Source organism: Mytilus californianus, unplaced genomic scaffold (genome assembly GCF_021869535.1).
Source record: "Mytilus californianus isolate M0D057914Y unplaced genomic scaffold, xbMytCali1.0.p SCAF_3, whole genome shotgun sequence".
Lineage (NCBI taxonomy): Eukaryota > Metazoa > Mollusca > Bivalvia > Mytilida > Mytilidae > Mytilus > Mytilus californianus.
This window is the reverse complement of record NW_026262679.1, coordinates 74,619,177-74,691,265: the sequence shown is the minus strand read 5'-3', so window position 1 is coordinate 74,691,265 and position 72,089 is coordinate 74,619,177. Positions and strand designations below refer to the sequence as shown.

General features: G+C 32.8%; 2 protein-coding genes and 1 long non-coding RNA gene across 10 annotated transcripts; all 3 read right to left on the bottom strand.

Annotated features, from left to right (window-relative positions):
* Positions 1-12,459: 12,459 nt before the first annotated feature.
* Positions 12,460-13,619, bottom strand: LOC127735089 (uncharacterized). The gene is made up of 2 exons (XR_007998031.1): positions 13,221-13,619; positions 12,460-12,610 (listed from the first exon to the last, which is right to left on the bottom strand). It is a non-coding gene; the product is annotated as an uncharacterized LOC127735089 (long non-coding RNA).
* A 2,716-nt stretch (positions 13,620-16,335) lies between these two features.
* LOC127735082 (uncharacterized) lies at positions 16,336-29,807 on the bottom strand. The gene is made up of 9 exons (XM_052245176.1): positions 29,515-29,807; positions 28,188-28,270; positions 26,116-26,394; positions 25,803-25,877; positions 25,062-25,202; positions 23,888-24,020; positions 22,914-23,068; positions 18,267-18,380; positions 16,336-16,920 (listed from the first exon to the last, which is right to left on the bottom strand). The coding sequence occupies exons 1-9, from the start codon at positions 29,684-29,686 to the stop codon at positions 16,579-16,581; spliced, it is 1,494 nt and encodes a 497-aa protein (XP_052101136.1). The 5' UTR covers positions 29,687-29,807; the 3' UTR covers positions 16,336-16,578.
* Positions 29,808-33,160: 3,353 nt separating this feature from the next.
* On the bottom strand, positions 33,161-62,666 carry LOC127735083 (uncharacterized). 8 transcript variants are annotated; one of them, XM_052245177.1, is made up of 9 exons: positions 62,262-62,502; positions 47,237-47,374; positions 42,755-42,799; positions 41,653-41,685; positions 39,830-39,970; positions 38,927-39,080; positions 37,221-37,501; positions 35,921-36,106; positions 33,161-34,102 (listed from the first exon to the last, which is right to left on the bottom strand). In XM_052245177.1, the coding sequence occupies exons 2-9, from the start codon at positions 47,324-47,326 to the stop codon at positions 34,007-34,009; spliced, it is 1,026 nt and encodes a 341-aa protein (XP_052101137.1). In that variant the 5' UTR covers positions 47,327-47,374; positions 62,262-62,502; the 3' UTR covers positions 33,161-34,006. The 8 variants fall into 8 exon arrangements, with proteins under 8 accessions (XP_052101137.1, XP_052101138.1, XP_052101139.1 ...); XM_052245178.1 differs by lacking the exon at positions 62,262-62,502 and adding an exon at positions 61,861-61,978; XM_052245179.1 differs by lacking the exon at positions 62,262-62,502 and adding an exon at positions 56,242-56,372.
* Between the last annotated feature and the right edge of the window lie 9,423 nt (positions 62,667-72,089).

Here is a 72,089-nt window from a genome sequence, read left to right as displayed (position 1 = left end):
TGTGACGAAATTTTGTTAGTTCATTCGACATATTGAATATTCAAAGTATCGGCAAACAGGTAGTGTGTGTTTGACATATCGAAAAAGCGCACAAGCGATACAACTTATCACTGACAATCTGCTAAACTAATATAAAGTCGTTCTGTTTGGTAGTTTCTGAGAGGTGAAAACAACGACGATATTAGTTGTTGGACGAACGGACGGACAATATGATTTCAATATTGCATTCCACTCCCCACTCCTCGAGATTGGGGCATACACTATATGAAAATAAGAAGATCTCTATCATAATACATCGGATCGGAATTGTAACGTTGCCACAACCCTTTTAGGGTCCAAATGTGGCCTATTGCAAAGCAAAATTGCTGTCCCTATCCAACGTACCATTATCCTCAAATGGAGTCAATCTGAATTTGCCACCCTTTGTCTCGGTCGATCCACTTTGCAAAACTTGACAACCTATTGTATTTATTGAATCGGTTCTCGTGACATCCTGAATAAGCATGAAATATTTCCCACTGGACGTTCAACTATCAATCTATCTTATTACAAAATGGATACATGCATGTCTGTACTTTTATGATTTAATATTTAACAATAGATCATTCAAACATTTATGTATGAGAACATTCAATTTAGTCTGCATTTTTAGTTTCCTTCTTACAAACCACATCTTATTAATTATGATTGGGAAATTGATGGCTGTGCTATAAGTATCTATGAACGAAGCCTGTTAGACTTTAGGTTTTCACTCCGTCAGTCCATGTAGTTTCTGTTTTGTCCGTCACACGTTTATTTTCATATTTGTTCCTGAATGCTTAGAGATATCAAATTTATTAATATGGTATACAAGTGCTTCATCTGTAGTTACATGCAGTTCACATTTTGCTCCCGAAATTTCAAGTTTTTCCCCCTCAAATAGTTAAATATACTGATCTGATTATAGTAATGTGAAAATAAGTTATAGATCAAATTTGGATTTTGTTCTGGTCGGTAAAATTTTCAAACAATTTTGTCCCTATTACAAATAGAGGTATATTGACCTGATTTATCGTATATGATCATCTTATATGAAGTAACAGAGAAAGTTCGAGTTCCATTCCGTTCAGAATTTTTTTTATATGACAGTCCATTGGACTTCAAAATTTTAAGAAATGCTTTACTTTCACTTTAAAAAATATTTGTATGTATGGAAAAAAATAACTTGTCTATTTTTTTTTTCTATAAAGTCCTCTCATGAGAAGTTTCATATTAAGTATTTTCTTCCTTAATATAATTTCAAGGAATTATGCAACTTGTACACAGAAAAATATTTATAAAGAATTGTGATCTCAACTTTTACTTTAATCGAAAGGAGACAATATATTTAACAATTATCACAGAAAGCTTTTTTTATATATATTGTTGTTTCATTGAACATGTTAATTTCCAAAATAAGAATCACAAGATATAAAAAATATGCGTAAATGATATAACAACCAAATAACCGGCACAAAAAAAAATGACATCCAGAAGTCAACATACGGTCTTCAAAAATAGACAAGATTCTATTCAACATTTGCCAAGTTGTGAGTCAATTTGACAGACGATGTCCAAGATATGCCATTAACAACGAATAATTGACAAAACAAAAAAAAAACAACAAAAAAACGTAACCGCTGAAGAGGTTTCTGACTTGGACAAGAAAAATTGAAAAAATAACAGAGGAAGATCAAATTTTAATTTATAACTTAGAACGTTCATCATTTTGGAAATTAAGTTGTTTTGGTTAGAGCATTGGTATATTTCCTTTTCAGGAAACCCCGAAAAGTTTATTTGAAAACAAATTTTACTTTATTTGTTTGTACTCATGACAATTATTTAACTTTTCCTTATTTTTGATTCACACACAAAAAAAGACAGTTTTTGTCGTGTTTTGAGTTCCAATTAATGTCCTGGATGACATTCATGTGCGCTTGGATGTCATAATATGTTTTATAGAAAGTAAACTGTGAAACAATGCACAGGGCTTGGGTGTCAGTCGATTACTAGATACAAGAATAAGATACAAACTGTTTTAACAGGGAACCAGTATAGCTTGGGTGTCAATCCCTGATGAGAGATCGGCTTGGATGACACTCAGAGCTGACCAATCATTTGTCATCTCTAAGAAAGTGAAGTTGAGTTAAAGTTTAGACCTAAATATGAGAGGAGATTGTCCACAGAATCAGAAACTTCTGTCTTTTGGAGGTTAAGACACATCTAGAACTATTAACAAGGTAAGTCAACTTTAAAAAAAATGTCATTTCTGTTATAATTTCATTACAAAAGTTCTAATAGTTTTTAATGGAGACAAAACTATTTCAATTTTAACAACTTATCACCTATTGTTTTGATATCGATAATGGTTAAATTCTAAAGAGCTGTAACATAATATAGAAATCTGATAGAAGGTATCTTCATCGTGTCACTTCGTTATACATTTTAATTTCTTTACCAAAATTATTATGATGTAAATTGAATCGAAATATGTTCAATCAATTATTTTCATAAGACTTTAATATAATGGTTCAATTAACAAATAGTGAAATTGTAGTCAAAACAAAAAACAAGAAAAAACTTGGTGTAATCTCCATGAAGTGTGAATAACATCTTCCAGTGTTCATAATCTATCATAGTGATTAATACTTAGCTAATTACATACCTTAATCTAAAGGTAAACATCAAAGACAATTATTATACATATTCATACAGGTGATAGATGCATGACAGCAGGTAGCATTGTTTGTCATTAGGATAATCTTCTAGATGACATTATCAAATTGTCACGAATATAAAAAAAAGTATAAAGATATCAAAACAAACTTAAAAGCTTTAACTGGACAAATGAAAAGTACTTGTATGTTTCTCAGAGGTGTGAAAGTAAAAATTTTATCTGATATATAGGATGGTACTTTAGAAGCTATATTTAATGTCATAGACAACTGACGCGGACAGAGAGGTTTGATAAGGTACTAAGGGAATCTGATTGATTTGCTTTCTTTCGTTTATTTCTAGGAACTATATACTTGAAGATTTTTAGTGCAAAACGCGTCATTTTATCATGTTGTATTAATTTTTGTTTGTGCCTCTGCTTTTTTTTTTTAAATATTTTTAATTCATTATACTTTTTCCTTTTTGGTGCTTTTAAATTTACTTTTTGCAGAAAATAATAACAGAAATTGTACTTTTAAATTGTCTAAATTATAATTTTAATATTTTGCAGATATTGACAAATAGAAAAATAAGTTGCTTATAGAACCAAATTGAACAGTTGAAGAAAACGTTACAAGAAAAGAAGACGTTAAAGGTAGGTTAATTTTCTTTAAACTAAGAATACATACTCAAATATTTTGAGAAAGTACCTGTAGATAGATGCCGAAGCCAATGAAGATATGTTGACGAACAAGCCCACGGTATCTCTTTTATCAATTTTGTTAAAAAAATCCTGGAAAAATCAAATCGATTTAAAATATTTATACGCACGAGCAAAACAAAAATACATATAATTATAAATAAGAATAGAGAGACATCTTTAATTTTGAGTTTTACTTTACTTGTTGTTTATAATGAAAATTGTGCAGTTAAATAAGTTTCAAATTAACAGTAATTTTAGCTCGCTAAAAACACATGGTTTCATCGTATACTGCTGCTCTGATATATAATAAACATCGGCCATTAAAACTTAAAAAAATGCTTTCTCCCCTATACTATTTCCATAACTGTACTGTAAATCAAATAAATAACACGTGGCTTAATAAAAAAAAAAAAAAGAAAAGGATAGCAAAGTTGCGTCGGTTGTAGATAAAGGAAATCGTTGTAGGAGTAGGATTTGTAGGATATTAATTGTTTTACAGAAAAAAAAGAAAAAAAAGTTATCACAAATTTGACTTTAACCGGAAAGCACTTAAAGATGCCAAAATTTAAATATTATCAGTCATCCCGTTAACATTTTTTATGGCCGTATGTTTTGTCGCACAATTGTGCACAGAAAATTTATGTCGACAACACTCTGGATTTCTAAGTTTGGCCATAAAATTATCAAGTCCAATTTGAAATAGAGGGCCGAGTACTTTGAGCTTGCTTTCAGTAACCGCGAGCATTTTGAATGCGGCATAATTGTTATGGCTGAAGTTGAGTGTTGTCTACCTTTATAACGGTCTCCTAAAGTTAGCTTTCCTGTACTGACTTTTTATACGTCAAATATACCTTTTGTTTTTCCTATGTTGAAAAGGGGTGTGTTGAGGTCTAAAAACTTGTTTTACTTCATGACATCCTCAGATGCCTGTCCATAGTCAGAAACCTCGTCAGTGGTTGCCGTTTCTTGTATCTTTAATCTTTTAGAGAATGTGGTTTTGATGGCAGATTTTTGTTTGTTACTGCTTAATCGGCAACATTTTTTGGCTTGTTGTGACATAGAGCTTGACATATTGTATATACACTGTTCTTTTGTTGAGGACTAACAACAAGAGGCCTTTTTGTTTTTACGTGTAATTGTCATTGAGTTGCTATCGCATTGACTCACATCTCCTTGTATTTATATCTGTTATATTTAAACTTGTTTTTGCAATTTGTTAATGTAATCAGTATGTAAAACACTTCTTGTTTGTGTTTCAGATGGCCCAAGAACCTGTTCATAACCTCAAAATGAATGAAAACATCACGACAAAGGAACTGCTTCGCGAAAGAACCAGTCAAAGTCCTATGAACGACCATAACTCGCAATATTTCCCATGTACAGATTGTGAGAGGGTATTCTCTTCGCCTGGCGGACTGAAGCAACACCAACATACACATAATTCGGTGAAACCATTCCAATGTGATGTATGCAAGAAGTCCTATACACAGTTTTCAAACTTATGCCGTCATAAACGGATGCATTTAGAATGTCAGCAAAAACTAGAATGTTTTCAGTGTAATATGACATTTACGAACCTCTCTTCACTTTCCAGACATCGGCAACATTGCATGGGGAATTCAAACAAGGAAACACATTGTAATGATCGTAGTACGTTAGCAGTAGATGCCGAATTTAGACCCAATAGCTTTAGTAAGACTAAAATAGCTTATCCGGTACCTTTTTACCCGCTACCGACTTTACCAATGCCTATAAGTCCAATTGCCAAAAACCACACCCTACCTAGCAACGAAGCAATATTCAGTCAACACATGCACTACCAAAGACACTTCCAATACTATGGACGACCAAGCTCAACAGGAAGCGAGGAGAGGTCGCTTGATAGTTCAGGGATTGTATCCGACAGAAGTGCTACACCAAACAGTATGGCAAGCGACAAGACTGAGACAGAGTTTAACAGAAGCACTTCTCCTAGAAGTCTAGATGACAAAGAATTCAAATCATGTAATAGACTTATTTCTCCATTAAGTTCATCCAGTGAAGAACGTCTCGTTATAGACGAACAATTCAGACGAAGTGTTTCTCCAGAAGTTGACGTTGAACATTTGTCTGATGAGGATAAGTCGAATAACCAAGCAGAAATTTTATGTCAAAGCAAACAGCTATTACAAGACATTGGGCCATATGATTTGTCCATCAGAAAGAAATCTCCAGATAATTATTATATAAACACATCAAGCAATTATGATTTACCAGTGGATTTGTCAATCAGTAACAAACATCAAAACGAAAGCAGAAAAACACACATTTTCGGACCACCGAAGTCTTTTCCAATATTTGCACATTTGGACCATTTTACCGCAAACACGCATTTCATTCAAAATATGGCGAATATGGTGGCGCTTCAGAAAATGATGATGATGGAAAATACAGCGAAGCCCTCTGTGGACAGTTTCATGGGTCACATGATGCAGACTGAAGTAAAAAACCAGAGATTCATTTCGTCACCAAATGAGAAAAGTGGCAAACCGAAAAGACAACTCTCTCCTCAAGAAAGATACACTTGTAAATTTTGCAACAGAATGTTTCCACGAGCAGCAAATTTGAATCGACACTTGCGCACTCATACCGGTGAACGTCCATATAAATGTAAGTCATGTGACCGATCATTTAGCATCTCATCAAACCTGCAACGTCATGTAAAAAACATTCACAATAAGGAGAAACCGTTCCAGTGTACACAGTGTGATCGTACGTTCGGTCAACAGACGAATTTAGATCGCCACATGTTTACTCATTTGGAAGACAGCATGGATACAAACAGACAGCTAAGCACACCTGATTTTATTCATGTGAAAGAAAGCCAAGGAAGCACAGATTGCTCGTTTAGCTCGGAAAATGCATCTCTATTATTCAAGCCTTTTGAAGAAAAGCTTTCAATAGGACCCGAATTCATTGAAAAAGACGACAATCAAAATTCTAAGAAGAGGCAAAGGACTGGTGATATTGACACTGATGATGAAATGGAACCTTCAGAAAAAAGAATATGTGTATATTGACAATACTATTGATTACAAATAACACTTTTTGGTGCAACTTTGGAATTTTTATGAAAAGACTGTGTTTTCATGAAATATACATTTATTGAATTTTATATTCGTTGTTGAAATCGTATTTAATTTTATTTATTATATGTACATAAACTTTTTACAATGAGATCTTGTTTTTGTTTTTTGTTTTTTGTTTATGTTGACAGCATTTATGCCATCATACTTGAGACCAAAGATATTTCTCCATTCGTTTTTGATTTTCATCTAAAACTGATATGATTGTGGGTCGGTTGAGGACTTTTAGAAAAAAATATTAAATCGATTTATTAGCACATACTTCCATTATGTATTGCAAAGAAGAGACGAAAGATACCAAATGGACATTCAAACTCATAAGTCGAAAACAAACTGACAATGCCATGGCAAAAAATGAAAAACGACGAAAAGACAAAAAACAGTACACAAAACACAACATAGAAAACTTAAGACTGAGTAACATGAACCCCACCAAAAAAAAAAAAAAAAACAAAAAAAAGGGTGTGATCTTACATTCAAATAGCACCTGATTGATTGCTCATATAAAGCGTTTACAAGGGTAAAGTCCAACAGCATCTGTTCATGCATGTAACTTGTATCTCTCTCTTGGCTGATGATACAATATTCTTGGGCTTGCATATTATAATAGAATGTTGCTCCTTACAAGAAAGTTTGTTTTCGCCAAGGGTGCTTTATTGTTAAGTTGAAGTCTTTTTCAAAAGTTTTGCGACCCATTACAAATTGATTGACTGTTAAGGAATATTTGTGCCACAGATGAACAATATCCATTCATCGTAGCCACAATAACGTTATCCTTTCTTCATTAATGACACCACTGATTACGACTTGCCATCAGATTATTACTTGTCACGAACATCACGGCGGTTGCTACTAGGTGCTGCTTACTTTCCGGAAAATCTGTTCATTCCGTTCTATTTTGTGTTGCTTAAGGTAGCATTACAGTAAGGAAAAAACTTAAAATTGACACTCATGATTTTAAACCACCCTCTTTCCTTGCTTTCTAACAAATAAGTTTTACTGTTTTGCTCATATGTATGGAAACAGCATCTTCCAATTTTATTTTCAATAGTTAAAATGGTGAAACATAATTTCTTTTTTGTGTGACCATGGCTACAGTCTGCATTTATTTGATACAAACTATTGCAAACAAGGGGATGAAAAATATCACAAAATTCCATAAAATTTGGTCCACAGTAGAATTTCAATCCATTTCAGTGATACCTTTTCTGAAACCATTGACATTTATCTACCAAGAAGTCAAATAAAAATAATATGCATTCCAACTCATTTTTTCATAAAATTTAATTGAAAAGTTCGAGCGTAAAATATTTGTTGGGAAATATTACAATAATTTCTAGACCTATGGGATGTGAAAATACGGACTGTCAAAAAAAAAAGACCTATAAAACATGCAAAAACAATCTTGATGTTTATAGAAATCAACTTTGAAGTCTATATTATTCTTCAGCTATCTACAAATCAATTTATTTGCGCAATAGCTTGATATTTGAAAAATACACCGGGGCCAAAATGCAAACTTAACTCCTAACTGTGTATTGCTACCTTTGCTTTAGTTTCTGTGATTTTTTTATAGCTATTTTGTTTTTCAGTGTATTCGTTGTCTCAATCGGTTACGGTTTCGTCTATTCTTTGTCATGAAAATTACTAGTATGCTCTCATTTAAAATAATTACATTCGGTCATGTATAAGGTTTGAGCATTAAATGTACCGGTAATTTATACATTGGTAATGTTTTTGAAATAAAATAGAGATTTCAACACAAAATAAAACCGACTTTCCACATCAAATGTACGTTTGTTATTAAGTCCACTCCAAAACCATATATCTTTTTTTGCATGCTATGTCACTGTACTAAAGGATTTGTCCCTGCGGGTCATACCCCTCCAACCATTATATAACAAATCGTCAAATATCTCCAAACCGGTTCATATATCCACCCTTAACCATATTTTTTCTTTCTTAATTGCATTGATAAGACCATATGTTTTGTCCCTGGATCATGTCCTACCCTCTTATATCATTTATTGTAAAATATCTTGAAAATTGTTCATGTCGCCATCCCTAAATCATATTTATTCTTTATTACCTTGATCAGACCTTAATAGCCCAGTATATGTTTGCCCTTTGAGGACATTCTATGCCCCTTTCATTCCATGAACAATGTTAAACAAAACCTGTTCAAATCCCCACCCTAAACCTTTTTCATGACTAGACCTTCACAATGTACCATAGTTTTTTGTCCTTGGACGCTCTGTCCCAGTCCCCACTTCAGAACGTGCTAGATATATAGCAAACTGTTAAGATCACCACCACTCAGTCAAATATATTCTGAATTGCCATGACAATCTCTGGGTGGGAATAAGACTTCATGCCCCTACCCCTCATATCCTTAAATGGTTGAATATGAATAATGGATATTTTTGTCTGTGTCCTTTGAGATATGCTTGTGGTATTTGACACATGGACGATGTGTCGCGTTACATTGAAGATGGTATGACATAGGTTTTGTTCATGTTATCATTAATCATATAATACCAGTCCCCTCATATACATTGTTATATGTATTGACACACACGTACAGTAAGCTTCCCATCCAATAATCATAAAAAAAATAAGAAGATGTGGTATGATTGCCAATAAGACAACTCTCTAAAAGAGACCAAATGAAATAGAAGTTAACCATATGTCACCGTACGGCCTTCAACAATGAACAAAACCCCAAAAAGCATAGTTAGCTATAAAAGGTATCGAAATGACAAATGTAAAACAATTCAAACGAGAAAACAAATGGCCTGATTTATGTACAAAACAATAAACGAAAAATAAATATGATATACAACAACAAACGACAACCACTGAAGTACAGGCTTCTGACTTCGACAGCTGCATACACATACAGATTGTGTCGGGGTTAAAAATGTTCGCTAGCGCTACACCTTGCCCTTACCTGGGACAGTGGCTTAACAGTAGAACATAGGAAAAACTGCTTTACTGACCATTGATTTTATATGGATATTCCTAGAAATAAAGTTTACTACAAGTATCACATAAACTTAACATGATCCAAGAAAATGAGGTTAATGTCAGATAAACCAAGCCAGAAATACATGTACACCTTAATATCATTCCATACACCGAATATAGTTGACCTATTGCTTATAGCATGTAAGAAACAGACAAAACCATAAAAACTTTATATTGACCAATGAACCATGAAAATAGGGTCAAGGTCAGATGAACTCTACCAGACAGACATGTACACCTTATAATAATTCCATGAATCAAAAATAATTCACCTATTGCGGTTAGTATCTAAGAAACAAACTTAACCAGGAAAACTCAACATTGACCAATGAACCATGAAAATGAGGTCAAGGTCAGATGATACCTGCAAGAGAGACAAATACATCTTATAATCATTCTATACACCAAATATAGTTGACCTATTGCTTATAGTTTAAGAAAAACAGACCAAAACACAAAAACTTAACATTGAGCAATGAACCTTGAAAATGAAGTCAAGGTCAAATAAAACCTGCCAGACTGACATGTTCATCGTAAAATATTTCCATACACAAAATATAGCTGACCTATTGCATACAGTATTAGAAAAACAGACCAAAACACAAAAACTTAACTTTAACCACTGAACCATGAAAATGAGGTCAAAGTCAGATGACACCTGCCAGTTGGACATGTACACCTTACAATCATTCCAAGCACCAACTATAGTAGACCTATTGCTAGTATTTGTGATATGGACTTGACCACGAAAACTTAACATTGTTCACAGATCCATGAAGTGAAGTCGAGGTCAAGTGAAAACTGTCTGACAGGCATGAGGACCTTGCTAGGTACACACATACCAAATATAGTTATCCTATTAATCACAATAAGAGAGAAATTAACATTACAAAAAACTTTTTTTCCAAGTAGTCACTGAACCATGAAAATGAGGCCAAGGACAATGGACATATGACAGACGGAAACTTGATAACATGAGGCATCTATATATAAAGTATGAAGCATCTAGGTCTTCTTCCCTCAAGAATGTGAAGATTTTAAGTAGTTAGAACGATACAAAGCACACAAACAAAACTAACAAAAACACAAAAGACACAAAGTATAGATCTGAGGGTACTACGCAGTTACTGAAAGCTAGTTCAAAGTCCAAAACAACTAATAAAACAATATTGTATCTATGACTAAAATATCAATCAGTACACATCCAACATCAAATGGATTTCGTGTAAAGACGTCATTAACAGTCAGAAAAAACATGACCTTGTGCAATGCCAAAATATAGGCACCGACAGATAGTAGGACCGTGAATGTACATACATGTATGTGTATACCAATAATATTTAGTTTGGTTTTAATTTACTGATAACAAGTTCTATATTATCTAAAGGATTGATAAGAATACTCGAATCGTATCTAAATTTACGGGCTCGATAAACAACATCACCATAAAAAGTAGGATGTGATATCCTGTTTGCAATATTATTCTTATTTGCCACGAAAAAATCTTTTAGTACTAGAATGTGTTAGTTGTGCATTTCCTTTACCAAAGGTTATCTTTTTATTCAAACATTTACTGCTATAACTAAGCAACTTTTGTGTTGCTATGCTCTATATGAACTTTGTAAAAATAGAATAAGGATGACTAAGATATTATATTAGAATGAAACCAAAATCCTCTTTAAACATTGCTAAGTTCATACTTCAGAGGACAAACACCACGCATTTTTGTAACCGTCGCTATGCAATATTTATGTTGCTTACTTGTTGTTAAACACCTATTACAATAAACTTAATTGAAGTCACCAATTATTTAAAACTTCAAGTTCTTCTGAAATAATCTTATCAAGAATTGTGCTAATTTGTACAGATGAGATAATTCCCCAGCAGGCACAAAACGTTGTATCAACGTTGATCCAATGTCAGTCTTCAACGTTGTTACAACGTTGAAACTTGGGTTAGTTTTGAAAGTTGTAATGACGTTGAAATTCTGACGTTGAATCAACGTTGCAGTTTCAACGTTGTATTGACGTTGATAACATGTTGAAATCGGGTCCAGTGAGGTTGAAATCAGGTCTTAGTTAGGTTGAAATCAAGTCGGGTTTAGGTTGAAATCAGGTCGAGTTAGGTTGAAGTCAGGTCAATTGTAGGTTAGTTGAAGTGATGGTTCTTGGATGTAAATTGATCCTTTTTGGCACTTGTTCAAATACAATAACAAGATACCTGAATTATGAAATAAAAAAGCCTCTTTCAAGTTTTATTTCAAGTTAGAATATCCATCAACAGTTCTTTTATCAACAAGAGACAACTCCAAAAGAGAATAGTAGACAATAACAATCAAAACCAAAGAGGAGAGACGATTACAATATCAAGATTTTATTTGAAACCAAATATCTCAATATTAACAAAGCTTTCTCTTCTAGCACATCAATTTCTCAAAGCATAGGAACATATTTAAAAACTCACTACAGCACACTGGTTTGATTCTGGTTGATCAAGTTTTCCAACTTATACAAAATCATGTAAATGCAGCAAATTTGACACGGTTACACAAAATGCCTCCTTTGTTTAATGTGAATACATAGCAGGACCATTTAAACAAATTCTGATTTCATTTTAAGTTTTTGTTATCCGATATTTAGTTCTTTTTTTTTTGTCTTTTTTTTTTAAATTTTATTGATATCTTGTTGAACTGTAATTTGACTTTTTGAGGGTATACCGTATGTGTTTTTTTACATTTATCTTGAAGGCATTCGGAACAAACCATACCATCACCAAGCTGTTTACTCATTCAATCATTATCTATACACCCGATACAATTGAGTAAACCGAACAAAAAGTTGCATACCGGTAACATCAAATAATGTATTTCTAAATTTCACTGCCCTTTTTTTACTGGCACTAAATTAACTATAGAGATTAACAAAAAAGAGGTTTTTAAAATGAAAAATTTATTTTGTTTTTAAGATTTATTCTTTTGGCCTGGCAACTCCTTCTGCTCTCTGTGGGGCACACTTTACATGTCTTGCACACTGCTCAGGTATTTTGGATTCTGGTGTCTCTTTGTGGCAGAATAAAACAGCATCTGAAAGCATGGAAGAGAAATAACATAAATTTGAATTACATAATAAAAGTTGTGTACTTTTAAAAGCCGGAAATGTTATCAAATTCTACCAATTATAAAACAATTATTTTAAATCATAAAACACAACATGTCCATTTGAAACAATTGTTCCAGCTTGCATCAATAACAAGACAAAGCATGAATTCTAACCAGATCTGTGTTTTGCAATAAGCATAATGTTCATATAAAGATGAAATAATGAAAGATGAGTGATATTTTACGAAAAAATCTAAACAGTGTTTAAGAGCAGACCATTTCTATGTGTATTTGACACAGCCTATCGAGTTGTATTTGAACGAATTGGCTAGTATTCGATGGCACCCCCCCACCTCCCCTTTCTGATATTACTGATTCTGTACATAGATAGATATGTTTTATTTCAGTTCGCTAATTAGAGGTTATATACAATCAAATCATTTAACTGTTTTGACACGAAACTGAATCAGATTCAGTAAGATAAGACCTTGTCATAATTTCTGTGAACGTAAACATGCAGATAACTAATTTGATCATTTGAATGTGTTTGTATATATCATGATTCTTCGTTAATTTAACTGTAAAATATACTTACGCTAATATCAAGAGGTTTATACAGAAAAGTCTTCTCTCGTCTTTATATTCCTTAGACGCAGTTGTTCACTATTTGTTCATCAGTCTGGTGCGATAATTTCTCGAGGATGATTTTCAAAATGTTCTAAACGGATGTTGAAAAGAGGTGCGCGTGCTTGCGTGCGCATCCGAAAGAAAATATTCGGAACTCAACTTGAAAAACCGCGAAAATTTAAAAACTTCTCAATTATTATGATTACATTGTACATCGATGATATTTTAAGTTTATATATTAAATATCAATCGGTAAAAATAATTAAAATAAATATACCAAAAAATTTCTCCTATTTATTTAAATGAAAGAAAGCAACTAAACAAATCGATTTGATTTTAAAATATAAACTAAGAATATATCATATTTATACAGATATACCAGAGACATATAATACAATATATGTCTCTGGATATACATATAATTAAGATAACATGAACAGGTTTTGAGATCTCCCAAAATATAGAGAATCATCAAACCCAAATTACTTAATGATTAGTAAGAATTGGTTTTTTTTTAAAGATACTTAAAAAATAAACACAAAAAAAATTAATTTGAAAAAGCCGATTTGTTATTGGTGATGTCTCCTGACCACTTGTTCTTGCCCAAAACTCCTTTCCATTCATAAACAATGCAATCCGTTCTACCCCCTTTTTCGTGGAAAACAAAAAGATTGATTATAAAGGGATCATAGAAGCATGACAGGAGGAAGCCCCCTCACGCTTATGGCAGTCAGTGGACCCCTTATAAGTGTTATAAAAAGTTCTGGATTAGCCACTTATTATCCAATCGTTTATAATACTGCAGCACTGCTTCTTGTCCGATCTGCTCATCAAATATATCTATACCTTTCAATTTTGACAATGAGATTTTTCTGTCGCGATTGACTGACGTTAACCTAACGTTGAATCAATGTTGTTGTTTAAACGTTGATTTTAACGACGTAAATTCAACGTTGAAACAACGTTGTAAAGTCAACGTTGAATACCATGACGTTAGAGCAACGTTGAATTTAGGTCGATCAACGTCATGACCAAATTTCAACCAAATTTCAACGTTGTTACAACGTCGAGTGCCCACTGGGTCATGTTACATTTTTTATGTCTCGCTTACGATTGCTTCTGTCAGTTTGAAAATGTAATGTTGACTGTAAAAAGTGAGTCCATTTATCAGTAAAATACAGAATTTTAAAAAATCAAACTTTTTCTTTAAATGTTATATCTTGATCTTAAAGATTAGCGTCTGTCCAAGTTTAACAATCCATGAAGGTTTACAAATTGACCAGGTCAAAAGAATGTAATCCTAGACTAACTGCCAAAAAAAAAAAACAACCGTAAAAGCCCAACTAAGTCCATATACAGTAAAATACTGAAAACTGAAAGAAATATATTTTCAAAATTTTACTTCTGACATTATATCTTAATCCCAAAAAAAATTCTGCCAAAGTTTCATTAACTTAGTTATTGATGTTAAAAAAACCCAAACTTAAACAACATTATGAACCTAAATGTTGACGCCGCCGCCGCCGACGACGAAGGAATCTAGGATCGCCATGTCTCGCTTTACGCGACATGAATTTCGAAGGATCGACAAAAACCAGGTTTTGATATGAAACCACATCTTTTTTATATTTGAAATTTCTTGCAATTTTTTTTTAATGTTTTAGACTAAAATCCCGTTGATAGATACACAAATAATTGATCCATAAACTTAAAATAGTTTAATGTATTCAATACCTTTTTAAGGCTGCTGTTACAGTAGCATTTTTTTCATATTGTGTTTGTTGGTCATTTCTACGTTTTATTCTGTTGTGTATCCGTTATTGAGCCTATCGGCCTACCACATTTGTTTGTATTGAAATCTTTTTCTGTACAATCTAATTTTGATTGCTCATCTCATGCTTTGAACTACAACATTGTTTATATCATGAATATGACTGTTGCTAAACTCACAATTTCATTTCATGTGTCAAAGAGACAACAACCCGACCAAAGATTAGAAATCATCCAAAGGCAACCAATGGGTCTTCAACGCAGCGAGAAAATGCCACACCCAGAGGCTGGCTTCAGCTGGCCCCTTAATATACGCATATGCATTTATCAAAAAGTTTGATTTAAAACTTTGGACCAATCATTTTGAATATCATACAAGGAGGAGGCTTGATGCCAAATATACTAAATCTCACTGTTTTCTCTGGAAAATACCTGTTTAAAGTCAGAAATGAGGTCGTCAGTTTAAGTTTAAGTTTGTTTTAATTGAATTTCTCATGTGGGCTTTGTCGGTCTTATTTGTTTTTTATTGCCATGCCTTTCACCGAGGTAATATTTGCGAATGTCTTCTTTTAAATGAAAACGATAAACAAAAAGTCTAATGAACCGAGTCATTTTTCAAATTGCTTTCTGAATAAAAATAAATCTGTTCCATAGTACTTATACATGACCACGTTTCTTTCTACTTCTGTTCTTACACCTTAATTGATTGATTGTTGGTTGCGTAACGTACAGTGGCAAATATTTCATGCATGTTCAGAACTTAGAACACCATACAGTGAAGCGTTCCGTCACATACTCAGTCAAAGTTATGTGAAGGTATTTAAAATTCAGTGATTGTCATTTGTTGCTGTATATCATATTTGTTTTTCGTTCATTATTTTGTATTTTGTTTCAGGCTGTTAGTTTTCTCGTTTGAATTGGTTCACATTTGTCATTTCGGGGCCTTTTATAGCTGACTATGCGGTATGGGTTTTACTCATTGTTGAAGGCCGTATGGTGACCCATAGTTGTTAATTTCTGTGTCATTTGGTCTCTTGTGGAGAGTTGTCTCATTGGCAATCATACCAAATCTTCTTATTTTGATATTGTCCTATGACCTAAGATTTTGATATTGACTATGGGTTCATTCTATTCTTTCTTCTATTTATACAGAAAATCACTGTACTAAGTTTGACGATGCTTGCTACTAGAGATAAGAAATCCATGGACGGTGACCAAAGTGTTGAACTCTATGATGTCGAAAAAAGTCGTATAGATGAAACTAAATCTTCCGCAATATTTGTTGTTGAAAAATAATTGAAAACAGTGATATTATGGTGAGCAAAAACACACTAGTATATTTTGATTCAAATAAACAATGTAGCACTATAACACAGTCTTACATGTATAAACAGTCAATATTTACATTATTTTTACTGATACAAAAAAACTTAATTTTGCATTTTTCTGTGAAGTAATCAAAGAAAGAGAATATCAATGTTACTGAAACGGAAGTCATTTACAAACATGGACAAGCCATACAACAGAATTTGGCAGGCAGTCTTGGCTTTGAATGTTCATGATTTCTTGTTTCCTTGATTTTTTTCAGTATTCCCAATGTTTGCCGTGTTCGATCCTGTTTTTGTTTGCTTGCTGCCGGATTCTGACGATTTTGACTGATCATTGAACTTCTGGTTGTAATTTGAATCTGTCTTTTCATCTTTACCACTGACTTGTTTAACTGGAGACTTGTTCATTATTGTAACAGGTTGGACGTTTGTACTAGGTTGTTTCTTTGGGGATAGCACCACTTTCTTTGGAGATGACTTTCCTTTCAATTCTTTCTGTTTTTCAACATTTTCATTCATTGGCTTCTTTTCTGGTTCTTTACTTTTATTTTTCATGGGTGTTACATTTTCCTGTAATATATTTTTTTCAGTTATAAAATTTAAACAATCAAGTTTGTTTTGTTTCTTTTGTCAAAGGTGCACACATGTTTTCCATTACATTAAGATCACAATTCAATTTAAAAGGTGCATTCTCATCCCCTTTTGCACACTTCATATAAATATTTGGAGGTACATGTATTTGATCAACAGAAGACAAGTGCCTATACAGTATGTCAAACTATGAATCGCCCCGTGTCTAAACAAGTTGTGACTAGAATTAACAGATATTATCATAGATCTGTCATCAAAACCAAATTCCTAAAAAGATAAAAAAAAATCATTAAGACTTAACAAAGACAACCATTGACAATCAATCTGACAAACGACAGGCATATGTCAATCTGATAAAAATACAGATCTTGTGTCCAAGCTTTGCTTACCAGGATCTGAAAACGTTCCGTTCTACTTTCTGTTTCAAAGACCTTTCGGAATCTTCTAGTTTTGTTGGATTAATACACACATTCAAAAATTTGAAGGCTGCAATTTCATTGGCTGATGTAATAATTACCAGATAAGAAAGTAAAACGGGGTGTTTTCAATGTCAGCAAAGCTTGGATACCGAATCTGTATGTTAATTAGATTGTGCATATGTAGTTGTGGCGGGATCGATAGACGAGTTTCTCAAGATCTTAACCCTCTCTTTAATCTCTATCAGTGGAATTACAAAACAAAAACTAGTACAAACAAAACAATAATAAACAATACCGTATATATCAAAGAATGCTACAGTTATAGAAAGCAAGCTAAAAGTATTAAATGTGTTTATTTATCCTTGATGAGAAGTCCGTTTGTAAATTCAAGACTATATCAAACTTATATTAGATTCTTTCTGTTTTTCAATATTTTCGTTCATTGGCCTCCTTTTTGGTTCTTTACTTTCAGTTTTGGTGGGTGTTACATTTTTTCTGTCATATTCCCCCCGATTTTATGATACATTAAGTCATAAAACAATCAATGATTGATTGGATTTAAATTAAAGTTGTAATCTAATTTTCTTTTTTATAATTTAAAAATTCAGGATAACTTTTGTTAAAGGTGTGTACAGGAATTATCTCATATAGGAAACATGTTTTCCTTATAACTTTAAAATCAGATTTTAATTCACTTGAAAAATGATATTTAAATGAACATTCATTAAAAATCAGGACACTTACTACATGATAACAAAATGATAGAAATAAATATACAAAACAAAAAAAAAACAAAAAAAAAAACCAATACTGAATACCGTATCAATGAATGCTCGCCATTACTGAAAGCATGCTCATAAAGGAATAATATCACTAGTCCGTTTGTAAATTTCAGGACTAACTTGCCTTATCTTTGATTTCTACTAATCCACCTTCTCCGAGTTCTACCGTATCAAAGTCACTTTCCTCTTCCTCTTCATCAGAATCGATGCTGCTGTCAGATTCTTCTTCATCTGTCGGCTACATAAACAAACATACATTAGAAATGAAAAAAAGTTTTAATAAATATACAATTCAAAATAAAATGCAAATCATGAACGAATTTCAAAGAATTATAGTACGGTAGAGTACAATTTTAACTGCTTTCTATAATCTATCGTTAAAGACACACGCCGTTTGCGTCTTCTTACCTGTAAGCCAAAAACATATATGCGCTCCAAACATGCACGATGGACACTTGCGCTTTTAATTTAATAAACCTAATATAAATTGACCGGTCATTTGCGCTGTTTGTCTGTAATCTTAAATAATTTGCAATCAATTTAAATTTGTCGTCAGTTCACAATATCTCAATTATGAAATCTGGAATTGTTTTAATTGGTGAAGACCGAAATTTATTTTTAACCAACGGTTATTCATTCAGACTGACTTTGAAGAAGGAGTTTGTTTTTCTGATTATTATTTTTCTGAATAACAACGTTTGAGAAAGTTTTTGCTGGAAATTATGATGACTGAAGCTGAGTCCACAAGTACCTAGATGTTCCTTGATTTTCTGACAGACAATTACACAACTGCTGGCTCTCGATTCCAAACAATACTATGTGGTGATCAGCTACCACACAATTAATCAGTAAACCTTATCAATTAAGATATACTGATTGATTATTGGTGTTTAATACCACTTTCAGCACAGTTTGTATTGGTGAGGGAAGCCGGAGTGCCCGGAGAGAATCATCAACTTTCGGTAGGAAAACTGGCATTCCTATTCAATTAACTTAATATTGGAGTCGAATGCACCTGCCACGTGCAGGATTCGAACTAACAATCTCAGTGTTGAAAGGCTAGTAGTGACAGTAGATGAACTACGTCGACAATTCGGCAATCAAGGCCCCCACTGAAGGAGGGAGGTTGATATATAAAAATAAGCTAGAAGATGTTGTATGATTGATTTGTTTATTTGAAATGTGGGATAAATATCAGTTAGGACAGATAATGCGAGCCAACTTGGTTTATTCCATTGTTTTAGAATACACAGATGCGGATTTAGGGAGGGGCCAGAGGCCCGCCCTCCTTACGGAGCTACATATATGATAAATGCATATACTTTTTTACAAGCGTCACTCCAAACGCTGGCTTGCAGTTGTACCAGAAAATCCTGGATCTGGGCCTGCTACAGGTATAAAAGCCAACTGACCTATAATGTTAGTTTGTGTCCTGTATGTTTTAAAAACTTTTATCTTCTAAGTGTATATAAATTTGCAGCGATTTGGATATTAATTGACATTCAGACTTTTTTATTTACATGTATAACTGAACTCCACCAGGTCAAATCTGTTAGTCATAAAGCCCGGAGAAAGGAGGAGAGAAGTCATAAAACCTAAAAACTCAAGTCAATTAGAAAAAGCGCAATCTCCTGTAGGAACAGCGCACATCACATTTTCTTTAAAGCGCAAATGTCCCTTAAAAAGCGCAGATGTTTAGCGAAACGATTTTTATTGAATTAAAGCATTGCAGGTTAAAGAATTTCAAATTAATTCAAAATAAAGCAGAAATGTATTTGAAGTGTAGCCAAATAAAAAAAAACCTCGAATCTTCAACTCACTGTTCTGTTATCTTGCATTACAAAAAATAATCACATCGAGTTTTAAAAAGGATGGATGGATCGGTGTTAAATGCCCAGTGGCAAATATTACATGCATACTAGTACGAAAGCACGTCCCTGTCTCGCATTCTACATACGTTTATAATATGATTTATATGGCAATAAAATCAAAGTTAAAGTTACAGGCAAGACACTACACTTTTTGATGTACAGGACAGTTTCTCCAACTTGCTTCATTCAAAAGAATATTAATAGAAATGATTTGTTTGGTAGCTCTTGTCACAACCCACACTGCCTCAAAATTAACTTCTTAAACAAAATAATGTTGAAATCTCATCTTTCCCACCTATAAATGAAATAATCATTCCCTGACTGATCAGTTTCGAAAATTTTAATTGCCATCTATTAATTACAGTAATAGACTTAAACAAGAATATCTCTGTACTATATTACATCACAGGGGTTTGTTACTATTTGCCGAGTTAACTGTCCATGGGAACCCCTAAAAAAAGTCTTTTTTTAGGGGTTCCCATGGATAGTTAACCCGGCAAATAGTAACAAACCATTTTTAGGGGTTCCTATGGATAGTAAACCCGGCAAATAGTAACAAACCATTTTTAGGGGTTCCCATGGATAGTAAACCCGGCAAATAGTAACAAACCATTTTTAGGGGTTCCCATGGATAGTTAACCTGGCAAATAGTAACAAACCCCTGTAATTATATTTCATTGTTCAGTGAACCGCAAAATCTGGGTCAATATTATAATTTTTTTATACATTTTGACAAATAGATATAGGAAGATTTGGTATGAGTGCCCCAAGTCAAAGTGAACTGCCTATTTAAGCAGTTCATTGGCAGTTTTATAGCAGTATCTTGAATTTTTAGCTGTTTTGGGGCAGTACAAAGCAGTTTTGATTTAGGCAGTTTAAAATAACTGCCTACAAGTAAAAGATAGCAGTTAATTTAAGCAGTTTAAATATTTCAAAGCAGTTTGATGAAGATTATATTATTGTCTTCCAGCTAAGGTTGGCAGTTATTTTTATAAAATTAGCGGTTTGATTTGTAAATTATTTCTTGGCAGTTGCATCAAACAGAGTTAATGTGATTTAGATAAAAGTGGTCTTTTAGAAATATGCCATCTGTTTACAATTGACCTCTCTGTGGTGGACACAGGAAGTACTATCTTCACTGAAATTTAGGGCACATGAAGGAGAACACTTATCTTAATATATATTGTTTGGCAATTACTTCCACTTTTAATAAAATTAACTTATTTAAACAAAAATGGATATTTTTTCTTAATATTATTTATCACATTTTAAAGATTTAGGCACTTAATTGCTAGTAATCTTTAAGGGAACACTTCAACAGAATCAAACAACTCCTTAAACATCCCCATGCATTGCAATATCATAAAATTTGAATTTGGAATACAGGAAGACAACAAGAAAGATGTGTCTTCTTACATGAACAAAATGAAATTTTACTTGGGATATAATATATACTTGGAAATAGTTCTTTTCACATTGAATATTAAAGATGGGCCTTGTCTCAATGGCAATTTTTGAAGATTACAATCATATTAATTGTGTGAATTTTGGATTACATCTTTATTAATTCTGGTAAGTGCAAAAAATTGGATTCTATTATTTTGATTTTTTGAAATTGTACTTTCAATGTTTTATTCAACATACATTTTTATCATAACAAAAAAATAATGACAAGTATGATATATTTATCTATAATAGCTTAATTCTTATTTTCGCTCCTCATAATTGTGACAGTCCAGCTGGTTTACGTGTCATGTATTTATAAAGATTATATCAGAATAAAATTGATTCGGTTTACAATTCTTACTAATCAGGAAATATAACAAGTAATTATTTTCAAGTATATCATTGTATATAAGATTGCATGAATCCTGATTTCCATTTTATCAGATGACTTAATTGAAACTTTAATTACATGTTGCACCTCTGACATCAATATTTAATTGTTATACATAAAAGCTAAACATATTAACCATGAATTTGGATAACATAGAAGATATATTTTTGTTTTTGATAATTATTACATGTTATTGTTACTTTTTTAACAGCTACTAGTATAAATAATGCATAAGATCATGACCATATTTGCATTTTCCTTAGCAGTTATTTCCCAGTTTTATATGAATATTAATTAACTAGAAGCAGTTTGATATGAATATTCATGAACTGAAAGCAGTTTTTAGTACCTAATTTAAATATTTCGTGAAAATAACTGCTAAGAAACTGCCTAAAGCAGCTAAGGAACTGCTTTGAACTGCCAGAATAACTGTGAAGGTTTAGGAAAACTGTTTATTTTTGTATTTGAAGTAACTGGTTAATTTTTGAAGGTTAAGAACTGCCAAGCATCAGAAACTGCTAAATATGTGAACTTGGAAGGCTAAGAAACTGCCAAGAAACTGCCTTCCACTTTGACTTGGGCATGCCAATGAGACAACTCTCCATCCAAGTTACAATTTATAAAAGTAAACCATTATAGGTCAAGGTACGGCCTTCAACACGGAGCATTGGCTCACACTGAACAGCAAGCTATAAAGGGCCCCAAAAAATTACTAGTGTAAAACCATTCAAACGGAAAAACCAACGGTCTAATCTATATAAAAACGAGAAACATGCAGTATGAACTACATAAACAGACGACTACTGTAATCAGATTCCTGACTTAGGACAGGTGCAAACATTTGCAGCGGGATTAAGTTTACAATCATCATCATGAACATGTGTACTAAGTTTCTAGTTGATGTGACCACAACTTCATGGTAAACTTATCTTCAAGTGAGCATTTATTAAAACCCGACATAAGGGAAGGACGAACGGACAGGCACAGAGACCGGAAAGGACAATACCCTCCCCCCTCTACTATCGTAGGCTGGACATAAACATAGGTAAACAATGAACACTACCTCATAATCTGGATCTTCATCCGAGACATAGTTCTTCAAGTCCATGTTGACGAGGTCTTCATCATCAGTAGAACTATCATCCGACAGAATATCATCATGTTTACGTTTTTTCTCAGCATCTTCACTATCCATTAATGGCGACATGTTGAAAGGTCCTGAAAATTGAGAAGTTTGTATATATGTATACTTTCATTTTTAGAGGATTTTTTTTTCACCACATATAAACTGCAGTCGTGTCGGGAGAGATACACATTTTAAACAGTAATATATATAAGCAAACGAGAGTTGACACATTAAAATGCCTCACCTACTGCAATAACTGATATAATTTAACGGGCAAAAGACTTTCAAAACTTAGCTCAAGGTCAAATGAAATCTGTAAATGTCTTTCCTAATGCCTAGATGTAGCGTGATCGATATTAAGCATATAATTCCGAAAACCGATTCAAGAGACCATCTTAAATTTTTAGTGAGGTGTATGCTTCTGTTCCGTGTTGGAGGCTGCATTGTGATTAAGAATTAAAAAAAAAGCAATAAAAGCGCTGATGATCGGCATATACATTGTAACAAATAATTCCGCTTAAATAGACTCAAAAGACCATGTGTGGTGACTGTCACTGTAAGCTTTTGTTCTGTGTTGAAGGCCGCAATGTGTTTGAGATGAAGGCAACCTATAAAAGCGAGTTTCTTTGATTTTAGTTGTCAAGTGTTTTTAAATTTTGCGTCATAAATGAAAACACCGCTTACCTGGTTTTTCAAGTTTTCACAAACAAAATATGTCCAGGATATAAATGTGAATTTTCAGAAAGAAGCCGGCAAGTGCCACAACGAAAATATAATTTTGTTATAACATATTATGTCCTAGTTCAATATATTATGCAATTATATCGACAAAATATTAAATGACTTCATTTTTAATTAGATGTATCTTTACTTTCTTTTAACATTGTGTAAAATAAAAATGATTGACTCACTATGTTTACTGCAGGTCAGAAACTGCCTTATGTCCGTTTGTTTGACACAGCTGGTTTGAAATCCTAGCATTCTGAAAGCTACACTCTTGATATTACCTATGATAGAACTGTTTAAACGTTTTCTTGGAGAAACCTGTAAAATATGTAGGAATAAATTGTTTTTTCATGTGATTTTGATTGATTGATGATGATGATGATGATGATGATGATGATGATGATTGATGGTTGTTTAACTTCCAGTGGCAAATCAAAAGCATATTCGGAAGGTTAAAGTGATATGAAAATGAATCTTACTTTGTACTAGACCGACACGACGAGCTGGATTTCCACGTGCTAGTTCTCAACGGAATAGTCAGTAGGACCTGGACACATAATTGTGACTCATGGCCGACCAGTATTTGCTCTGGCTTCTAAATACTGCATGCTTAGCGAAGCAGCAGTACATACACATTTTCAAGCCTTTCCAGGTTTGCCTTACCCGGAGATCGAACCCATGACCTTCCTCAATCGAGGCGGCGAGCACCCAAGCACCAATGCGGTTTTGATTGAACGAACTTCAAGGCTGCAGCAAGTATAAATCAAATTTATATTCAGAAAGACAATATCGTAGTGTCAAATGATTTATACTGTTACTTGCTTAACTTCGAATGGAAAAAGTTTCACGTATAATTAGGATTGATTGATTGATGTTCGCTAAATGTCCAGTGGCAAATATTTCATGCATGTTCAGGACGACGTATATTTAGGATTATAGTGTTATATTAGAACCTGCTCTGTACTAAACCAACTTGTATACATGTAGCAGAAATGATAACTACTGATTCACAAGGCATAAATCCACTAGACATTTCATTCTATTTGAATACATTATTCTGACTCCAAAATCTTTTGTATCGAAATGTCACGGCCTTTTTCATGTACAAGCAACACATGTCAAGCTTCAGTCTGGTATGACCCAGTGGATAAAAGAACTCACCAGCTCTTCGTCATATATAAGAGAGATCGCTAGTATTAGACAGAGGTGGTGGTATATTTTAAAACAAATAATCGTTGCCTTACATAATTAAAAAAAATTTTTATAAGCATCTATAAGATCATTGTGTATAAATTTTAGCAAATTATAGAACAAGTAAAATCTTAAGCTGATTTGGTGAGTAATAAAAGAAAATATTACCTTTCTTCTACACTCAATCTCTTCTACTTTCTCTGGCGTGAGTGCAGGTCGATCGAATTTAGGTCTTGTAGATTTTCTGGTCCCAGTTGGTCGATCGGCAATGGCATGTAGCTTCCTCTGTATGACTCTCAAAAATCGTATCTATCAATAGACGTATTAAAGTGTAACAAATCGATAAGTGGTTGTGTGCATCCTATGTTGAATGTTACGTTATATACAGTTGTAAAAAATGTAGAAAAAAACTATTTTAAATTATATGGATATTATGGAAACTCGTATTTATTTTCGATAAAAGAAAATACACTGCCATGCAAATGAACTACTTAGCAACAAAGCCATGCAACAGAAACATAATAAAGTATGATAGAGTAAATGTTGACTGGTGTGCTAACCAACAAGGCCAGTGAAAATATAATACTAGTAAAGTATCATATAGAGTAAATGTTGACTGGTGTGCTAACCAACAAGGCCAGTGAAAATATAATACTAGTAAAGTATGATAGAGTAAATGTTGACTGGACTACTTACCAACACGACAAGCGGAAACATCAAAGTGTATGATATAGTGGACTACTTACCAACAAGGCGAGTGGAAACATAACAATGTATGATAGAGCAAATGTTGACTGGACTACTTACTAACAAGCTCTGCGGAAACATAATAGTGTAATTGATAGAGTAGACTACTTACCAACAAGACCAGTGGAAACAGTGTAGTGTGTGATAGAGTGGACTACTTACCAACAAGGCCAGTGGAAACAAAACAATGTATGTTAGAGTAAATGATGGTTGGATACGCTGGTCATCTTCACGTGTCTGTAAAGAAAACATAACATTCTTTGAATTCTTCATTGGACAAGAATGCAATGACAAAACTGATACGTATGAACTTTAAAACATGGTTTTGTGAAATATCTATCTTTGCATATATTTCTATTTCTAATTCCATTATAAACGCTCACCAAATTTAGTTTGGTGATGTACAAGTTTTTACTAAGAACCTAGGACTATTTATCATTTCTTTATGGTTTTTATTTTCTGTAAATGCACTCACAAGTTTTTTAACCCATCTGTCGCCTCCTCCTGTTAATTTTGTCTGCTGTCCCCGGCTGGTCTTAGTTGGCGACATAATTTCTGTTTGTGCGTGTTTTTCAGATTTTGACATGTTCGCTGCTGCTCGATTATGTTCTTTGAGACGTTTGTATGCGAGATCTGACACGTTTGTAAGAGCATCAACTCCAGCAAGGAAAGTCTGTCCAGCACAAGTTCTTAGAACAGCCTGAGCGCCCTGTTTTATATATTTTGATGTTTTTCGTTTTGTCTTTTTGTAGAGCTGAAGAAAAAATATACAGTTTGCATTAGCTGTTGTGTTAAGTATCATAAACTAATAGTTGATAAACTGTAACAAACAAATGATTTTTTGTCTGAATATATTGAAAGTTTATGAAATAAAGGTTTTATACTTGTATTAAGTTAACATGGAGTCATTGACACACTATAATGACTATGAATCATTAGGTTTTCTTAATAAGTAAATAACAAGCCGGCCTATTCACTATACGCTAAATTTGAATCGATGAACCAGTGAAATGAAGTAAAAAAAACATCAGGCAACCGGTCAAACACCAAATTAACTTCTTGCAATAATTCTATCGACTAAACAAATATCAGGCAACCACCGGTCAGACAGAAAATTTATTCCTTACAATAATTCTATCGACCAAATTTAAAGATCAGGCGACCGATCAGATAGCAGATAGAAATTTATTCCATAAAAATAATTATTTTGACTAAACAAAGATCAGGCAACCGGTCAGACAGAAAATTCACTCCTTACAATAATTATATCGACAAAACAAAGATCAGACCACCTATCGGACAGACGACTAAACAAAGATCAGACAACCGGCCAGACAAAAACTGTTTTACTCCTTACAGTCAGGGGCATATCCAGCCATTTATAAAATGGCGGGAGGGTCCTAACCCAGGATAAAGGGGAGGTTCCAACTATATGTCCCCATTCAAATGCATCGATCGTCAAAAACCCCCGGAACCCCCCTCCCCTGGATCTGCCACTGACAGTAATGTCATCGACTAAACAAAGATCAGACAACCGGCCGGACAGAAAATGTACTCCTTACAATAATTTCAACGACTGAATTAAGATCAGGCAACCAGTCAGACAGAAAATTGACTCCTTATAGTAATTCTATTGACAACAAAAAAGATCAGGCAACCAGTCAGACAGAAAATTGACTCCTTATAGTAATTCTATTGACAACAACAAAGATCAGGCAACCAGTCAGACAGAAAATTGACTCCTTATAGTAATTCTATTGACAACAACAAAGATCAGGCAACCAGTCAGACAGAAAATTGACTCCTTATAGTAATTCTATTGACAACAACAAAGATCAGGTAACCAGTCAGACAGAAAATTGACTCCTTATAGTAATTCTATTGACAACAACAAAGATCAGGCAACCACGTCAGACAGAAAATTGACTCTTTATAGTAATTATATCGACAACAACAAAGATCAGGCAACCGTTCAGACAGAAAATTGACTCCTTATAGTAATTCTATGGACTACAACAAAGAACAGGCAACCGGTCTGACAGAAAATTTACTCCTATTAGTAATTCAATCTCCTAAACAAGTCAGACAACCTGTAAGACAGAAATTGTTTTACTCCTTTCAATATTCTTTTATTACGAAGTTTAGAAATTTGTTATGACGAACTACTTGATTACAGATGCTACTACTAGTATTATAACGGATTTGTTGAACAAATATTACATTCGAAAGGTAAAAAGAATAAAACAATTGTAATTGCGAATTCCGATTTTCTAGGTACAAAATGGACTTGCGGAAGATTTGATGCAAAACGCGAACTTGAAGAAAAATGATATATGTACTAGATTTTAGGGCTGTGTGATGTATACAGAAGTTTTGTCAAATACCGCAGAGCTTTCGTTATGCTGAAGACTTATGTAAATAATTTAAGGATTGTCATCTTGGTATCTTGTTCTCCATTTTTCAATCAATTGAAAGTGTTGAAATTTTAATCTCCACACACAAAGTAATGAAAAATTTAATCAACATTTAACTCATTAATTTCTGTACCTTTTCTGGCGTTTTCTGTAATGCTGGGTAAGTTTCCTTCAGTGAGGCAACGTATCCACTCACAACAGCATCAGCTATTTCACCTATAATTATATAAAAAAAAAACAATGATATTCTTACGCACCATGAGCTCTTTTCACAAAAAATCTTAAGACTAATATTGATCGAAGTAATATTTTTTCACGTAAGATTTTTTGTGAAATGAGTTGCAGACGATGATGTGTAAATATGTAAATTATCCCCTTTCAATCGAACATTTATCACTCATATGTGGCGGACCATGAAAGGGGCGAATAAACTGTACTGTACGAATTAGTGGATATTGGGTGTTACCTTTCTTTACCCTCTTTAAATAGGTAGACAAATAGATACAGAAAAGCGCTTCGGACACACGAAATAAATAAAAAAAGAACTGAATTTCATACCCATTTTATCCGTCTTTATAGGCCAAAAGCATATTCATCACTGTGCTAAAATAGCCTGTTTGATCCCATTTAAAAAAATAGTTCAAGGTTCGACATACGCATTGGACAAAAATGGCTGTGTTTACGCTTTATAAATTACTAGGAGATTAGACAAACAAAGTGCAGCTAGAAAATAAGCTTAAGTTGGATTATTTTCTTTGAGACAACCTCCTCCGGTAACAATTGTTTTGTATTGTATTGATTGATATGGACAATAGGACAATATATATCTACTCGACAAAATGTGGTTTAAACTGGACAACTGAGTGGATAGTATCAATATAATTCAGGTGTGTCTGTTCATATTACCATCTTCTGCAGAGATAAAAAAAAAAAAAACCCACTCAAAATCCCCAAAAAATCGTCTTTCTGAAGCAGAAAACGCATATAACGTATAATAACAAGCGGACTCTTAAGCCTTAAAACTTTCCAAATGAACAGTTTTGTCTGCACTTAGTAATTTTCGATGTGTAAACAGACATTTTTATCCAATTATTATGATGAACCTTCAATGTTTGGCTACAGGATCCTCTATGTATAATTATACTTTAATAAATAATAAAGTGAGGCTCATCATAACAACTGGAGGTCTTTTCAGTAATAAGGATCAAGATAGTCAACTGCACATTGCCAGTAAACAGACATGTATTGATGCAAACGTCAATTTATATTCAATAAAAACAAACAGACAGGAAAAACAAAAATAAAGATTACAAAAATATAACCACTAACCGAGCATGATAAAAAGAGCGCTATAAATAAAAATATCGATATGTTAATCGAGTGAACCTTAAAGATATTAGTTGTATTTATTTTATTTTAGAATTATTGTTTGACAAATTTAAAAAAAGCTATTTACATACCACACCCGGTTCTTTCAACAATCGATTCTACTAAAAAATTAAGACTTTTCTCTGTCGCCGAACAACTATAGGTCAAAAAGAAGTTTGATGACTTCGTTCGAGAGTAAATCCCAACTACACTTTTAACCAGTGGTATATCTTTCAGTTCATAGGCTGTTTTAGACTCTGCCATGCCAATAGAATGTAATACTAACTGTTGTCAGCTAACAGACGAAAGGGCTCTGTAGATTTATTCGATTCTTGAGAAAAGTGTTCACCGTGAAAGTGTATCTACCTGTGACGGACCATTCCAATTCAACCTCATAGGTGAGTTCGATTTACGCGAACAATGCGTGTATTGTTGATATGTATGTGTATTTACATTTCGCGCAAAGAATGAATTCAATTTGTAACTTTATGTTTAAAGTAAATTTTAGTTTCAACCGCCTATTCCTCGTTCGCCCTGAATATGAATAACTCAGAAATTCGACCGATAAATTAAGTTTCTTCCATCTGTTAATATTTCATCCAGAAACAAAAAAGCTAAGAAAAACACAACAAAATAATAAAAAAACGAAAAAAAAAACGTAATAAAACGTTCATTTTGTTGTTTTTCGAAAGAAAGTTTCAAGCGTTCAAGCTTATTTCAAATAGGGTTCTTTAATGCTATGCGTATGTTTGTCTGATTTCGTGTACTGTAAAATAATTTGATGTTTTATCTAATGCGAAAATACCACTCAAATAGACCAGAGTATTGATATTCTTTTGATAAGTATTCAATAACAGAAAGAGAGGCGAAAGATACCAAAGAGATATTTAAACTCATAAGTCGAAAACATACTGACAATGCCATGGCAAAGCACGAAAAACGACGAAAAGACAAACAACAGTACATTAAACACAACATAGAAAACTTAAAGACTGAGCAACACTAACCCCATCAAAAACCGTGGGCGATCTCAGATGACCCGAAAGACTAAGCAGATCATACTCCACATGTGGCACCCGTCGTGTCGAAATTTTCAAAATTGCATAATTCTAAAAAATATGCTTTTCCTTCGACCATCAATAAATGCAAACATTGATTTCCAAATTTTGATTTTCATGAGCCATAAAGCGGTAGGACTAATTTATTTCACACTTAAAACATTTTTTTTTATCTTTGGTAAATTTCACAGCGTCTGGAGTTTATGTATGCACTTTGAGGTTCTATCAACATTGTGGCGTTTTTTCTAAACATGTGACCAAATTATAATTGTTCAAAAGATGACTCAAAACTGTAATTTTTTTAATTTTTTGATTTTTTAAAAGTACATCATTTAGTGTAGCTATTCATATGTAGTGTCTTTTAATGGTCAAATTCCGGGAGGTTTCAAAACCTTTCTGATTTTAACCGAATGAATGAAGCGCATATAGAAAAAATTGGATCTACATCTTTACTCTTTGCTTACATAATATCGCAATGAATGTTTTCGTTTTATAAAGCAACTATAATAGAAAAGAAAAAAAGAATAAATTACATTAACAATTACTCTGGTCTAGATGTCTTGCGGCAAGGAAGGCATCTCTAAATTATTATAACGGAAAGAAAAAGAGGAAGCTGAAACGGTAGAGTGAAAAATAATGCCAAGAAGACAGAAAAAAATTTAAGAAATTCAGACGTTGAAGAACATGGCGATATTTTTTTTATAGATTTCTTTGTGTTAGTTATATTTTAGCAATGCTTTCTCTCTCAGTTCATCAGTTTAGTCTACCTGGCCCCAAGGACCAGTGTGAGCTATTCTCATCACTTGATATCCGTCGTCCGTTAACTTTGACACACATTCTCTTCTGAAACTACAAAGCCAATTAGAACCCAACTTGGCCACACTCATTCTTGAGGTATCATGTTAAAAAAAATGTGTCCAATGATCTTGCCTGCCAGCCAAAATGATCATCAATTATAGAAACAGAACATACTAGGGGTAAAACGGAAATCATCAGTCAACTCCTTATAGCAGTTATTGCCCTTAAAAGACAAGTTATAACCATTTTTTTTTTGTTTCCTATTGCTGAACTATAATAGTAGATAGAGATCAACAATAAATAGCAAAACTAATCAACACTTAAGATTTACTAATAAGTCAACATGTCTGTAATCATTAGCTGATTCCTTATTTTAGTAATTGCCCTTGAATGCCGATTTTGTTACCCTTTTTGTAGTATTTTAGGAGGACTTTAGTAGTTAGAAGGAATGTCAAAAAAGACAAAAAAATATCAGAAAATATCAGAAAATAAAATCTACGAACTACAAATAAATATACAATATGGAGATGTGGTATGATTGCCAATGAGACAGCTATCCACCAAAGACCAAATAACGTAGATGTTAGCAACTATAGGTCATACGGTAACATAATTAAACAAGTCAACATAGCCGAAATCGTCAGTTTATTACTTTTAGGAGTTATATGCCTTGAAAAATTATTTGTACGGAAATAAGGTAAATATATAGAAAATATAAATAACTGAAAAATGATCAAACAACATAAGATCTCCAAATAAGTCAACATGACCGAGTAATCATTCAAATGCGTTATAGGAGTTATTGTCATTGAACGGCGCTGATTACCCATTTTTGTGTTTTTATGAAAACTATGAGATGCAGAGAGAAACTGTATATAGCAAAAATGATGAACAACATAAGATATAGAAATAATTCAACATGACTGAAATCGCCAGTCAACTCACAATAGGAGTTATCACTCTTGAATGACGATTTTTAGGAATTTTTGGTGTGGATCGAAAATTCTAATCGGCTGCCGGTCCAAATGTGTGTTCTTATTGCCTGAAATTGCAGAGATCTTCTGTGGAATCGCTTGGCATATTTGATTGAGATATTGTAGAAATAATCCATAGATGGATTGATTCTTTACTAATTTTTAGTTTTTGATGCCATTCAAATCAAAGATGTATGCAGCCATGTAACATAGTCTATATGAATACCTATTAGAAATACATACAAATAGCTTCTTCTCAGAAACCGTCTCACACATTCAACTAAATTTTGTAGAAAATGATAGAAGGATGATCCTATAATTATTTGCAGTTTTTGTTCCCAAACCGAATTAAGTAATCATGACCTCCACACTGGAACACGATACACATAGAACTATACAGGGACATACAATAAGCTTCTCAGAAACCCTTCCACGAATTAAAACCAAAATCATGTACACATGAACAAAGGTGTCCTTGTACTAATTTTATGTATTTTGTTCCTATCAAAAATGAAAGATGGTCGCCTCTGTGGAACATAGATTAACATTAAGCCATATTTGAAATACGCACAAGTATCTTCTCCTTATAAACCGTCTAATTTAAACCAAAACATTAAATAAATACCAGTGTGGTTCTATACTTATTATGAGTTTTTGGTGCCGATGTGAAATCCAAAATGTCTGCCATCATGCAATACAGTTTAACATAGAATCCCATGAGAAAAACCTACTAGCAGCTTTTGTCAGAAAATACCTCACGCATTTGAACCAAAGCACAAATTTTACACCATATATAGGCTTAAAATAAATCAAATTTAAGACCAAAATTTTTGTTTAAAAAAAAACTTCACTTGTTGATATAAAAAATAAATAAATAACCATGATAGTGACAAAACAACTAGGCGACACAAAATGCACATTTTTATTTTTATTCTAAATACACAAAGTATCACAGATTTTTATTATTTCACAGTTTCGTAACAGATCACTTGAAAAAGGATACTAACAAATCAACCACATTTTGTTTACACAGAAATGGGGTGTAAAATGCGTCTATGTTTAAACTTAAGAATATGTGCTACCTTTTCCATGTGCGAGTCGAGTGATTTTCATTCTTGGTCTATTGTCCAATAGTTCGCGCTTACAAATATAAAATAATTAGTAAGTTTATAAATAAAATTTACAGACACTCTAGCTTCGAACTGCATTAAATGGCACAATTTGAGACACGCTAAATAAATAAAACTATTATTTCATAAAATGTTATATTATCATTTACTTTTCTAGCTACTATGCCCTTACTTTTTCAATGGCTTCCGAAATGCGTAGATTTGACAAGTAGGTGACGATTCTGTTAAGAATTAATACAGTTCTTTAACAGAAATAAAATTGGCCCATAACCTCTCATTGCTTTATACCTCTCTTCTTAATGATATGCAACTTTGATTTTTTTGCCATAACTTTCAAAAAACGAACCACGTGTTTTAAATTACTCTAAACCAAGGACCGTAACTCGATTCAGGGTACCTTTACTCAATCGCATGTTTTGTATCCACCGATCATATCCCTATGATACGAAAACAATCGAAATTGGCAAAAGAACATCAAATTGTCCTTGCATTAAGCAAGGACGAACCTAACAAATACATGAGACAGATATGTTTTGGCGTCTATCTAGTTCCTTGGCAATAGTTTAAATAATGATATAAATACAAATGACAAAATGAGTGTAAATATATATAAAATGTCTTAATCTATCCTTTATTCTTCTTTCTGTTGGCTGCTGGAGGTGGATTTGAACCTGCAGATCTTTGTTTATCTTTACTGTATTTTCTTGACATATTTTGATTCTGAAATTAAAATTGAAGAAGTTGTGAGAATTGTAAACCGAAATTCTCATGCCACCTCCTTCAGTAGGATTAGTGCTATAAAACTTCCTTTTTAAGCATCTGTACCATGAACAGACACACACATTATATTTAGAGTAACTATGAATATGCCGTGTATCACCTTCACTGGTGATCCAATAGATGGATCTGTCGTAGAGATGTCATTTGTTTAGACGTATTATTATATATATACAAGTCTAAATTGAAAACAACATTCAAACCTATGATTGCGTTGGATAAAAACCGCAATTTTTATACGTGTGCATGCAAAACAAATTTCTTGGTAGAGGGGTCTAAATACAGCACAAACAACATTTTCCAAAAGACCAAAAAAGTGAAAAAGTATATTTTAACAAAACGCATTTGATTAGTAGGGCGAACAACGGATGTTCTTAAACCCTGCTGACTGCCATGGCGATTGCCAAATAAACAGATCACCAGATGTAGGAGATGTTTTTTTTTTTCTGGTCTTCACACTAGCTTTGAGACGATGTTTTAAGAGATTTCATACGTTACAGAAAGTTCAAATACCCCTCTCATGGACCATTTAAGCGACATTCTTTGATATTCATCTTTAACAGCTGCCGTTGTTAGGCGTTATGGATAAATTGCATATGAAACTGATGAGGTTTTTCTACAGATTCTATTTTTATTCATAAGTAGGCTTTAGCTGGCAAGTCAGTAACTGCTGGTAGTCCTTTGCTAATTTATGTATCATTGTTATTTTGCTTAGTTTCTTTTGTTACCTATTCTGACATCTGACTCGGACTTTTTTTAAACTGAGTTTTACTGTGCGTATTGCTGTGTGTTTGTTTATTCTACATTGGCTAGAGGTATAAGGGTAGGGTTGAGATCTCACAAAACATGTTTAACCCCGCCGCATTTTTGCGCCTGTCCCAAGTCAGGAGCCTCTGGCCTTTGTTAGTCTTGTATGTTTTTTAATTTTAATCCGTTTATATATTTTGGAGTTTAGTGTAACGTCCATTTTCACTGAACTAGTACACATTTTTGTTTAGGGGCCAGCTGGAGCCCGCCTTCAGGTGCTGGATTTTCTCGCTGAGTTGAAGACCCATTGGTGGCCTTGGGCTGTATTCTGCTTTTTTGGTCGGGTTGTTTGTCTCTTTGACACACTCCCCATTTCCATTCTCAATTCTATTTAGCAATATCGATGATCAGTTGATATAAAATTACCGGAGAAACAATTGCAACAGCATACCAATAAAATATTCTATACAATAATGATTATTTTGTTTTCGTGGCTCGCATTACCATATGTTAAATTGTTTGTAAGCAGGTTTCAGAACCATTGATAATATATTAATAATTCGAGTTGCAGCAGAATATCTTATACATAATAGTTGCCGCACCATAACTAGCAATTTCACTTGCTACAATGCAATCCCCTATGCTCACCCACAAAACAACAAAGTATCTTTATAATAATTATAAAGAGGTTGCTATAGTCATTAGAACTATTATAAACGCCTACCCATCACGATAAAAAAAAATACAACAACTAACAAATGTTTCTGAATTTATCAAAAGTGACATAAAAGTTAAATGTGAATTAGCTAAAAATCATAATTCACTTGTAAGCTGCATCAACATTAATAAATAAATAATAAATAAATATGACAGAATGAATACAAACCTCTAATGCTTTCACAGGTAGAATTTACTTCCCCCATAACTAGCACTTACCCATAAATAGAAGTTTGCAGCACCATAACTAACACTTACCCATAAATAGAAGTTTGCAGCACCATAGTTAACACTTACCCATAAATAGAAGGTTGCAGCACCATTACTAACACTTCTGATATCATCAATAGTAAAATCTTTTTGTAATTGTTCTACTCTTTTGCATGTATGTTCATCTAAGTTGACAGTGTCTGCTTTTTCTACCTCTCTAAGAAGTTTTTCTCTTCCATGTCGTCCTAAAAGTATTTGTATATCGGCCCATTCCTAAAAAAAAATACACCTGTTTGCATATATGTAAAGAAGAAATGTACCTAACGACTAAATTATAATTCGTATATTCCGAAGATGGATTTAAATAAGAGTTGATGATCCCCTCTGTCTTAGAAGTCTATCTATCTGGAAAAAAAACATCCCACGCCATACATTAATACTATGAAATAAACAAGAAATGAAGGGACCTCGTTGACTGAGTTGGCTATATACCGAACACATCACCCCATGCTATACCCATGACTAACATATACACACAATCTACCACTACTTCTAGACAAAAAACTGGAAGGACAAATAACAGCTCACAAAACTACCGAATATGGAAATCAAACATTAAGAAACACAAACTCAATAAAAAAAATAAAACGCCTCGTGTTGAACCCGGATATTTTGAGCGGGTAAGCAGTAACTGTTTTACAGGTGGCACTCGTCGAGTTACGAACGGCAAGTAAAAATCCGGATATAAGTCGTATTTGGTGATAGAGCATTGCAATCTTGGATACGATAAATGAACCACATTCATAGTCATTTGTTATAATTCTTTTCTCCTATTAAGTAATGTTCTGCATATATAATGAAATAAAAAACGTGTATCGGTTCATAAGTGTTTCTCGTTTTTTATATAGATTAGACCGTTGGTTTACCCGTTTGAATGGTTTTACACTAGTAATTTTTGGGGCCCTTTATAGCTTGCTGTTCGGTGTGAGTCAAGGCTCCGTGTTGAAGACCGTACTTTGACCTATAATGGTTTACTTTTATAAATTTTGACTTGGATGGAGAGTTGTCTCATTGGTACTCATACCACATCTTATATCTATTGAAAAACTAACCATGTGCCGCGTATAGTATAACTAGAGGCAGTAAAGAGACTGTGTCGCTCACCTGGAACTATCAACAATAGCCACTCTCCAATTTAATAGACTAGCAATCGGTCTCTTGTGGAGAGTTGTCTCATTGACAATTATACCACATTTTCTTATTTTTATAGAAAATAATTCACAGATATTAAGATAAACCCCTAAGCCAATATCTTTATACTCTGTCCCCAAAACCGTGACACTATATGGTTGATTCCAGAATGGGGGAATTGATCAGCATCGATTACCTTTAATTTAGACTCCTCATATCCAATAATCAAATATGTGCTCTTCATGACCTCTTTGACCCCTGCAGGTGGATTTATGTAACTACGGAGTTCTGATATTGTTTCTTGTTGCATTTTCAATATATCATGACTAAAACGGTTCAGTTCTGTTAAATGTTGCTTTAATGCCTTCGCATTTTCTAAATAATGCATTAATTCCGAACGATACTGTGATGACTGCACATTTGCAATAGCTTTGTCTAAAATACCCGGATGCCTTCTTAATATAGCGTCTCTTATTTCTACAAAATAAAATGAAATAAAAATATATGTTTCTCAGATATATTCACTTGTATTTAACAAGTTATAATAACGTTTAAACTTTGATGTCAAGATTGCAGAGACCAGATACAGGGATGGATTTTTTCGTGAAATATTTACTTATATAGTACTCAGTAAAAAAGGTAATGTCATTTCGGGGCCTTTTATATCTTGCTATGTGGTATGGGTGTTGCTCATTGTTGAAGGCCATACGAATACCTATAACAGTTTCTAACTTCTACGTAATTTGGTCTATGGTGGAGAGTTGTCTCATTGGCAATCATACCACATTTCTTTGTTTATAAAGTAAGTCATTTCTAAACAATAGAATCATATTACGTGTTTCATTGTATATATCATATATGTGACAGTTTGGTTGTTTAAATGGAATGCAATCGATTCAATTTTTACACATTTTAGTTTTTCAAATAAAATTGAACAAATTGAATTAAAAAAATAAATGTCGTGACTCGCTTACAATATTTTATTACAAATCTGTTTAGTTCAATATGCAAATCAATATGTATGTCCCATTATCTTGAACAATGAAAAATGCCTTCATCGTTTACCAATCTAAAGTACTTCAAAGGTAACTAAATATATTTTTTATCTGAAAGTGATCTATAGATTCGTGTTGTATGTGTCTGGTTCTTGTCTCAATAGACATACCAATTTAGGTATAAAGACCAAAAAAATGAAAAAAATCAATCTTCTCTGTCGTGCTGTCTTGACATTTTTGTTTTGTAAAAAAAATTGGATCGCCACCGTCAATTATTTTAGGTATGCCATTCTTGCTTTTGAAATGCAGATAACATACCCTATTACCGGCTATTTGTACAACAGATACAATAGGTAACAAATATCAAAATTAGTGTACTGAAACGCAAACAAAAATATACGCTATAGATAGCCAAAACAATTGTTTTAATAGCAACTAGATCCTATTAATTGTATCTTCCGTACCGATAGCCAGTAATAGGCTGTGGTGGATAAAGTATATAATATTGCAAATCGTTCTGGCTGGAAGAGGCTCGAAAGGAATATTAATTTTGGCAAATTATGACCTAGTATGCAGAGAAGTTTATCGGAGGCATATGCACTAGAAGTCGTAAAAACCATGAATAGTTTTGCAGAACAAACGAAAACGGATACAATATAAGAAAGAAACCAGCCAAAACTCAGTATTATTATAAAAGATGTAAACGTTTACAGAACTAGCTACTACTGGACTGTTTCTTTTTTTTTCAATTCTGAAGCAGTGTATACGAATTACTAAATGGTAAAAATATATTTTAGCATTATAGTAGATTTTTGAGAATTTCTTTAGGTTCAATCGAAGTAAAATTATCATTGATTACTAGTACTAGATTGAACGCCTAAAGATAAAATGAAAACAACAAATTTACCTTTCCGTAAGTATAAGAATTCTAATCTTTCTTGTGCATCCTCTAAATCACCATTATCTTCTAGTTTATTTTTCTCAAACAATTCAATGGCATGTTCGATTTCTTCGATGTCTGAGCCTGTTGCCGCTTGTCGAAGATTCTCACGTATTCTTTTCTGAAACAGAGATAACCGATAATGAAACTAGTCAGGTATGCCAGATCTGGCGATGTTATTTTAAGATGCAAGTATTCAACAATCTTTAAAATATAAGATTAATCAAGAATATCAGACTTTTATTTTAGCACGCCAGACACGCGTTTCGTCTACATAAAATCTCATCATATAACTAGGGAATGAACAATTGCATTCGAATGAAACTTAGAATATATATTGAAAAAATGAAATATGTTCAACAGTCTTCGAACTCTCTAGTCACTGCTTTTTTCATGCACACGATTTAACCCAAAAGAATGTCTTAACAGGATTTCTTCGATGTCTGAGCCTGTTGCCGCTTGTCGAAGATTCTCACGTATTCTTTTCTAAAACAGAGATAACCAATAATGAAACTAGTCAGGTATGCCAGATCTGGCGATGTTATTTTAAGATGCAAGTATTCAACAATCTTTAAAATATAAGATTAATCAAGAATATCAGACTTTTATTTTAGCACGCCAGACACGCGTTTCGTCTACATAAAATCTCATCATATAACTAGGGAATGAACAATTGCATTCGAATGAAACTTAGAATATATATTGAAAAAATGAAATATGTTCAACAGTCTTCGAACTCTCTAGTCACTGCTTTTTTCATGCACACGATTTAACCCAAAAGAATGTCTTAACAGGAGCGATATCAATAATATCTTCACAAGCGGAGAAAACCTCAACGTTTGAGCATTTAAAACAAAATGACAATCTTACCTTGTATCCTTTTTCGTTGACTGGTTCCTTTACAGCCTGATTTCTTTTCCCTTTCCTAGCATTTCTGTTTCTAGCGTCTTTCTCTGTTGTAGAGTTTTTGCTACCTTTGACGGATGCATTTTTCTCCGCCACAGCTCTTTTCTGTAAATGTATATATGAAATTTAATATTGTTATATTTAAAAAAGATGGCATGTTCGGTAAAACTACATTTACATACATTGTATATCGTGTAGTATAGTTTGACTGAAAATAGCCAGTCATTGCAAAAATATGTATTAGCATTATATATAATATCCAAATATTGATGCCTTGAATATGCAAATGAATTATAAAAAAATGAATTATTACAAAATATAATGGTATATATGTGAAAAGTAATAACGTAAACAAATAAAGCTGACTGTTACTGACAATACTCTTATATAAATATACATACATACATAGCTTTATTTTAACATTTTGATAAATCTTGAATTAAAAGGGAAAAAACTCATCTTAACAATAATCGATATGATTAAAATGTACCGATATGATCAGATATCAGTGTCCCCGTTTCGCTTACAAAATACATTTTGTGTCCCCTCTTTGTTTACATTATACAGATCATGGGGCAACGCTTTGCTTTCAAAACAAAGATGGTAATAATCTTCAATCAATGAAAATACCAACGAATATTAGGCATTCCATTTACCATATTACAATACTTGAGATAAATTAAGATGCAACAATTTATAATAGTTAGAAAGTCGTTTATCATTTCAGTAATGTTGATATAACTATGAGGTTTAGTATTCAAATTAATTGTTATAACTGCTTAACTATAAGAATATCAGATAGCGACTTGTTTTTTTCTGCATGTTAAAAAGTCTTCAGTAAGACAGTAAAAAGTAAAAGTCAATTTTAGTATTTAAGTACAATATCAAAATGCATGTTAGTGAATATATCAAAACGTCCACTATAATCACGTAGAAGAAAGCCCATATACGACGGGATGTGTAGGGTTTACAGAATAGAGAATAATTGGGTTTTAAATATAGAGAACAGAGAATAATGGGTATAGCCAAGGTCATTAAACACCCCCTAGAAGAAGTAGAGAATAGTGGGCAAAATGGATAAAGAATGGAGAAAAATGGCGTAAAAATTAAAGAATAAAGAAATAAAGGACCCCCAGCTAGACCCCCATATACTGGTGACCTAATAAGCCATGTGCTACTTCAACCACTTTACAAAGTATGCGTTACCTTTACCATTGTGTAAATCCCAATACAAATACGTAAAATATATTTTGGGTCATAAAATGAAAATAACAGTTGATGAATTTGGTGTATACGAATTTCTTTTCTGAATTTACCTTCATAAGAAAGTTTCAAATCTAAAAATTGGAAAGCCAATGATGTATAATACTTGGCGACCTATATATGACGAAAATGGAAAAAAGCAAAGCAAAAACCATTTAAGGTCAACTTTGTCTGAAAGCGTTGCAGCCTTACTAGTTTATAATAATTAATAATTTCTTAATGTATTAACGGAATAATAAAGAAATATATATTTTGACCATGTTGCTACAACGAGCTGTTCTGGATTCTACCTTTTTGAAGAAGGAAAAAAAAAACGGATTCTGAGAAACTTATTTAATGGATAAAGCTTTTTGACAAAGTAATATTTTCGATATATCCGAAACTTGACACCATAGTAATATACATACAAAGAAAAATATCCCATTAGTAAATAGATCAATGTTATGGTTGCTAAACATGTATATTTCATTTGTACGACCAAAACCACACACACAAAGGAGATTTGTTCTCAAACAAATGTTTACCCATTTAGCAGCAGCTCGTCCCCCGTACAGGGCCTGTTGATGACATAAAAATAATATAACATTGTACAGTAAATAGAAAAAAAAACCAGTTGTAGCATGCACTTATACCCATGCAAATAATAAATTTACACAAAAAGTTTGCTTGTTACATGCATGTGCAGATATTTTAACTCGGGGAAAGAAGCATTGTGGACTATGTGTAAGCTTACCATCTTACACAAGTTTTACAGAGATAGTAAGAGGTAATTTACATCAGATTGTTCATAAATTACTTATCTGATATGAATTCATTATTGTGAAAATTTACAACTATAATAATTTTCATTATAATGTCACTAAATTAAATAAATAAAAAGGTACACAAGATAAATTATATCTACTACATTTGTATATGTAGAACTTTATTAAATAAAACCGCTACACCTTGGTTAAAAGCAGAGAACATAAATAAGCTTGAAGAGGTAAAAAATTGGTTGAAGGTTTGTATATGTATACACACATTGTCAATAGGTATATGTATACACATATTTCATTTGGTATATGTATACACATATGTCATTTTGGTATATGTATACACATATGTCATTTGGTTCATCGAGACTCTGGCCCTTTGGTATTTATTTAAATGGGCTATATCGGATTGGTCATATATAACGGAGTAAAATATTTTTGTAGCAAAAAATATCGATAAATAAAAAAAAAACGAAATGTCAATTTCAAATAAATAAGTAAATAAGCCGCAAATCTGTTTCATGAAAGAACTTCAAATTTTACATTAGAAGCTTTTTGTAAATAAAAGAGTTTAAATGCATCCCGAAATGCTACTTTTCTATGTTCTTAAAATGCATTAAAGTGAAAATCCGGCTTTCTTAAATATACTTTTAAAATTGGTAATTATCAATTATTTTGTTTGATAGATAAATAACTATTTACGAAAAGTATGCAACAAACATGTCAAAAGCATTGTTTCTCAACAAATTTCATGTAAAAAAAAACACCAACGAACCAGTCTAGTTTATGGTATTGATACTCGATAAACCAAATGTATCTATACAAGGAAAGCAAAGATTTGGGTTATACATTATGATGATCAGGATCTTACCGTACTGTTCTGAGTTTTAGTTGATTGACTGTCTATTTCTGAAAGCTGATTTAATACGATAACTATGTTAAAGCACTACCAATACAAATATTTACTAAATTCTATAATCTTCTAATATGCTTTTACATTTTTTCTTGCATACATGATCACGAATCGCGTTAAAGCCTCTTTTACATACATGCACATATGGATAAGAAGTTGTGTAAACCAATGACACAGGAACCATCAATAACACCACATGATGAAATGTCTCGCCCGCTTTACTGATTATGATTGATGTGTTTGAGCTTTTGATTTTGCCATTTGATAATGGACTTTCCGATTTGAATTTTCCTTGGAGTTCGGTATTTTTGTTATTTCACTTTTTATATTAGAAGTTGACGGTTTTTCTACACGAACCACATAAAATTAATATTATCTATGATCCATGTAAATAAGGTCAGGATATGATGAACCCAACAAGACGGGCATGTTACATCCCATACACCAAATATTGTTGACCTATAAAGTATTAGAATCTTAGGAACGAACTTGCAATGAAAACTTAACATTAATCAAAGAACAGACGAACACGTACATTGTTAACCTTACAATCCTTCAGTAGATCGAATATAGTGGACCTATTGCTTATAATATCTAAGAAACGGAACTAACCACGAATACGTGACAATGACCAATGAACCATGAAATGCTGTCAAGGTAAGATGAACTCTGCCAGACTAATAATCATTCCATACACCAAATGTAGTTGACCAAGGGCGTGTTTTTTTGTTCTTCGGTAGTGAGCCAGAAGATGTCCATTTCTGTTTTTTTGCATTGGGAAGATCTCCTGGCTCTCTTCTACCTCTTCATTTTAAATAGGTGGTTTAGACGGCAGAGGCACATAACAAACATGGCGTCGATAAGTCTAAATGACATTAATAAATTTATGAATGCAACTATAATATAATGTGAGCTTTGTGATGAACGTTTTTATGGTATGGCAGCCTTAGTAGGACATCCCTGTAGGGACGATAATTAAGCTGGATAAATATAAGAACTACACGGACAATAACAGTAAGGGGCCCTGACGATTATTTGATATTCTGGGGAGGGGAGGGGAGGGGAAGGACGATTTTTTGCGGATTTATTATTCATTTTAATCTGTCGCTACTGAATCATGTCTATTTTTTCAGCTCTTACCAGGCCACTATATTCATATGTGAAATCCTCCTGCCCCCCCCCCCCCCCAAAAAAATCAAATGATTTTCCCCTCATTTAACACAAGTTTAACATGTTTATATTGATTTATTGTTGGTGGCTTATTTTTAACGTCCAGTGACAAATATTCCATAGATATAGGAAGATGTGGTATGAGTGCCAATGAGACAACTCTCCATCCAAGTTACAATTTATAAAATTAAACCATTATAGGTCAAGGTACGGCCTTCAACACGGAGCATTGGCTCACACCGAACAGCAAGCTATAAAGGGCCCCAAAAAATTACTAGTGTAAAACCATTTAAACGGAAAAACCAACGGTCTAATCTATATAAAAACGAGAAACGAGAAACACGTATGAACTACATAAACAGACGACAACTACTGTAATCAGATTCCTGACTTAGGACAGGTGCAAACATTTGCAGCGGGATTAAACGTTTTAATGGTACCAAACCTTCTCCCTTTTCTGAAACAATAGTATAACATCACAACATAGAAAAAACACACTATAAAATATCAATTGGAAGGCTTAACTCAATAAAAAAACGTAAATTAACATGCATGTTCAGGAAAACACGAGTTTAAAAGTCAGGTATATAATATAAAAAAGCCTTTAAAGGAAATGTGGTATGATTGCCAATGAGGCAACTATCCACCGAAGTTCAAATGAATGGATGTAAGCAATTATAGGCAACCGTACGGTTTTCAACAATGACAAAAACCCATACCATATAGTCGGCTATAAAAGTCCCCGACATGAAAAATGATAAACAATTCAAACGAAAAATCTAACGGCCTAATTATATATAACAAAACAATTTACAAAAATTCAATATGAGTCGACAGATATGAACCAACGACAACCACTGAACTACAGACTCCTGACTTGGGACAGGCACATAAAGAATATGGCAGGGTTAAACATGTTTGTGAGCGATCAACCCTCCGCTAAACTGGGATAGTGGTGTATCAGTACAACACAAGAACAAACTGTAATTAGATTAACTCAAAAGATCGGTACGAGACTCAAAAAACAACTAATATTAAGACAATATAGACACAAAGCACCGAAATAGAAGTATTCAGTGCAGCTGATGAAAGTTTGTTCAAAGCTTATTACAACTAACACTGAAATAAATTTCCCAGATTTAAGTATCAATCAGTACACAAGCAACGGATTTAGTCATAAACAGTCTGAGAAACACCAAGACCTTGTATACCTAGTATACATGTACGTGCATATACAATTAAGGTTTTCGAAAAGTGGTGGTCCGAAGGTTTTGCCCGTCGAAATTTTGCCACAGAAATAAGTTAGGACCAGCAGAATTTCTTCAAGGACCACCAGGGAAAATGATTTTGAGAACTCTGCGATGTCTTTGCTTTATACAAAAATAATCCAGTTTTGGTCACTTTAAAAAAAGGCCGGATAGACAAGATGTCCTTTTCGATCATATGCCAGACAAACATTGACAAATTCTTGTACAGTTTAAGATTATTCCTGAAAGTCAAATGGTCGGGGCTTTAAGCCGGATTTGTTTAGCAAAATCGAGTTAGGACAACATTAAGAAAAAAATGTCACGAACACAGCGATCATTTCTTCCAAACCATTTTTCTTTGTTTTTACACGTATTGTATAATTGCATCAATGCCAAAACAGAGCACACTATATTACAGTCATGTCTATCGTATCGGAACTATTAACGTATCTTAATTTTCTAATGAATCATCGTAAACTTCATTTATGACATCCAACATAAAAAAAATCAGCTATTTAGGACGGCAAATTGAATTTTTATTTTATTGCTTTTTCTACAGAATATCTCCAGAAGAGGTCCAGATTCATTTTTTTGGACCCTTCACCAGAAGACATTCTGGAGATGTACAGAAGAGACCAATAAAACACGCCCCAATTGTTTACAGTATCTGAGATATGGACTTGACTCCGAAAACTTAACCCTGATCACTGATCCATGAAATGAAATCAAGGTCAGGTGAACCATGACTGATGGACATATAGACCTTGCAAGGATCCCATATATACCAAATACAGTTCTCCTACATGTATATCTCATAATACGTGAGAAATGCATGTAATAAAAAAGCTGTATATGCACATTTGGAAGAGATTGCAAGATTGATTCTTCTCACTAAATAAACTAACCGCGACTTATTTTTGGATATAAAACGCAAATCAGTATATATACTAAAAAATATTATATGCATGTGATGTTTTTGAATAATATTTTCATTAAATGCATATGGACACTGAACTATTTCTTTAAACAAGTAATGAAATATCAAGATTATTAACTAATACAAATAAATAATCTAGTAATATGGTCTAAGCCAAATAATAATAACCAAAACAATGCAATGCACAAAAACACTGCACCAATATCTACGTTCGGTCAGTAGTCTCACCAAAGACTTTTATAGTAGGTAATACTATTAAAATCCTTGGTCTAACCATCTCCAAAGACCCGTCCACTTCACCTACGATAGACTACATAGTAACCTGAGTGTTGTGCTTGCTCTCCGTTTGTTCTTCTGTTGTACTCATATTTTCTTCGTCGTTTTCCTTTTGGTGTGAAGATTTTGTATGCATAAATTTGATTTAAAATGAAAGATATCGTTTATTTTGCATTGTATTATACAGTTTGTTTCCATATAAGAAATCCAGGAAAAAATCAATCCTTGTATGAAGATGACAACATTTCTTGTAACTTACTTTTATATTAGTTTTTAGCAGGCTTATACAATTTTAATGAGTCAATTATTATTTTTTTTCATATTTTCTCTTAATTCTCATTGTTATTGTTTGAAAAAAAATACATCAAAGCAGAATGTTTCTCATTTTAAATTGCATTCTCTACGAGATTGAACAACGCTGTAGATTTGCTATTCATATAAATTATAGTGATTATACTTACTAGCTAAAGATTAATACGTAGCGTTAATACTACCCCTCCCCATAAAGTGCAATACGGCCAAAATAAAAAGTATGCGTGTTTACTGTCGTACGGCCTACCTTTTTTTTGGCCGCTTACCCATTTTTGTTACCATTTACCATTAAGCCGGGTTAAAACCACAATGTCTCCCCGAAAGACTCAATGTAAAAAAGTATCAACAAAATATCTCCCCTTACCTACCGGGTCAGTAATAAATTTTTCATTATGCGATAGTAAAACAAATATATATATTTTGGACTATCCTAGCATTTACTAACAATACTGATCATTTTACATTTACATGTAATAATCTACTGTAGGAATTACTCACCCTATCAAACTTATTAGGCGCCCGTTGATCTTGCGGTTGTCCACCTCTTGGAGTTTGCCCAGATGAAGATTTAGAATCACCACATCCCATGATATCGTTGAGTTAGACACTACAAGCAGTTTTTATGGGACCATAGTTCTGTAAAACAAAAGAATTAATGTAAATAAACGCATCTTTTTTTCGAGAAACATAAATGAAAATGTGGAAGTCAAAGTAAATTATGTAATTGCTTTGTTTAATTCTAATATTAGTCAAAATGTTAAGAAAAGAAATAGTGTCCAAAATAACTGATTACATGTAGTTTGGCGTTGCGTAAAACCCTCATTATCCATTATTCGCCACTGAATCTTAAATGTAGAACTGCCTACATCAAAGCTAGGAAAAAGACTTCTATTTAAACTATGGTAAATGCATGTAACAGGAGACAATAGTACTAAACCAATATGCGAAACTCCTAAATCCATTTTAAATACATACACCACGAAAGAACAGAGGAATAGCATGAACTCCGAATGCAGCGAGACCGATTATTGTCAAACATAGGAAGAGGACCCTGGTTTGAAATACTTTTTCGTTTTTTTTATCTTGACTTGCATCGTGGATGATTTAAACGTCGAAGCCTCCTCAGAAGTACATGAAAAAAATGTATCTTACTAGAAATTGTTTTGTTTGGTTTGCAAAGGTTCTCTTTACAAACACAACACATCTTTCTTTTCTAATGGTTTCTATATGAAACCTTTGAATTTTTTCGTTTAGTGATGCTTGGATCCAAATCTATTGACTATATAAGCATATTTGTTTGCAGTCAAGCACAAAAAATTCCATATACATTTAAGTATATAGCATGAGTTCGAATCCCGGCGAGGGAAGAACAAAAATTTGATTCCGCAAATTTGCAGATTTAACATTGTTGTGCTGATATTTAGAGTAATTATGAATATAATATGTGTTTTCAGTCGTGTATCACCTTCACTGCTGATCCAATGCGTGGATCTGTCGTAGACTTTTCACTTGTTTAGACGTACTTATCAAATAATTATTTCTGTGACTGAATCTTACGATCCTTTACGGCAGATAATTTAGCTGATCTGCAATCAATTCCATCTTCATGCCTAATATATCATGTACTTTGTTACAACTCTAGATTCTACTGACGAGGAAAGGTAACCGAAAGCTGAATTTTTAGTTCAGTCTAGGTGGCAGAATGGTCTAGAGCGCTGGACACAGTGCAGGCGGCGTTGTCAACATATCCCAATAGCATGAGTTCGAATCCCGGCGAGGGAAGAACAAAAATTTGCTTCCGCAAATTTGCAGATTTAAAATTGTTGTGCTGATATTTAGAGTAATTATGAATATGTGTTTTCAGCCGTGTATCACCTTCACTGATGATCCAATGGATAGATCTGTCGTAGAGTTGTCACTTGTTTAGACGTACATATCAAATAATAATTTCTGTGACTGCATCTTACGATCCTTTACGACAGATAATTTAGCTAATCTGCAATCAATTCCATATTCATGCCTAATATATCATGTACTGTGTTAATACTCTAGATTCTACTGACGAGGAAAGGTAACACTAGGCCACCGAAAGCTGATTTTTTTAGTTCAGTCTAGGTGGCCGAATGGTCTAGAGCGCTGGACACAGTGCAGGCGGTGTTGTCACGATATCCCAATAGCATGAGTTCGAATCCCGGCGAGGGAAGAACAAAAATTTGCTTCCGCAAATTTGCAGATTTAAATTGTTGTGCTGATATTTAGAGTAATTATGAATAAAATATGCGTTTTCAGCCGTGTATCACCTTCACTGGTGATCCAATGGATGGATTTGTCGTAGAGTTGTCACTTGTTTAGACGTACTTATTATATAAATGGTTCTGACCTATTTATTCAAGGACCTTTTTCTTTCTTTGAATATTACAATAAAAATATCTAGGTTTTCGGCTTCAACGTGTTTTGTCTTTAATATCTATGTCATTTTCTATCAATATTCCCGCTTAATTGATGTAGCAATAACTTTTTTTTATTAAAAGAATATCGTTCTAGAAAACGATTAAAAAAAATATTGACGTTTTTTGCTATTGCCTACAGTCTCTATTCTGTTTTAATGTTGACTATATATCTCACAGGTAATGAAATGATTGATAAAGAAAACAGATATTCAAACAACTGATGAATATTGATGTTCGTTCTTATCTAAATGAAAGGAACTTAAGTCTCACGTGTATACAATTAATTTAGTCTTTGTGTTTAATTAGATATCCGGGTGCAAATGCATAAAATGTTTATTTGACTATGACGAATTGGTTTCATAATTAGATTAAAAAAGACCACAGAATGCATGTTTAATGCAAATCGTGCTACACTGAAAGTACAAAAATAAAAGGATCTTATGATTGGAGTTTATTTCGATTTTTTTTTTGGAAGTTCATCGGCCGTCGGAATGTTGGAACGAAGATAACCGTTAGTGTAAAAAAAAAATTTTGTTTCCGAACTTAAATTATATAGTGAATAAAGATAGTGAGTATATTTTCTCTAAGAATGGGGTGTATATATTGCATCTAACTTAAGGTGGTTGCTCATTGCTATCCCGACTACCTTAAAAATTTTAAAACAGCAACAGGTAGCTATATTCGGCTGATTTACAAGAAAAAAAACCCAATTTCTTGAGTAACCCCAATCAGTGTTGGACTCTGAATAACCATAGATAAAAAGTAATCTTAGAACAAACTGCATACGTTTCAAAAATAATGATAACATAACAGTTTGATTTTTGTTCAAACAAAAGAAAGAAGATTCGAAACTTCGAAACTTCGAAACTTTTTTTTTTACATTACATGCATCAGATAAGCTGTAAACATATAAAATTATGTCTACGGCCTATATTGAGAATCTGTTAATTTACCTCTAGATGGGTTTATATTTTGACCATGTTTTAGTTTTAAGAAACGTTTTTTTTTCACATCTTGTCACAGTAAAAAGCCTAAGAGTAATGATAGAAAACTCCAATTGATAAACAAAAATAAAAAAAACCCAGATATATGTTTGAAAGTAACATTGAACACCTTGCTATACATGTACAATATAGAATAATGAGATATTTTGAATGATTGCCAATGAGATAACTAGCCTTCAGCCTTCAGCCTTATGTGGTTCATAAGTGTTTCTCGTTTCTCGTTTTTTATATAGATTAGACCGTTGGTTTTCCCGTTTGAATGGTTTTACACTAGTATTTTTTTGGGCCCTTTATAGCTTACTGTTCGGTGTGAGCCAAGGCTCCGTGTTGAAGACCGTACTTTGACCTATAATGGTTTACTTTTATAAATTTTGACTTGGATGCAGAGTTGTCTCATTGGCACTCATACCACATTTTCTTATATCTATATTCAGAGTTCAAATGAAATGGATGTAAGCAATTATAGGCCACCGTACGACACTCAACAGTGAGAAAACCCCATACCGCATAGTCGTATATAATATAAGCATGGTTTTATACTCTTTAAGGTTGCACTTTGTAAATACAGCTGTTTCTCAAACCACGCCTCTTTTGGGGAGATATATAATATTCATAGATATGTTAATTTGTTAACGTACTGGTTCCCATTTATGATCTCTGTGTTTCATTTCATAGAGACATCACTTGGGAATGTAACCAGTATAGAAAAACATGGTAGCGCCTAAATTTTAATTCTTAGGAGGTCCAAAAATGGAGGTAAGGGTAGTATAGAATTTTAGTATAAGTTTAAACTCTTAGAAGTTCAGGGCATATAAATGTTGAAAATATGCCGCACAGCCCTATATTTTGACCTTTGAATAAAATAGTAGTGCATATAAACTTTCCGTTCTAGGATATTATTTTTCACGAAACTTCATAGTAAAAGTGTCACAGTTTTAGCCGCAAAGGGAGTTCCTATGGGAAATTGCATTGTCTATATTTACAGAATTGCAACCTATTAAGTGTATCCCATTTCTTTACAAAGTATGTTTTATAATATATCATAATATTTGTTCGTTAATTTTTATAATTGATATTCAAGTTAAACATTATTACATAAAAGAGAGAATAGTTTAATGTTGGGAGGCGGCTTCAAACTTCGTTATAGATCAAGGAAACGCATTGGAGCATTCAGTACATAGTTAATAGTTCAAGGTCTATTCACAAAAGTTTTTTTTTTATATCATTTTAATACATGCAAGCAAATTCATTATCAAAAACGAACAACACGTTAATTACTCTATTTTCTAGATGCATCATAAAACAAGTGTTAAGAAGAGCATTTGTTTGTTGGGTGCCATGGTAATAATACCATTGATTTTGTTATCCCTAACAAATAATTCTGTGTGATGCAGTTTATATTGGGTTTTGATATCAATTGTAGTCGTTCATTAGAACCATGACAACTCAACATCGAAGATATGTGATTATTGCAGATCTTTAACTTTATAAGATTAATACTACTGTTAATACTTTCTGTTTGTATGTGTTTGACATAGGCATAAAGCGGTATTCAGTTAAAGAGGCTTACAGAAAAGGCCTTTAAGATAAGATGAGGTTTTTTTTCCAGTGATGAATTTCTATGTTCTTGTTTCATTGAGTTTGTGTGTGTTTGATTTTATTAGTTCACCTGACCCGAAGGGTCAAGTGATCTCTCATCACTTGGCGTCCGTCGTCGTCCGTTAACTTTAACACAAATATTCTCCTCTGAAACTGTTGAACCAAACTTGGTCACAATCATCATTGGGGTATCTTGTTTTAAAATAAGTCCGATGATCCCGCTTGCTAAACAAAATAGTCGATATGGGTAAAAATAGAGCACAGGGTTAAAATGCAAAATTTGTCTCTTTTCTTGAAAACCGATATAGGAAGAGAAAATCTGAAAGGGCTAACATTTTAAGAATGTTGATATCTATCTACTGTTCATTTACATCAAAACTGTCAGACGACTTCTTATAGGGGTTATTGCCCTAAAATGACAAATTTTACCATTTTATTTCATTTTTGTCTATTAGCTTGAAAACTATAATAGTTAGATTGAAATTGTTAATAGCAAAGAATGAGCAGCAAGACCAGATCTACAAAGGAGTCAAACATGCCGAAATCGTCAGTCAACTATGTATAAAGCCAATAAAAACTTCCTGTGTTGCCCGACACTGTGCAAAGTTTTTGGAGAACCACGCAGATTTAAATTTTCTATCCTGTTCCTTACCTGGAAGAAGAAGAACTCATTGTTGTAGTTCATGCCCTTAAATAACGATTTTTACCATTGCTTTGAAATTTTATCTTTTATCTAAAATCTTTTAGAGATAAAGAGAAACTTTACATTGGAAAATGATCAGCAAGACAAGACCTACAAATAGGTCAACATTGTCGAAACCGTCAGTATACTTTTACAGTAGATATTGCTTTAATTAAATATTTTATCATTTTTTTTTTTGCGATTTTGCCAATTATCTTGAAAACTAAAGAAGATAGAGAGAAACTGTAAGCAGCAAGACCGGTCATCAAAAATAGGTCAACAAAGCTAAAATTGTCAGTCCACTTCTTATAGGTGTAACTGTCGGCCTGAATGATGGTTTTTACCCATTTTGTGTTTTGGAAAAACACTAAAGTATATAGTGTTAAAATTAACAGACAAAATGATCATAAATTAAAGATCAACAAGATACACATAGATTTTTGAGTTACCTCTGTTTATCTTGGAAGACATATTGTGATTATTTTTTGTATTCTTTACCATATACAAGACTAACGATTTGATAAAATAAAGGACAAAACCAGAATCGGCAGCCTGCAGATGTACTTATTATACTGCAGAGGTCTCTAATTTTATCAAACCAGATATCATCCTAATTCAAGTCTCAAAGTTCTATCCATTGACCCAATGCATTTAAATGGGTTCTTAACATAATGAAAGATATTTAAAATTCACTTTGCATTTACTAGTATGACACTTCAATATTAATTTTATTTGTATTTGCAATTTTTTAAGTATCATTGAGGCCTTTAATAATAAAAAAAAAACAAGCATAGAAGGAAGCAGTCTACACGACATTAAAAACAAATTGAATAAAAAAGTGCAGTTTTCACATAAAAAAAGTAATTAATACTCTAGATAGCGACACCGTAATGTAACCACGGTAATTTAAGTTCGTTTAAAAGATTTAATTAACTAACTGAGATGCTCGCTTCATTAACTTTCAATTGTACAAGAATGATATCCATGTCATAACGGAATTAAAATAACATATATTAAATCTTAAATCTTACATAATTATCCTCACATGGAATATTAAAATGCCTTTTTTTAGTCTAAATTGGAATTAAACAAAGCATTTTGCACCAAAACTACTTACATTTAATGGTCTCAATTACTGAACCTCATCGAAAATGTTCTACTGCCAGTCTCATTGTTGTCAGTAGTTACTTCTATGCACGACGTCACAAATAGATATATTGAACGTCACAATGAAGATTATAGAAATTAAAGTTAAAGTAACGTTATTTCGTTTCTAAATCTCTTTTATTTTATGTTTAATGATTCTGGTCTGTATTTTGTAAATGAAATGCTCTTTTATTTTATGTTTAATGATTCTGGTCTGTATTTTGTTAATGAAATGCTTTTCTTTAACAAAATACAGACCAGAATCATTAAACATAAAATAAAAGAGATCGCATCATCGAAACATTTATCATAAATCGGAAAAAAACAAAAGAAATTGTAAATATTTCGGATGTCCTGTTCTGTAATTTATGCTGTGAAGAGAATTAACTCCTATTACCATGATTATCTCTAAAACAGTTAAACCTGGGACCGATTCATATATTAGTCCCAATTTAAACCAATTGGAAACTATGGAAAACACTTTCGATAGAATTTAGTGTTTGAACCAAATTTGCATTGGCCTTGGTTCTATAAAGAACACATAACCGTCCCCTTAGAAGACCATTTTGTAAAATTTGTATTAGTGGCGTTTACATCGCATTTTATTTTATTCATAAAAAAAGCCGGCGAGTAAGCAAGGCAGGCTAATCTTTCATTACAGAAAACCAGGCAGCTCTCAGTACGAGAGGTAAGCAGCTCTTACATATAATTAGCTCGGAACCCAGTCAGTTGTCAGTACACAGAGCCACTCTGTATAGGAAGTAGAATACCAGTTCAAGAAGTCGGGTACGTAGGTCAGAGTTTACTTTTAATCATTTTAGCCGGTAGTTCTCTGTTCAGGACGTATTGTAGCTAATAGTTTATGAACAGGAAATCTTCCAGAACTTGAAGCCATGTAGTTTTCGGTATTAGAATCCATGTAGTTTTGGGTACAGAGAAGCCAGGTATCTCTTAGTAAAGAAAGCCGGGCGTTTTTGAGAAAAGGATGCTTGGTAGCTTCCAATACACGAAGCCGAGGAAGACTGTTAGTTTCGAGAATAAAGCCAGATAGTTTTTAGTATACAGTGATATGAATAAAATGAGACGTGGGGGTATATACGTCAATGGAACCGTTATCACTCGTTACAAAAAAAAAACCCAAAAGATACTTTGAGGTTAGTACACGATCTTTTAGATACGAGTATAAAGAGGCAGATAGTTCTCTGTATAGGAAGCCACGTATCTTTCGAAATAGGAAACTGAGTAGCTCTATATTTATGAAGCTAAATTATTCTTTATACAAAAAGTCCGTACGCTGTCCGTAACCAGAAGCTGTTTAGTTGCCAAAGTAAATGTTATAGGATTGTATGCGGCTAGTTTCTAGTGTTATCTCTATACTGGTTTTGTCTGTTTTAAGTTCTCAAGTTTCAGATTTGTCTGATGGATTGCTCCTCATGATTAGGTCATTCTGTTTCCCTTATTTTGTTTTACCAATATTCTTATATCCGAATCTGATATTTAGTCAAATAATTCCTTCGAGTAAGGCCTATCTACTTTCCTGTTTATATAGTGATTTTTTTTATTTCAATTTTTCATTTTGGAAGAACTAATTTATCAATAGCATCAACATACATATTATATTTCTTTGCATGCAATTTGAGTTATTTCATGCTGGATTCATTCTGTATTTTCGTATGTTTCAGGCTTCCCATACTAAGCTTTACATTTTTATTTAATTGTTATACTCAGCAGTAATGAGTCTTATTTAGGGTTGATCCTATAATTCTAATATGGGTTATACTTAACCACAACGGAACATATCCCTGCAAATAATTTGAATACATGCATTTTTTGCATATCCCGGAAAAAATAAAAACTTCCATATACCCCTAACAACTATTAGCACTTATGTCTTATTCTCTGTGAATTGTAAATCAGAAACATTTGTTTTGGTTGAATACTGTCATTTCATATTTGTATAACTAGTATGCATGGTATAGATTTCATAAGCTGTTTGGTATATAGAAGAGCCACCACGTGGAGTTCTACATTTAAACTATTTTGGACCGTTTTCACCTAGCTATAGAGCTATCAGGAGAACTTGTCCTAGAGGTGCCAGGAAACAGTTCTTGTCAGATTTTAAGAGAAAAAAGAACTGATCCCAACTGTATGAAGTTTGACCCACCGTTAACCCTAGTTTAACCCACCAGTTTCACCCGTAAGTACATGTATATTAAATCAGGATTTGTTAGGAAAGTCAGTGATTCCCATGACGACTCTTTGGAGAGATTTCCCTAACAAGGGAGCAGTACCATATCGACTTTGATACATTGGAATCTTAAGTGAACCATTTGTCATTCCCTAATTTTGGTACTCCCATGACAACCCTTTTCTTGGTATCCCCATGATGCACTCATTCATCATTTTCTTACGTCTCAAGCTGAGGACAACACAAGTAATCACTGCTATTATAATAAAATGAGAATGAAAAAGTATGAACACATACGTTGTATAATTGCCCGAAGAGCCAACTTTGCAATATTCGTTTGGAAAAATTAGCAACATACATGTAGCATGTTAAAATACTACTTTCGTGACTCTTCGTTAAAATAATAGGACATAAATACACAAAAACTACATTACCTCTAAGTGAAATAGAGAATTCAAATATCACCATAGAAAGTATTCCTCTTTCAATATGTCAAAAACTTTGATAGATGTGGTATTAATCCAAGACAAATTGTACATACAAACATTACATTATACATTCAGATCTTGAGTTAAATGTTAAAACTTGATAACACTTCAGTTCTTTTCAGTTAAACGTGAAAGTTCAATAGTGTTAAGATTTAAATGCAGATAGCACTTTAATTTATACTTTAATAAATAGAAACGAAGAAACATTCATTTTTTATCTGTCACAACTATTATGTGATATTTAAAATATTTTTAATAATTGTCATGTTCAGTTGTATAGGGATCACAGTTGAGAACATAGAATGAATGGAAAGAACGCATACGAACAACTAATCGATACCCAATTTATGTTTGTGATATTTGAATGAATATTTTAAATCGTTGATTAAATGATTTCTCAAAAAGCAATATGACCTTAACTTTATTCCAGTATTAGAATTGTTTCTGTATTTTAAACTCTTGCTATGTTTTGTAAGCAAAGTACCTCTTAGAGCTTTTAATACCATTTTATAAGTCCATAAAATTACACTTTCAATTTTAGCAATCTATAATCTATAGTTCCGAATAATATAATCTTTTCCTCTTAAAAATTTACAAACGCACATTTTACAATTTGTTTTAGTTGCGATGTATCTAAAGCTGTTGAAATACTGTTGTAATTGATTAATGGAAAAGTTGGAAATCGATAGATGTTTTCATTAGGATTTCTAGTGGAATTTCATTACTTGTGTAAATATTAAACTTTTATTAGAATATCAGAAATCATATGCCACTTTACTAAAATCCTTTGTTCAAAAGAGTTCTGTTTGTTAAGGGGTTTGCGTGATAAGATATAGCAACCGTGTTATTGAAAACGTAAATGTAAGAGTCGGTTTCGAATGTGAAATAATCCTTATTGTAAACATATTTTATTAATGAATATTTCATGCATAATACTATAAGAAACAAGAACGAAGTATACTAGTAAATGAATAAAAAACAAAATGGATTAGGAAACAAGAGTAGTGTTCTTATTATTATTCAAATAATTCTTGATCTCTTGTTTTTTTCTTTCTTTCTATTTAGTGGAATTAACTCACATACAAACTTTTTACAAACACTGCATTTAACACCTAGCACAAATGTAATACTACATCAAGAAATCAAGGCAGTGTCCGGGTTTTTTACCAGCCATATATACATGGATCACATCCAAAACTACGTATATTTCGATTATCCTCATGTAAGATTAAGCGATATGAGTGAAAATCTAAAAAAGGAATCGCTATCCGTCATACAGATGTATGAAATATTTGCCACTGGACGTTTCAATGCGCATAATAATGATTATAATTTGATTGCCGTATTTCATTTTGCTTTTCATGTTTATGTGTTTGCTATTTTGTATATAAGTACTAGTTTGCCAATTCTTCGGTACAAATAACTCACTGCTCATTTATAATATGCAAACGAATGTGAATTTTGACAGCTAGAGTATTGATATGACGTAAATCTACGTGAAAGCGAGGTGAATTTAAATAAATGAAGGTGAAATCTTTTTTTGAGAACTAGAATGAAATGATTTAGTATTTTTTTTATAACTTCTATTTTCAATGGAGTAAAATTCAACAAACACAACGGTAGTTAATGCAAACATTTATTATAATTTACAAATTGTACAACCACGCCTTCATAAATCATATTTGAAGTACAATTTAGATTATATTAACGATTCAAGTACCGTTCAAATATCAAACCTTTACCAAAAAGTTTTACATTATTTCTGTATCAGATAAAAATTGTCAAGGATAGGATAAAAATAAAGAGTGAGCTTCCGAAATAGCGGACACCATTAAAATGAATAAGTTGAAACAACTCCCTTGTAGAATATCCGTAAGGGTTGTAATTCTGTATAACTACGGATCACGGTCCTTTGGAAGGATGGATACCCCTGTTCCACTGTCAACCAAACATGAAAAAGATTTTCAAAAAGATAGTCATATCCTATTCTTATTCTTAAAACAAAAACAAACCAAAAATTTTTTTTTCAGAAAGGTATTTATATTCTGTTTAATATATTGTCAACTGAGAATCTTCGAAAGTGCATTTTATTCTTATCTGTAACAAACCAAGAGTAGAAAAGGTATAGAGAGTAGCTAGTCCAAAAAGAAAAGGTTTCGACGAAGCATGTCCTACTCTATAACAAAGATAATAATAGCTCTTTGATATTCTGTTTGAATGTCAAGCAAGGTTCTGACGGAAGATAGTCATACTGCACTCTAATCTAGAATCAAGATAAAAATACTGCTTTTGATAATAATTTCCGGTTTCAGCGGGAAAACAACTTTAGTCCAACAAATAGTTAGAGCTGTTAAATTACAGACAGAAACAAGTGACAAAAAATAGCTAACTAAAGTCTAAAAGGAAAAATACACAGCCTTACAATGAATAGGAAATTAACAGTGGTAAATTTTCTACTCCAAAGTTTTGGCAAAATGAAGGCCTCTTTATAGTTTATCACATAAATCAAAAATCGATTTTAAGTTTGCTTTGTAGAAAGACACAGTAAGTTCTTTCAAAGAATAAATAACTATCTATATCTAATTTTGTATTAACATTTTTGGACTTTATCTGTTATTTAATCTGGCCTGCGTTCGGTATTTAAGCTACCCCATGATGGTTATAATCGTAGTTCAGATAAAATGTAAACAATAATGTCTATTATCCAACTTATTTTGATCCAATTATTGGCAAATAAAGTAACAAAGGACAAAGTTTTCATTTATAATCTACTGTTAAATCCACTCAAATATTTTTACAAGCATTTAAGCGACACATATTTTTGAATGTTGGAAATTATTATGCATATGTATATTGCTATCGTCCTTTTGCAGTATAGGACTACAGTTAACTCATGTTTCTTATTGTTTATATTTTATGGGATTAAATAAAAACAATATTATTCAAACAACGGGTAGAAACTTTTACAGTATTTTCTTAAAATATTGTATTACATTTATTTGAGCATATAATATGAAAATAATAAATCTATTAAAATAGCAGTTTTTAGCAAAGTTTACGCATTTATATAATTCGGTAATATATCGGAAACACATCAATATGTTGTTGGAACCTTCTGAAGTTCACGTACACACATAAATCTGTGATACTGTGAATCAAAGTATAAACAAGGAGGTTGTATATGGTATAAAGATGAAGAACTTTTAGAAAATAGCACTAGCGTGAAACACGCTTGAGGGAAAATTGGTCCTTTCTCTTTGACACCGAAACTGGAGGTGTCGCACCACCAATTCAACCACTCACATTTAGAACACATGTAAAAGTAGCCCTACCATGACAAAATACAGTGTTTTTGATGATGATGGTTACTCAAACTAGCAAATTATGCAAATGAATTCACTGGAATGAAACTTTTTTCCGAGTGAGAAATATATTTTGACCATTTGAGCCCAAATTTACTTGTGCATGAACTTGCATCACACTTTTGGGTTAGATGCGTTAAATAGTATGCTAATTAAATTTTTCAGAAAACCAGAGTGTTATTTGTAGTAGTGCGGGACTTCCAGAACAGAATATGTCACTGCAAGACTTTAAACTTGGTTGAAAATTGATAAATGTATAATTCAGAATATATATGGTTTTCATGAAGTTTAGCTTAAGGTGAAAAATAGCAATGAAAATTAAAAATAAACGTTGGATATATTGGGATTTTGAATTGGTGGTGTGACACCTAGTGCATCACTAGGGGTTTCCAAAATGACGAAACACGTCAAAGAATTCAGATGGCCTAAGCCCTAATAAATTCTCCAATTTTCCTACGACACTGTGAACCTGAATTAAAAGCCGGAAGAAGGGATTACTTTTTGAAGTGAAATTACTGAAGTTTAATGTCAAAATCTAATTCATTTACAGCTTTGAAATGATGAACATAATGAGCTTTTGGATTAATAGGATTGTTATTTCGTTTTATGAGTTGAAATACTGAAAAAGGCTGTTATAACATATTATAGAAATACATACGATACATAAACTATAAGAACAACAAATACTTATGACAAAAGTTGTAGTAAGTATTATTAATCATTTTTAAAATCTTTAACAAAACATATAGCAGATAAATGCATGATAATAATTCCTCATTTGACGCAAAAAGACAACAAGCATTATTTTTAAAAGGATTATTATCGTATATAATAGCTTTATACAACTGTACAAAGTCGTGTAGATGCACAATATGCACTGAACTCAGGAATTATATGATTAATTTTTGTCAGGTAAAGATCAAAAGCTTACAGGTGAGAATTACGTGCTGACTAGAGTTAAGTTGATGGTTATTTGATAGTACCACTTTAATGAAAAAGTCAGCGATTTTGAGATATATGATAGTAGAAAATTCAATTTAAACTTGTTTAGTATGGGTATTATTGGCAATAACGCTTTGAAGGACTACTTGTTTGTGGATTTACACTAACATGTTATAGAATAGTAATGTACAGATGCGTATTATTTAACAGCTCTGACATTACACGCATTTTAAAATGTATTGAAGAAAAAGACTAAAATTCAAATCTACTTTCAGTTTCAATTGCAATATTTTGATAAGATATTGCTTTCTGTATTTCTTAATTAAAATATATCTTCAACATCATTACACCCTGTGTCTGTTTTATATATGAGGGTCTGAATGGGGTTTACAGAATAGAAAATAATAGGCAAACAGTGCAGATTAACGGGGATAAAAAAGAAGAGAAAAATGGACACAAAAAATATAAAGAATCGAGAACAATGGGGTGCTAAAATATAAAGAATAGAGAATAATGATAAAAAATAAAAAAATTAGATAAAAATGGGCTAAAAAATTAAGGAATACAAAAATGAAGTACCCCCCTCCCCCGACCTTCATATGTGTATGCTGTGCCCCTTGAAGTCATGTCATATAGATTTTCTGAAATTTTTGTTCAATTTTTTTGAAATGCTGTTTTGAAGACGTAAAAATTAGATATAGACCGTGAATTTCATCGACTGATCATTTGTCTATACGAGACATATTTTTGCAAGAAGGTCACAAGTTGAGTTCAAAACATGCAAACCTAAGTCTCAAATGAAGAAAAGAAAGAAACACACACCTGAAAGACTGAGATATGTACAAATTTATTAAATGGCTGAGAATTAACCTTATGACATATTCTGATAAAGTATGCTATAGAAAAACGATAACCAAAGACCACAAAGCACATAAACAACTGTCGTATTTATACTTTGAAGCCATTAAGACCCTTAAATAGAAAGAAATGTACAAATAATCTAAAGATATTGAAGATTTGCCACTATTTAAGTGTATTGTCCAGGATCAATTTGTTTCTAGAAAACATAGCAAGACCACACTTGTTTGTTCCACATAGCTACATAAAGATATATTAAAAGTCTTCTCCGTTAATACCAAAATTTTGTCTGCCGTACAAAGAACGGAAATAAAACCAGTCCCAATAGTTATATTTTTAATTGAAACTTTTTTTTTCTTAAAGTAACATTCGCATAATGAAAACAGAAGTAGATATAACTTACACAAAAGGGATAGAGTCCTCCGTCTGAATACACAAAAAGACTGTGTTATTTTGACACTCACACAAAAACAAATCACTTCTCCTGTTTCCGGAACATTAATTTTTTGTTTGAATTTCATGTTTATTTAACGGAAAACTATTTATAAAACATTTACCTGGATATCTAATCATATTTTGACTTTTTAAATTGATTCATTTTTTTTAATTATCTATAAGCATGTGTATTCGTTTTCTCATGCATTTATATACAGAATTAAGCAAATATTTATTTCAAACACAATCTTGAGGAAATACATTCATGTTCCCAATTAATATAATACCCAGATTTGTAATGTAACGGGTGTGTCTTAAATATTTCATGAAAAAATGTTCAAATATAAGTTGAAACTTGAAAGGACTTACCTTTAGTCTTATTCATAAATCCCTTGGTCTTTAAAACCTACGTTAATAGGTGTAGATTATTCCGTCTCTAATTCTTTTAATTTTGTATATGAATTTCACATCAATTATGACTTGTGATAATTGGATATAGAAAGCTGTTCGAACAAAAATCGGTGCGCCAGTTCAAGTGTGATATGAATGTTGTATATCGCTTTCCCTCGCAACGGAGATATCAATACTTTGACAGTAATATCGTATGTTGTTTACTCTTAGTGATTCAGTCGTGTGAAGCGAACAGTCAAAATACTCTCACTTACGGCTGCTATTTAACGTTTTCTATAGATTTTTTCTACAATGGAATAAATGCAAACGTTTAGAAGTCTTTTGAACGGGCATGTCACGGGGTGTGCAGTTTTTTACCTGGCTAAAATACGATTTGATTAAAATTATTTGTTTACTTTCACGATGATTGATCGACACAAATTAAACACCAGATAAACAAAGAGCTATTTGCACTTGTTTAGTTGATACTTGATAAAATGAACCTATTAAAATGTTCAAATAGGCTTAACTAAAACAGTAAATATAAACAAGAAAATAGAAGTGACTTTACCAGACTGAGAATTTTGGAATGTTATGTATGCTGATGAGTTAAAACTATCACCAATATACTCGGACAAAAGATAAATAGCAACAGTAAACTTTATAAGACCAATGTTAACAGACACAAATTGACAAACAAAACATGTTATAGGCTATCCATTGAAAGAAAACATAATGCAATGTCTAATGGTACAAGCATTAGAAATTGATTGACGGCTGTAAAACGTCCAGCAGCAAATATGTCGACATATTCAGGACAATGACATATTACTTGACAAGTTTTTTCCAAATAAAAAAAGATAACAAGGTGTAATGCAAAGTTATTTTTTCATGATGTTTTTAGAGTTTGGAAAATTGTCATGCTAAAAACAAAGTTATTTCTTAAAAAGTTGATTTGTTTTTTCTCAAATCCATAGCGTAGTTTGTAATTTGAATTTATAAACTAAATAAGGGACCATGTTCAGTCGAATTCAAATGTATGGGAATAATTGTATAAGAAGGGGCAAATGTGCCTAAATGGGTACGATGAAAGTAACAACAAAATGTTGATAATAACAATGGTCAATTAATGCTTTATGTACAACGGTGCATATTCAGGATGATAACTTGGTAATATATGAATTGTCCCTATTTTGTGCTGGCCGACACTCTGAGTCGCAAAATAAACGTACTAATGCACAATGTAACAGTCCAAATGAAAACATGTCACCATACTCAGGCACAGTATCCTAATTGTGAGCCTACCATACCTAAGCTTTGCTACTAAACACCATGTGCATTGCAGAGAAGCAGAACATACCGATTTTTATTTTTATTTGATAGGAGACGAAAACCAACACAGTTTTAACGATTACCATCAGGAATGTATATTGGTGTGCCTGTTCCCTTTTAAGACAATACATAGTATCTGGAGTATTTTAACCTTTTTCAAATTAATCAAGTTACTAAAAAGAGGAAGCCTGGTTTTACCCAAACACAAGTTTATGACCAGCGACGACAGAAAGCGTATTCTGACTTTACATAGTATATGACCAAATTCATGAAAAACCGGTATGAGAGTTTGAAATGCATACACAGTTTTTTTTCTGGACAAATGATAGACAAGATCGTTACAGATGACACAACACAGGCATTTAAAAATAAAATAGCACAACTAGAATAATGAATAAAGAACAACATTAATCCCTATGAAGGAACGAGAGTCGAACGCAAGGTCTCCAGAAGGGTAAACTGTTCTTGCTCCACTTTGGCAACCATCGTGTGGCTTATGGCGAAAAAATTCGATGCTATGTCACATCTGGTGATGTCACAGTCACTAAGGCCAGTTGTAATGGTAAAAATATTCCACTGTTTGTTAATATTGATGGCTAAATGAATCTTTGATTATTAAGACTTTTAAACCTAAGATAAGCCATATTTCCTGGGGGCATCGACGAAGAAAGCACTTCGACCTCCTGTTATCCATACATATCCAATCATGCAAATTTCAAACTCAATATTATATATGTAAGTAGTAAAGACACGATCAAGAACACGACTATGAAATTTATATTTAACTAACACAAGTAAAATTGACAATTTTACGTAAATGTCAGAATAAATAAATCTCTATTATTTTCGGACACAGAGACACAATCACGTTGATTTTGACTTTCAGGAACTTTCGAAATAATAATAATAATGTTAAGGAAGACCTCAAGCGGAAAAAGGTTCTCAAGTCTCCAGACAAAAGGAAAGGAACGGAGGGGAGCTATATAATCATCGTTTGCAGGAAAACTGATACTTTGTTGATATATCAGTCAACCAAATTTAACACGATTGCTAGAATATACACTCGAAATCGTGGGCATGTGAATTGAATTGTTAACTCTTTCCCTTCAAAATTCACAAACCACTAAAATACATTATGTTGGTTATTAGTCACATTTTTACAGATTATGCGCTTACATAGGGACAGACAAACAAATTCGAGACAGATGACTGGAGAGACATTTGAAAATAATTTTCTTTTCTAAACTATTTCCTAGATGATTCAAACTAAGAGATAAAAATTGGGGATAATAAACTACACTGTACAAGCTAGTTTCATGAAATATAGACATATTGGTAAATTTATTCTAGAGTTCTATACTAAATACCTAACGGGAGGAATTGTGCTTGATTTTCGTATGACGAAGACATGATCTATCAATCAGTTAAACTGAAGTCTGAAGCTGGCATGTCTGTAACTGCTAGTAGTCCTTTGTTAATTTATATTCATCATCGTCATTTTGTTTTGTTTAGTTTCTTCTGTTACCTATTCTAACATCGGCCTCGGACTTCTTTTAAAATGAGTTTTACTATGCGTATTGCTGTGTGTTTGTTAATTCCACATTGGCTAGAGGTATGGGGGAGGGTTGAAATCTCACAAAACACGTTAAACCCGCCGCATTTTTGCGCCTGTTCTAAGTCAGGAACCTCTAGCATTTGTTAGTCTTGTGTGTGTTTTTAAATTTTGGTTCATTTATATGTTTCGGAGTTTAGTGTGGCGTCTATTTCGCTGAACTAGTATACATTATTGTTTAGGGACCAGCTGAAGCCCGCCTCTGGGTGCAGGATTTTCTCGCTGGGTTGAAGACCCATTGGTGGTCTTGTGCTGTTTTCTGCTCTTTTGTCGGGTTGTTTTCTCTTTTGACACATTACCCGTTTCCATTCTCACTTCTATGATTATTTTCTTCTGCGGCTTATTTTCATTTTTAATTGCAGAAAACAAATGGTCGTCCCCTAACCGATGTTATCGATCAAAAAGTTCAACATTTTCATCCTGTCTATCCGGATGTTTTTGGTATTGGAATTATAAGGGTTACCTAACAATTATACCATCTATATTTCTGTTTATCATATACATGTACTTAACATTAATACGATAGATTTTGCAAACATGTAACGAGCAGAAGTAAACAAGCCATCAATTCACACCAGGCTGATAACCCATATCAGCCCTTTGTGGCATCACGTGGTCGAGCTGATTGGGGTTATCAGCCTGGTGCGTTCGTACATCGGTAGCATATGATAAAAAGATTATTACATGTCCTTTATCATATCGGCCCGGATATCATCCCTCGGCCTATATCAGCACTCGACTAACGTCTCGGGTTGATAATTGGGGGGGGGGGGGGGGGGGTTCGGGATGATACCCGGGCCGATATGGAAAAGGCTATGTATTAAATAAATATTCTTAATGTTGATATATCAATCCACCAAATTGTCGATCAAACAGTTAAACATTTTTCATAATGTCTGTTTGGGCGTATTTATCAATTAGAATCACTATGGTTACATAATAATACAAACTATTTTTCTTTTTAATAAGTAATTATAAGATAGAACCTTTTTTCAGCAAACAATTCCAATTTGACAGTAAATTTCGAGATTGCTAAAATTTGATAATATCAGATTTACATGACAGTTTTCACATGAGATATATTATCAGGCCAAATTTCGAAGGCACGAGGACTGAATTTACATCTGATATGAAAAATGTCATGAAATTACTTTTTTATTGTAAAAAAATGATTGTATAAAAATGTTTTACTCAAGGAAATCAACCTCAACTGGCTATGGAATTTATACTGCAAGTAAACAAGTTTCCTTATATTTGTCTTTCATCCTACGGTGTTATTATAAGCATTTAATTATCACATACTTAGAGTAAATAAATTATATGTTTTACAGTATGATAATAGCATTAAATTTGGGTAAATTTCATATTTTCGTAATGGTGTTAGCGGCTTGATATAGGAAAAGTATAATTTAAATATCACGGAAATGTCAAGATAATTTTTCGACAATTTTTAGCGCCTACATTTAAGTGTGATTCGGATATTTTTCTGCAAAATTTTTAAAATTTTCAAAATTTTTATTCCAAACATTAACAAATCATTTTTATGTTAACTGGTTTGTGAGTTTGAACTACGCACATGAGAGGTTATTTCCAACCTTAATTGACTATAATTGTCAGTTTTGCTGTCCTAGGTCGGCGGTTGTCTCTGGCACCCTCCACCAATAAAAACTGACGACTACGATATACCCAATACTGGCGTTAAACACCAACAATCATTTGATAAATATCCATGGTTTCTGCAAAAATTAGCATACATCAAATGTCAAGGACAATTACTCCTATTAAGGGTTTCTTGACGATTTTTGTCTAATTATTTTACTTTTTTCCTTTTTTTTTTTTACTTTTGCAGAGTCTATCTGTTATGGTTTTTGCAAAAAAAAAATGCATAAAATGTGTAAAAACCATCTTTCAACGGTAAACACTTCTGTTAGGGGTAAAATTACAATTTCGGCTATATTGAGTTATTTGTAGATCCTATTTTGCTGAACAGTTTTGCTATTAAGTACTTACAGTTTCTCTTAATCAATTATGGTTTCTGAATAAATGTGAACTAAAATTTAGTTAAAGGACAATAACTCCTTTTTGGGATCAGTTGATACTTTCGGTAAGGTTGAATTATATGTAGATCTTATTTTGCTGAACATTTTTGCTTCTTACAGGTTCCCTATGTAATCGTATCTGCAAAAAGTGTAAAAATCATCTCCATAGGCAATAACTCCTATTAAGGGTCAATTGATGAGTTCGTCCATGTTTTTACTAATTTGTAAATCTTATTTTACTGGTTCTCGCTATGTATCATAGTATTCAATATATTAAATTAAAATTTCTAAATTTGCAAACAACTGACATTTAAGGAGCAATAACTCCAAACAAGATTGTGCTATTTTCCTGAAAATTACATAGGAAATAGATCTGAACTGCTGATCATTTTTACCTTCAGTCAGATTTGCTCACTGCTTTAAGATCTAAGCCAAAAACTTCATTCTACCCATGCGCTCTATTCTAAGCAACATGCAGTGGCCATGTGTGTTGATGGATCAAACATTTTATGGTTTTCCATAACATTACCATAATATTTTCAAAAGATTTGGTCAAACTGTAATTAAATAAATCATCTAGAAACCCAGAGTAGTAAGCATCGTCTATATAGGTTATCGGCAATATAAATATATTGTTTGATTTGTTTAAGCCAATATATTTAATGGAAAGACTCGTTATACCCATGCCATAGTGATGCACATGTTCATTCATCCCTATGTCCTTTGTCCTTCTGTCTCAATTTTACTACATCTAAAGCTATCACAAATGCGCTTTTTTTCACGCAGAGATAAATAGATTTGACAAATATCATACACATTTACGACTGTGGTTTTAATCGTATGTGTGAAAAATATCGAAATCTAATTAGTTTCAGATACTTATGATTTAATCAGCAACCTTATGATATATATTTTATCTTAATTTCTCGACCTTATTATATATTACAAAGTTTGTGGTAGAAGTCTATTACAGCACTCATTACATATAGTGTACCCGACTGTTTAAACTTGATGAAAGGGAGATAATCTTACATTGTACAGGTAAATAGATAAGACTTTGTACGTTTTACTTCCTGTTTCTTGTCCTTCTTATGGTGGAAAAGAGACAGACTGTGCAGGTAAAATATTTCTATAATTTTATAGAAAAATTTTGACTAATTTTGACCATGCCGAAAAATTTGGTATTCTATACTGGAGTGAAATATCCCATATGTGAACAAAACCGAAGATCAGAATGATAATCGTTAAATATGTGGACCTGTTTCTCGTTTCTCGTTTTTTTTTAAATAGATTAGACCGTTGGTTTTCCTGTTTGAATGGTTTTACACTATTCATTTTTGGGGCCCATATATAGCTTGCTGTTCGGTGTGAGCCAAGGCTCTGTGTTGAAGGCCGTACGTACTTTGACCTATAATGGTTTACTTTTACAAATTGTGACTTGGATGGAGAGTTGTCTGATTGGCACTCATACCACATCTTCTTATATCTGTTCAGATTATATTGACCGAGAACGAATTCTACCAATACAAACTGGCCGCCTCGAAAAAGCCAAAAGTGATCAAACTGACGTTGAACACCAGAAAATCAAGCAATCAATCTTTAAATGCCAGAATAGTCGTCTGATGAGTTATTCCCGATTGTGATATTTGACGGAGTATGGATTCACATGGCGTAACAGGGGGTGCTTATTCTACCGACGCATAGGGTGATAAAACTTGGTATAACATCGATGTTATATTTATCAACCTGTATATAAGAGAGGCTAAAGATACCTACCAAAGGGACATTCAAAATCATTTGCCGAAAACAAACTGACAATGTCATGGCAAAAAAACGAAAAAGACAAACAAAAAGGATTGTTGTTAAATATCCAATCACAAATATGATATTCATATTGTATTTAATATCAGGACTAAACCATGTTTGTGTTGTATAAATAAGAACCCTGCTGCTTTGACTTATACAAGACCTACACGCTGGGTCAGAATTGTAACGATCTAGTTTTGATGAAACAAATGTCACCCTACCTGGACATATTATGTCCCTGAGTCGACTAGTCTTCATTTTCTTAAATACTGCGTGCATATCAGAGAAGCTGCTTTAACCATTTTTCAAACAGTTTCGTTTGAACAATACATGTATTGAACTCACGATCTCCCGCACTCCAGAAGAGCACGCTAACACGAGATCACCAAACGAGGTGGTTGCACACTAAGGATATCGGCTGTAAACATAATTTAGAGTTAAGTGATAATTTTAGCCTATTTTCGTTCATCGTGAGGAATTTTTAATAAGGCCAATTTATGCAAATAAAGGAACAAGTCGACGAGAAGAGCAAAGTCACATGATTCCAAATTAATGTCGCCTGTTAAAATAATACGTCTACAAAACGCAATAAAAAAGATACCCAACATCCTGTTGATGTAATTTTCATGGAACGTTTTATTCAAATCACCATCTGATTCACACTTTCTCTGGAACAATTATAAAGCCGCGATTTGATTTCCTGATTTTCTATAATTTATGAAGAGGTTTAGTTAAACATTTTGCAGATCATGCAATATGACCTAGTTTAAGATCATAGAATCGAAATATGGATGTGCAGGGTGTCTCTCAAAGGGGAAATAATGAAATCTTGAATTTAAGGTATAAATACGATTTTTTCCATACTTTCAATAAAAACATTGGTGTCCACATATTTCGCATTAATCACACTTTGGCTCAACTGTCCAAAATTCATGACACTATAATTCTGTAGTTGTCGTAGATTGCTGTCTATAATATTTGTTTTTCGTTTATTGTTTTGTTATGAATAAGGCCGTTTGTTTTTTCGTTTGAATTGTGTTTCACATTTTGTCATGAAGCACCCTTTTATAGCTGACTTATATGGTATGGGTTTTGATAAATATTAAAGGCCGTACGGTGACCTATAATCGCTTTAATCCACGTCGTTAGCATTTTGTTGGATAGTCGCGTTGGCAATTATACCACATCTTTTATTTTATTCAAAATATAAAAACCGTTTGTTTATGAAAAAGCCGATCATAATTTCGTTCTTATATAGGGTAAGGGATATCAGCCGTTTTCTTGGTTATTAAGTTCTCCGGTTTTAATTAGCCTAAATAACTATCAAGATAAAGTGAATGGTTACATAAAATTTTATTTACATTTTTGTCCAATGGGTGCTTAATTTTCTTAATCAGTTGAATGTAAACGTGACAGAACCGATACGTTTTTGTTAAATTTTCAAACATTGCTTTTCATTAATGACAATGAGATCATGCTGATAGATGTTTCAATTTCGGTTTCTATTTCAGTGGAAAAAATGGCGGCGACCGATGACATATTCTGTGACATTTGTAACGGACAACATATTACTAAACCTGCAGAACACTGGTGTCCAGAATGTGAAGAAGGACTTTGTTCCGAATGTCTTACACATCATAGCATATCGAAGTACACCAGAAATCATGATGTCATCAGTGTTGACAACTATAAAAAGTTGCCACTAACTATATCTAAGATTTCTCAACACTGCGACGAACACAAAAAACAGTATTGTCCGTCTCATGAAAGTCTTTGTTGCGTCAACTGTATAATAACCAGTCATAAGGACTGCACAGGTTTCCATTCATGACATTGACGAAGATGTGAAAAATATTAAAAAGAATATTGAATTGGCAGTCGACGACAGAAAACTTAATTTGAAGAAAGTCCAAGAAGAAAGACTACGTTATTCTGAGGAAGTGAAAAGTATGCGAGCTAAAATGAATACACACTTAAACCAGATGGAAGAAATTGTTAAAACTAAACTGGAACATTCTGAGAACGAAATCAAGTCGCAAATAGAAAAACTACTATCAGTTTTGTCCGAGAAAATGAAAGCTGTAGAAATCCTTGAAGGAAACATTTTAGCAATAAGAAATTACGCGACGGACCTGCAAAGTTTTTTGGGAATTCAAACATTGAAAACAGAGATTGAAAAGCATAAAGATTCCATTAGTTCTTTAGCTGGTGATGGAAGTATGCAACAGATTCATTTAAAATATACGGCTGATGATTTAGTTTCTTCAGTTCTATCCAGTAAAACGTTTGGCACTGTGTCTGTGGAGAAAACAAATACGAGTGTAATACTGCGATCTGCAAAAGAAAAACAGGCACAAATAATGTCTTCGGTACAAAGGCAACCGAAGAAAATTGCTGAACTTGCGTTATATTTACTTTTGAAACAAAACCTATCAGAATTAGGAGATGTTCAAATATATGGTTGCACGATTTCACCAAACGGGAATATGATATTCGTAAATGATCAGAAACAAGAACTTATTGTATTGAATGAAAACGGAATATTACTGAAAATCATTAATTGTACCCATCGCATATTTAGTGTGGCGTGTATATGTAATGAATCAGTAGCAGTTTCGAAAGAAAACAGCGTAGAAGTAATCAATACAGATACTGAAAAGGTAGATAAAGCTTTCAAACTTTCTTCATGTCCTGATGGGGTTGTATACATTGAAACTGTTTTAATGTGGTCATTACATGGAGTAGGAATTCAGCGTGTTTACAAGGAAATAGGTGAAATAATAACAGTAGTTAAAGACGAAAGAATGCCGGTATGGACGTATCTCACAACAGATGGTAAACATTTCTATCACGCAAGAAAAGACACAAGTGTTGTAACGTGCTACAATATGAACGGAGAGATACTTTGGGAATTTAAAGATTACTCAAAACTGAAAACTCCATATGGGATAACAGTTGACAACGACTCGAATATATACATTGCTTCATATAGCACCAACAGGATTGTAGTACTCTCAC

Coding starts and splice junctions, on each gene's coding strand:
- LOC127735082 (XM_052245176.1), bottom strand. CDS start 29,686: ATGGCAGAGTCTAAAACAGCCTATGAACTGAAAGATATACCACTGGTT. Junction 25,878..26,115: donor ACAGATGGGTTAAAAAACTT/GTGAGTGCATTT, acceptor TTTTCTTTACAG/ACACGTGAAGATGACCAGCG. Junction 23,069..23,887: donor TCTGACCTGCAGTAAACATA/GTGAGTCAATCA, acceptor CTCAATTTTCAG/GACCTTTCAACATGTCGCCA.
- LOC127735083 (XM_052245177.1), bottom strand. CDS start 47,326: ATGGGATGTGGTGATTCTAAATCTTCATCTGGGCAAACTCCAAGAGGT. Junction 42,800..47,236: donor CGCCTAATAAGTTTGATAGG/GTGAGTAATTCC, acceptor GTATTAAATCAG/CTTTCAGAAATAGACAGTCA. Junction 41,686..42,754: donor CTAAAACTCAGAACAGTACG/GTAAGATCCTGA, acceptor TGTCATCAACAG/GCCCTGTACGGGGGACGAGC.